The 69,871-nt window shown below is 40.4% G+C and overlaps 1 protein-coding gene across 1 annotated transcript; it reads right to left on the bottom strand.

Annotated features, from left to right (window-relative positions):
* Positions 1–27,977: 27,977 nt before the first annotated feature.
* Positions 27,978–65,113, bottom strand: Hs6st (heparan sulfate 6-O-sulfotransferase). The gene is made up of 5 exons (XM_067158030.2): positions 64,224–65,113; positions 49,869–50,084; positions 32,758–32,905; positions 31,461–31,763; positions 27,978–28,062 (listed from the first exon to the last, which is right to left on the bottom strand). The coding sequence occupies exons 1-5, from the start codon at positions 64,856–64,858 to the stop codon at positions 28,039–28,041; spliced, it is 1,326 nt and encodes a 441-aa protein (XP_067014131.1). The 5' UTR covers positions 64,859–65,113; the 3' UTR covers positions 27,978–28,038.
* Positions 65,114–69,871: the final 4,758 nt, after the last annotated feature.

Raw genomic sequence — 69,871 nt, 5'->3', positions numbered from 1 at the left:
CCCGCACCCAGTTTTGGAAGCAATATTTTCGAAAAAACAGTGCGGGAGGTATTCGAGATTATACGGTATTTTATGTAAATAATAAAGTAGCTATAAGAAACTGACAAATATCGGAAGGTGGGAATCTCCTGGTAACATTACTTTAGTTTTACAGATGCCTTTTTTTAATACTAACTAATCATCACATGTAGTAAAATATCTCTGCATCGTTTGAAGGAATTTTTATTGTGATACGATGCATAGAGACAAGTAGGCCTACTTGATTACTGCAACAAGAATGCTGAAAACTTGAAAACATTGGAGCATATCGTTGCAAATGTTATACCACAAATTTCGTCACCTTTAAACCCGAGATAATGAGAGGGATGCACTTTCAGTCAAAGCTTACCCTACCTACCTTTTGCGCCAAGGTCGCTGAACTGTTCTAAACTTAGCTGTGAATGTAGGTATGAACGTGCGGATGTGTTTCCAAATAATTTAGTTGGGAGAGTTTTCAATTGTGATTATTAAAGTTTTCAACATGAGCTGTCGTAAAATGAAATATAAAAGTTTAACCCTAAGTGAAAAACTCAAAATAATAGTCAATTATTGTTGGCATAATCCACATGCATTTTGTGAAGCTCATGTATTTTTTTGTTGTATATTAGCTTTCCTCTATTGTGACTTGCAATATAACGTAAAATGTTATCCGTGCAAATCTGCAAGACCTGAATTCAGCTGCTACTGAAGTGCTGGATTGGATCAAGAGTTTAGATGTACAAATCTAATCTTTCACTTGAATGAGATATACCATTTCTGTTGATGTACTTATGGATCTTTGTATGTTGTATTGCATCATATGCTAATTAAATAACTTTTAAACGACTACCATTTGTACCGAGCTTAAAAGAAAAATTGTGGATAATTTGCACAATTTCGTGGGTGCATTAACTGCTGCAAATTAACAAGAGTCCACTGTACCTTCATTTTCGAAAGAATTGGACCTCTTCCTTTTTCCTCTCTCATTAGTGTTAATAGAAGATGGTTGCCCAGTTGTACTTCCTCTTAAAACAATCACCACCACCACTACCACTTCCTTCCCAGTCTAGCCATTTCCTATCCCATCATTGCTATAAGACCTGTCTGCGTCGGTGTGATGTAAAACTAAATAAAACAATGAAATGACACAGACACCTGCTCTCCTCACTAATGACATCCGTGTCACTGTGTAGGTTGGAGTAATATCTTGGCCTTGCTCGCTTATTACAGGAATTGTATGAATATGGGAAAGGAAGAAACAAGTATCATGTCAAATCAGAGAGGACGGTGGGGGGAATAAGAAAGGAACACACATATTAGGACGAACATAATACGAGAGCTATATTGTTTTCAAGGTCCGATTGGTCAAAATTAAAACCACAGTGAAAATCAAAAAAAAAAAATATATTATTTGCAAGATTTAGCTACATCGCCCAGCTACTTCTCTATATAGTCGCGGCTTTGACATGGACGTTTGTCGTAGCGTGGTACCAACTTTTCAATACTCTCATCATAGAAGGCAGCTGCCCACCAAGTCTCTACACTGATCTGCAGCTCGTTGTCTACCAAAATGCTGTCTACCTAGCCAGCGTAAAGAGATGAAAATCAGAGGAAGCCAAGTTCGGGCTGTATGGTGGGTGATCAAACACTTCCCATTGAAAACGCTGCAGGAGCACTATTGCTGTCTGTCACTCATGAAAGTTTCACCGTACACATTACTCATTCGTCGATGAATTTCGCCTGCAATACACCCCCCAGCACGAAGAAATTGAATGACTTCACGCACTTCTCGCTACGTGCTCAGAACTGACAAGTGCGACGTGACGCGATCGATGGACATTGAGACACTGCACAGCTCTTCATCGGATTCTCACTGTGGTTCTAATTTTGCGACCAATTGGACCTTGAAAAAAAGAAATAGTCCCCATATTACATTCGTCCAAATATGTTTTTTCCTTTCTTATTTACCCCCTCTCTGATTTGACACCTGTTTATACCTTCCCTGTATTCATTTACTGTTATTGTGCCACTGGGAGTGAATTAATGCTGAATACAAGGCTGGACATGGAGATTAGCAAGAGGGTGCATCAGGGCAATGCATTCTACCGGAGTGTAAGAAACCTTGTCTGGAATAAGGAAGTGTAAATAGATAATGTACCAAATGTATTATGCACCCATATTGACTGAGACCTGGACAATGGCAAGTAGGGAGGAGAGTAGAAATCAAGCCAGCGAAATGAAATACCTAAGAAGTATGATAGGAAAGACAGATTGAGAAATGAAGATGTGAGGAATGAGGTTAGAATGGAAAACCTAAATGAGAGAATGGATAGGAATAAACTAAGATGGTTTGGACATGACATTGTTAAAATTAGGCCTCAAAATTAATGAACAAAAGACTTAGTACATGATAATAAAAAGGAATATTGACATGAATGAGAATCTGTCACCTCTGATTATTGGTAAACATACTTTTGAACGAGTTGAGCTTTTCAAGATCCTAGGAGTTATGATTAGCGAACAGAATCAGAGAGAAGTGGAAATCAAAGTTAGAATACAGAATACTAACAAGGTGTACTACTCTCTACAGCTTCTATTGGGATCAACATTTTTGACGAGAAATACAAAACTGAAAATATACAATAGTGTCATCAGGCCAGTTTTAACTTATGGTTCAGAATCATGGTGTTTAACAAAAAAAAAAAAAAAAAACATCAGTTGCAGGTTTTCGAAAATAAAGTTCACGGGAAAAGTTTTGGACCATACTTTGATTCTATATCTCAAACCAAAAGAGATCAAATAAAGAAATACACTCACTATCACAGCACATCATCAATTCCAGAAGACTTCAATGGGCTGGTCATCTTCTGAGGATGGAAAATGATAGGATGGTCTTATGAATCTTTAAAGGACGACTAAGAGTAAAAAGACCAGTGGGAAGACCACTTAGCTCCTGGAAAAACAAAATCTTCAAGCTATGTAGATGTCTAAATGTGAGCAACTGGCAAGAACTCGCCCAAAACAGAGTTCAGTGGAGGCAATTTGCGAGATCGGTGCAGGATCTTCAAGTCGCATAGAAGCCTGCTGAGTGAGTGGTTTGGACATGTAAAGAATACCAAAATAGGTGATGGAGATTAAATTTGAGGGAGAGAGAGAGAGAGAGGGAGACCTAGAACTAGGTAGATCGATTCGTTGAAGAGGAGAGCAAGAAGAAGAAGAAACCTGGACTGGGAAAATGATGGAAGGAGAGAGGAAGGCCTGGCCTGGCAGGAGTTGGATAAGGGGAAAGGAGGAGGATGATGATACCATGGGATCCTTTTCTCCTTTGTGTTTATCTTGTGTTCCTATTCTATTAACAACTGTATTTACCTTTGTCTTATGTTTCTTTGCTTTTTCTGTAATTACCCAGCTTCTTATCCTACATTTAACCCCAACTTGGCAGGTTCGATCCTGGCTCAGTCCGGTGGCATTTGAAGGTGCTCAAATACGACAGCCCCGTGTCGGTAGATTTACTGGCACGTAAAAGAACTCCTGCGGGACTAAATTCCGGCACCTCGGCGTCTCCGAAGACCTTAAAAAGTAGTTAGTGGGACGTAAAAACAAATAAACATTAAAAATTAAAAAAACTTATCCAACATTTACCCCACATCATGAAGATCTGTCAACATGGCCGCCCTCCTCATGAAGTTGGAAAGCAGAAACGAGCTAGTGGGGGGCGGAGAATAGATGGATGTAGAAGAACTCGATCTGATGAAGAGAGAACCTATCTATTTGTGATTGTGTTTCCATGTTTGTCCTCCTCCTCCTCCTCTTTCTGTTGCTCTCTCTTCCCACACTCACCTGCCAGTGTCTCTCCTATTACGTGTGTTCCTTTCCCTCACTCTGACTTGATATTACAGGAACTGATATGTCCATTAGCTGTTCATCACCGAAATGCTCACACTGAATATGAACAGCACCCAAAGAGTACTCGGATATTGTTGTTTCTTCCTATGAAAGGAGGCGATGACCTAGATGTTAAGCCCCTTAACACGTTCAGTGCAGATCATCTGCCTAGTGTGTCATGGGATGGGTGCTAGAAAACGTAAATTACAGGTTTTCTGCACGACAAGAAAGTCTCTCCTTGTCATCCCGCACATCGTGCAAGTCCAATTCCAATCTACTAGCAGGTTCATCAGTACCCAGATTTGCGCATGCGTATTTCCTCCCCTCAGTTTTCGTCATACGTCATCCTTCTGTTTGGGATCTTTGAGCAGCAAGTGAACTTCAATGCGAGGTAAGACACCGAATTTTTTGTTTTTTATTACTTCAAGAGAATTAAGAGTGATTGGCTTTTGAAATAAATTCTACTACTGCAATAAGAATAAGTTCAGTGAAAGGACTGAACTTGTAATTGTCATTTATTCTTGCATCATATTTATGAGCAACAGAAAAGAACTTGTAGCAATCACTTTTGACTGAATCACGACACTTACGTTATCATTTTATTTATATTATGTTGAGATGGCCGACAATGCAGTTCCTTCAACATCACAAGGTCCAACCAATAAATGGCGCGCTTCGACAGAAGAAATAACGCCTCGGCAGTTGGCAATTTTGCAATGATAAAGACATTGCGACATAAAATTGTATAACGGACAAATGTAAATATGAATACTGTATATTTATGTTTGTTATCATACTTATGCATTTGTTTGTTATCCACGGTAAATATAATGCACAGTAATCTACCAATAACAGATAAGAATTTCATATTGTTCCGTATTGAAGTGAGTTCACTAATAAGTTAAAAGTAGTATAAAATGGTTCAACCTTTCAATACTATTAAAATAAGGAATGTAAGTTTACATTTCTATTTAATTAAAATTGGTAGCGGTTTCGACCAGTATTTTTGGTCATCATCAGCCAATCATAATTAGGTGTAAAACAATGCACCAGATAAATAAATTGCGAAGTATAACGAATTCTGAGGTTGCTTATAGTGAAGCACTAAAATCTTTAGGGAGTCCTATGTGTTGAAAGATGCACAGATAAAAATATGAAGTTTAGATGATACTGTCAGATGCAGTTTATGAAACACTATAACACATGTATTTATCAGCTGCAGTTTATAAGGCACTGTACAATTTTAAAGATACCGTGTGTCAATCATGAACATTAGTAAGACATAAGCGTTAGAGAGCACTGTACGGGAAGAAGTCCATAATCAAATATAGTACTGAGCAAATTCTTGAAGAGTTCAATTGCAGTTTATGAGACACTGTATAATTTTAGGAAATAGCACTGCCAGAATCTCTCAGCATAAACAATAACAATTTTTTAAAAATTGTCAACTATAAATCAGCATTAATACCCCTATATCAACAGCAGCTAATGTCCTGTCACCTAGCCACACCTACGCGTACCAACAGCGATCTTAACGCCCCGCCCTCCCTTCTCCACCCGACACACTCCCCTTTCCCTACACGTACCAACAGCTATCTTAACGCCCCGTCCATCCCTCTCCACCCGACACACTCCTCACCAACAATGACACATCCCTACAATACGAGGAGTAGATGTAAAGCGACTGTCAGACCACCTAACACAAGCAACGCTGCCGGACATCTCTCCTAATGTCTAAAGGGTAAGTGTTAAGAAGATTAATTCCACTAGTGAACAATTCCAATATAGCAACCCGCACACTTTTTCGTCCTATTCCACAGACTTCAACAAGCATCACAAGCCGTTTCATTTACACCTATGGATCCAGTTGAACTCCTCTTCACACTTACACGGTTGATAACTTAATAAGCTTCACGACCGAGGCAGCATACTTGAATATTTAAAGAGAAGAAGGATTAATTTGTTATATGAATGAGGGTTGATCAAACATCCTCTGCTAGCTATACTTGCCACCTAACCAGCATCTTCACTTCAAATTTTATTAATAAAGACTCTTGTTTCAATAATGAAAAGATTTTAATCTATTGAAGATTTTAACTAATCCACAAATCATTTTAAGCCAAACGTATTGATTTCTTGTATATACAGTAAAATTCTGTGTAAATATTTTGATTCCCGTTTGATTTCAATTTTCAACACAGTATCAACATTATGAGTCTTAATATTATTTTACATTATCTCATTATTTGGGAACTTAAATATGATATCCCATTAGAACTTTAAAACAAGATTAACAAATTCAATCCAAATATGACTATAATGTCCCCATACATCAATGTAAATTATTGTAAACAATTAGTCTTTAAAACTAGTTTTAATATAACGTCCACTTCAGAGCTCTGACTTAAGAGTATAGAATTTATGGCTGATGATGCCTGCGATGACAGGTGAAACATGTACCATTACAACCTTAGAATGATTATATAAGTCTTAAAGACCGTAAAATATTGAATAGGTGGTTTTAAATTAAATTAATTGTAAAAAGTTTTAATATATTAAGCTTCAATATGGTCTAATAATGAAATTAATCACTTGTAATACCACTGCCCGTTGATAGATCCAAAAATTATGAAGAAATCACCGATCAAATACGCAAATGTATTACGGAGCAAGTTTCTGAAGAGTAGATCGGCACTGTGCTTCAAAAAGTTTCGTAAGTTAGATCAATGAAGTTATGAAATGTCGTATGGCTTTTAGTGCCGGGATATCCCAGGACGGGTTCGGCTCGCCAGGTGCAGGTCTTTCTATTTGACGCCTGTAGGCGACCTGCGCGTCGTGATGAGGATGAAACTATGATGAAGGCAACACATACACCCAGCCCCCGTGCCATTGGAATTAACCAATTAAGGTTAAAATCCCCGACCCGGCCGGGAATCGAACCCGGGACCCTCTGAACCGAAGGCCAGTACGCTGACCGTTCAGCCAACGAGTCGGACAATGAAGTTATTAAAACATATGACAGGGAGTAATATACCGACGCGCCTCGTGCAGGATCTGCCTGATGAGCAGAATTACCTCTCTATTTCAACCACCATGTGGGTAACGCACCTAGCATGAGTGAGGTAAGTCCACGAGTTCAATATAACTTGTTGTACCAACGTTCAAAAATTCAAATTATTACAATTGCTCAGGTTGGTCGTTATGTCATGCTGTACAAATACGCAGTGAACATGTTAAATATAATCATCATCTAAAAAAGAACTTGTGAAAGATCAGTGTACAAAGTATGTGCCCTGTAATAATTTTCAACATGTGTGTGCGACCATGAAATTCCATTGCCCTGATTCATTAAGAAGAACAAGGACTGTGTTTCGCTGGCCTTCCTCGTTTAACGGTACTCATCCAAGGTCATGAAGAAGAAAGCCAACTACGTTTGAAGCTCTAACGGATACAAACATGCCATCAGGCATTCGCGTGATTCTCCCTCTCGGTCATCTCAAGGCCTATACACAGCCATTGGATTGAAAATTACGAGAAGCTCAACTCATAATATACAATCCAATATTTGAGTTATTAAAAAAATTTGAACTTCTAAACTTATGAAGACTGGGATAGGAGAAACACAGACAAACATCGGAACCATTCGGCTGAAACAACTTGATTTTTCACTTATTCAGGAAGTATTGTTACATGTGAAGAAAAAATGAAATCAGTTGAGAAAAGTATGGTTATATGTCCATGTCAGAATAAACTTAGGATCTCACTGCAATATTTCTAATAAAGCACCTCAATGTTTGGGGATTAAAGCTTTCACACTTCTTTTTTCCATGGCACTTCATGTAAATTACAAAATGATATTTTAGTATAACAAATTAGTAAATCATACACAGTATATATATATAAAAAAGTCTCAATATAAAACAAATTTTTTTAGCAACAACTAATTGATGATAATTTCATACCTTGAAACTACAACCATAGACATCACAAAGTCTCTTCGATTTATGATGAGTGAACAGCATACTTCTGTTATTATAAGATACATTTTTTCCATGCAAATGAAAGTTCCAATCAGGTACTGGAAGTAACAACCAATAGGGAATCTTCCATAGAGGCATGAGGTGAACTGGGTGATGAGATTAATAGAGCTATCAGATTTTCATGTTCACTAGGGACGTTATTAGGAATTTCTTGGCTTTTATGATGTCCCGGATTACGCTGGACAGTCTCGCTTTTAGGCATTTTGTCTTGCTGTCCCCGCAAATCTTAGGAGACTCTCAACGTTACCGCTTTCAGTAAAGGTATTGATTTTTTTTCCATGATTGTTGAGGATCGTGCTAAAATTTAATTCCTCAATATTAAAAACTGAATCTTTGTGAAGGGCATCTTATTTTTTTTCACAGAACTCTTTGCAATTTCATGAATTTTTAAATTATTTTCACAATTGTTGAATACTATCAAGGAAGATTGTGAATACGGTATAAGTGAATCTTTGAAATTCTGACAGTGGATAAAAATAACACTTTTATACATGTTTGTATTTTTTTTTTGGCCCTTTTGTAATTAATTGGGGTCAGCACTTGAAGTGGATATAGCCCAGTTTCATAGCTGGACGCCCTTCCTGGCGCTAGCCCTATGTACAGTAGAGGGATGTGTGATTGTGTTATGTAGGTGAATGAGGGGAAGCGTATTAAGACAAACACAAACACTCCATCCTCGAGCCAGACGGATTAACCATGTTGTTGTTGTTGTTTAAGTCATCAGTCCATAGACTGGTTTGATGCAGTTTCCACGCCACCCTATCCCGTGCTAACATTTTCATTTCTACATAACTGCTGCATCCTACATCTGCTCCAATCTGCTGGTCATATTTGTACCTTGGTTTACGCCTACCGTTCTTACCGCCTACACTTCCCTCAAAAACCAACTGAACAAGTTCTGGGTGTCTTAAGGTGTGTCCTATCGTTCTATCTCTCCTTCTCATCAAATTTAGCCAAATTGATCTCCATTTCAAAAGCTTCTATTCCCTTTCTTTCTGAGCTGGTTATCGTCCATGTTTCACCTCCATACAATGCCACGTTCCAGACAAAACCCTTCTAAAGCATCTTTCTAATTGCTATATCAATGTTCAAAGTGAGCAAATTTCTTATCTTAAGAAAGCTCTTCCTTGCTTGTGCTAATCTGCATTTTATGTCCTCCTTACTTCTGCCATCGTAAGTTATTCTACAACCCACGTAACAATATTCATCTACTTCCTGTAAGACTTCATCACCTGCCCTTGTTTGACTGCACTTCATTACTTTTCTTTTCAATTTACTTATTTCAATCTTGTACTCTTTCCCCAAAACTCTGTCCATACCATTCAGCAATTTCTCCAGATCTTCTGCAGTCTCAGATAAAATTAACCAGATGCAGTTAAAATCCATGGTCCAGGTGGGAATTGAACCCAGGACCCTCTGAATGGAAGGCCACAGGACAATAACAACACATACACATTTGTATTGAAATGGTGTACAGCTTTTAGTGCCGGGAGTGTCCGAGGGCTTGTTCGGCTCGCCAGGTGCAGGTCTTTCGATTTGACGCCCGTAGGCTACCGGCACGTTGGGATGAAGATGAAATGATGATGAAGACGGCACATACATCCAAGTCCCCGTGCCAGAGAAAGTAACCAATTATGGTTTAAATTCCCGACCTTGCCGGGAATTGAACTCGGGAACTCTGTGACCAAAGGCCAGCACGCTGACCATTTAGCCATAGAGCCGGACACATTTGTATTAATAATAGATAATTAATTAAGTGATTTATGCTGAAATGGAACTGTTCAGAATTTGACCATCCCCCTTTGTCCTTCCAAAATGTTGTCAATTTACACTTGTCCCACACAAATGTCTCTACATTTCTAAACAATTTTCATCAATTTTTAATTTTAAAAAGTTGATTTGATACAATCTGATGTTCTTTCAGGAAAGAAACCGAAACCTGTAGTGGCTTTTTTTTTTTTTTTTTTTTTTTTACAGGTATGTTATAATGTTACAAACCAAACCAAACCCCATGGCACTACAGCCCTGAAGGGCCTTGGCCTACCAAGCGACCGCTGCTCAGCCCGAAGGCCTGCAGATTACGAGGTGTCGTGTGGTCAGCACGACGAATCCTCTTGGCCATTATTCTTGGCTTTCTAGACCGGGGCCGCTGTTTCACCATCAGCTAGCTCCTCAATTGTAATCACGTAGGCTGAGTCGACCTGGAACCAGCCCTCAGATCCAGGTAAAAATCCCTGACCTGGCCGGGAATCGAACCCGCGGCCTCTGGGTAAGAGGCAGGCACGCTACCCCTACATCACAGGGACGGCTTGTTATAATGTTACAGATTAGTATTAGACAGATTGGAAAGTTACAATAACTAAGTCGACACCGGAAAGTATGGCTTCCTTTTTAACAAGCGAGTCTGAAACGGAAACTGAAGATTCTCTTTCAAACCAAGGAACAAGCATTGGTAAGACTTGTAGAGGTGATAACACGAGACCTTGCGTTAGTGCTCGGGAGTTGAGATTCCGAACACTGCGTTGGGTAATGATGTGTAGGTGTCGCCATACAGTATTACAGAGGAAGTAATAAATTTTAACAAAAGAAGAAATGAACCGCAATGCTAAACAGGTCAATGACTTGGCAGATCAAGCCGGGTAAAGAGTAAGTTTCTTGGACTTGTCCAGCTGCCGTAGTTTCCATGCTACTGGAGTGATAAAATATTTTTTACAAGAAATTTGTTCGCAGAGTTATGAGTACCTAACTCAGAACATTACAGCATTTATAGTGAAACCTTATATTCTGGCTCCTTGTTTCAATGATGGTTCACAGAGTCCCAGATTCAATTCTCAGTCAAGCTGGAGATTTTAACAGTCTAGTGAATTAATCTCTCCAAACAGGGTTAGTGCTAGGAAGGGCACCTGGCCACCAAAGATGGTCAAGTCAATGTGTGCCATACAACTCTCACCTGCAACCCCAATGCGGTGGAAGATGATGATGTGCATAACTTAACATATAAACTTTCTCTGTAATGTTGCACTGAGTTTCCCTAATGTTCACAGTTGTAAATATTTCTCTTTTTCTAACAGTGCATAGATTAAGTCAATTGAAGACAGATTTTTTATCAGCAGCCCAGCCAGCACAAATCAAAAGACTTTCTTATGTCTAACATGCAATAATAAAACCCTGTTCTTAAACATTCTTTTTCACAATGTTGACATTATTATTATTTTATTAATACATTTTAATAATGATAACATCCTAAAATTAAAGTACTCTGTTAACTTATAAACTAAGAAGTGATGTAGTGACATTACAGTTGTTAATAATTACTTTAGTAATTTTCTTTGGTCCAAGCAAAATACAGTATATTTCATCAATGTTTTAAACATGATGCCAATGTAAAAATCTGTTTTTAGAACAACTTTTATTTCACATTTCTGCTATGGACAATTCTGATTCTCTCTCTCTCTTCTGTACAGTATGTGCTATGGACTAGCAAGATACACGCTACCTCGTTCGTATACTTGTTGTGCAGAACAATGTCCTTTCACAATCCCCCTCACTATATCACTTGGGTTCTCATTTCATCACTAGAACACTGTTATAGATCACTCAATGTTTATGCCAAGCAAGATATAGTTTTGAAAAAGTACAATGTATAGTCATAATTAACTCAAAAGATAATAATAAAACAATTTTTGAACTCTGCTCTCAATGTATACAGTAACATGGTGTAGAAGAATTGCTGTCCATTAATTACTGGCAATGATAAAAGGAACTAACCCTCTCCAACTTGCAATTTTCATCCATAGTCAAATGAAGGAGAGTAAAGCCCGTATTTACCCTTTACAGATGTATGGATCCAAGAAATTTCTGCAGCCAGGACATACAGTATATGTTTTGGTATGAACAATGAAATTCATAAAATGTTACTCTCTTAATGTTGAAAAGATTTCTTAGCAAAGTGGGGGCTCTTCATCCTACAAAAAGCATAAAATTAAGCAATTTCCTCAATTGTGCCTAAAGCTGAAGGCCTAAAGGGCCCGGAAAGGTTTCAAATTGTGTCTCTTGGATAGCTCAATCGAACTAAAAGAAACAAATTTCAAAAATCACTTCCGGCCTAAATGTAGTTCTAGAAAAACAGCCTAAAAATCGCTTGTTCCTTCACTCATTTTCTTTTTGATTCAAATCCTAGCCAAATTAACTTCTTTACATAATTCTTTCTGCAATGTGTTCCTTAGTGCAATACCCTCAGTTGAGTCCTGGCATTGATTCCACTTACTTGTGTCAGGCTACTCACTTTCATCTATAATATCTGACCTCCTTTGGTCAACTCTTGTTCTTTTCCGAACCCAATGGTATTACGTGTGGAAGCCTAGGGAGTTTTTAATTTTCACGTCCTTGTGACCCTTGTCTTTGTTTGGCCGATAACCTTAATTTTTTGAAGTGTCAAACCCTACCCTTTCTCTCTCTCTCTCTGATTAGTGTTTATAAAGGATTGCCCAGTTGTACTTCCTCTTACAACAGAGATGGTTAAAGTCCCCGACCTGGCTGGGAATTGAACCCACCCCCTGAACCTAACATATTATTATTCTTTCTTCGTTATGCCAAACTGAGGAGCACGATTAAACGTATTTAGCTGATGTCGTTGCCTTTTCCTTCTCCCAAAATCTCTTCATCTTCTCGCTGTGGCTTCTCTTGCGATCTTTTGGCCAGGTCTTGTTGGTGGTAGTGCTTGGATGACGTTTAAAGCGAAGATTGTTGACTAATTTTCTGAACTTAGATCTGTCTAACACAATGTCACCTGTGATGCCAATTTCCTGAAGATCTTTTCCAACTTTGAGCAGTGAGTTGTTTTGTACTTTCATTGATAGGGTAAGGTTCAGAATTCTTTTGGTCAATCTCTGATTTACTCATTCTGAGAATATGTCCATAAAATTTCAAACATCTTTTCCTAAATGTGTGTGAGGTTTCCTCCGAGTGTTGGTACAGGTCATGAGATTTCCTTATCATCCAAATTACTCCTGTAACAGACTGGTCTAATTATTATTACAAAAGCGTGCCTGGCGGCCATATCGTTAAGGCATCATACGTATATCGTCTGTCACCGCGGTTAGATAATTTGAGTCGTGTTGATCGAAAAATTTCACCATCACAATGCTGGTCGGCAGGATAGGCGACGTACAGTTTCTAATCACCGGACCGTGTGCCAAAAGCCTGAATACAAATTGCAAACCTCTTGGCAACATTCCTCTGGAGTGAGGGCATATGACACTACTGATGGTGATTGATCTGTCAGGAGGAGTTGTTAAGTCATGAGCAGCCCCCTTCGTGTTACTGGACAGGAGTAGGCTACGTGTCGACATTGGGGTTCACAGGTTGCAAATAACCAACACCAGGTGAGCTGAACATGTTTTCAAGAGACCATCTCGGCACTAAAAGCTCATGCTGAATAATAATTACTAAAAATGAAAATCCATAGCCTGTTTCCAGTCATTTGACCAGGTCAAGAATGGAATGAATTAAACCCCCATATAGCGGCGAGGATAGGAATTGTGCCGGCTGCCGAAGCCTGTCTGGGGCAATGGTTAATGATTGACAGATGAAATGGAATGATATTTGGAGTGTGTTGTTGGAATGAAAGATGACAGGGAAAACCAGAGTACCCAGAGAAAAACTTGTCCCGCCTCCGCTTTGTCCAGCACAAATTTCACATGGAGTGACCAGGATTTGAACCACGGAACCCAGCGGTGAGAAGCCACCTGAGCCGCAAAGGGGATATAAATCTGTGGCTTGGTTCTAAAAGGGCCAATGTCATTTTTTATCGAAATATAGATATTAACTGATACAAACGCGTTTTATCCTGGCTTGCAACATTTTTTTTCCTTTTTTTGCTAGGGGTTTTACGTTGCACCGACACAGATAGGTCTTTTGGCGACGATGGGATAGGAAAGGCCTAGGAGTTGGAAGGAAGCGGCCGTGGCCTTAATTAAGATACAGCCCCAGCATTTGCCTGGTGTGAAAATGGGAAACCACGGAAAACCACCTTCAGGGCTGCCGATAGTGGGATTCGAACCTACTATCTCCCGGATGCAAGCTCACAGCCGCGTGCCTCTACGCGCACGGCCAACTCGCCCGGTTTGCAACATGTTAAAAGGGCCAATGTCTCTGTTAAGTACTAAACGAACAGTTAACGTTTAATTAAATAAGCCCTTGCCAATAATGTTAGATAAAGATTAGAGACCTGGCAATTTTTAAAGAATACGATAGAAAAGATTAGTGTTTAATAAGATGACTACCACAAAGAAAGTATAAAGTTGTTTAAAGTTGGTTGTTGAAAACAATAATTGGAAAACTATAAGCAAAACTTCAGATGTTCATAGCTCAAAAACAGGTTTTTTGACATTGGCCCTTTTAGAACCAAGCCACAGAAATAATAATTATTACAAAACATAAAGCAGATTCCACAATACAGCTGTGATTTACGACATCTTGGGGGATCCTCTCAAGACATTTGAGCCACAGATCTTGTCTAAAACAACAGTATGTTACTTGCACATTTGAATTTGGATAAAAATCGCAATTTACAGGGTTGGTCCCTACCCTCATTTTAATTGTCCCAATACCTTTTACCACTGTAAGCAATTATCGGATGGCATTTTTCCTACACTCTGAATACGATACAATATATGGTTCCCAAAGATGAACGAACCTGCACGATATCACAAGCAGAAATGCTTTTTTTTTTTTTTTTTTTTTGCTAGGGGCTTTACGTCGCACCGACACAGATAGGTCTTATGGCGACGATGGGATAGGAAAGGCCTAGGAGTTGGAACGAAGCGGCCGTGGCCTTAATTAAGGTACAGCCCCAGCATTTGCCTGGTGTGAAAATGGGAAACCACAGAAAATGAAACAGTTTTAATTCTGGACATAGATATCTTACAAAATGTAGGAAAGGAGCCTATTTATGATCAAATCTTCAGCAGATCTTAAGAAGAGCTGGAAATCATCCAGGATGGAGAAATGAAGTTAATGGGGACATGACGCTCAGAAATGAGTTGAACGACTTGCTGATGATACGATACTGCAATAAAAATTGATATAACACAATGTTTTAAAATACAGTAAAATGCTGGTGATAATGAACTACAGTATATGAACTTTATTTCTGCTTGTGATCTTCAATGGAAAATTTAGCTGATTTTCTTTCTCAACTTCCTTATTTCTGCACTGGATAAACAGGGTGTGCGAAATAAAAGACTGATGCCGAATTTACCCTTGTTAATGAACAGGAGAACTGCCCATCACAGGGAATACTGGAAACCGTGATTTTGATGCACCAATCCATTGCTGTCTCAAGTCTGCGCATGCGCATTTCCCGAGTATGTTGCTGTGTCATTACACGTGAGTGAGTGAGTGGGAGCAGACGTGTTTAGTGACCAGCTGAAGGCAACATAAAATGGTGCTCACGATAAAACAGCGCGTGTTCATTGTCGAGCGTTATGAGAAGCACGATTCGAGGAAAACCTGTGTGGAACTGTTTGGACAAGAGTTTAAGACTGGATTGTTTTAGGAAAATGTTCAGCAAAGTCTGCAGTGCAAAAATTAGTGGCAAAATTGTGTGGGGCTCTGTAGCGAATAAAAACTATAACTATTCGAAAAGAGTTCAAACACCAGAAAACATTGCTCGAGTGAAGGAAAGCCTGATGAAATCTGAACACCATTTATCTGTGCCAGTGGGAATTGAGAAATTGTTGTCTCGAAACATGATCATAAAGGACCTGCATCTGCATCCTTCAATTTACTGTTGTGCATGCGTTAAAGCATCCAGATGAACCTTTGCGTGTTGAGCGTGCGGGAGATGCGCACGTGTAGACACATGACAGCAACCAATTGGCGATTCGAAAGCACAGTTTCCAGCATTTCCTGTGATGGGCAGTTCTCTTAAAGAGGTTCAATTTCGCATCAGTCCGGGCCAATTTTATTTCGCCCATCCTGGTACATACTTCATGGCAATTCCTGATCACTGAGAGCAAAGAAATGAGAACAAGACTGCTCACAGGATTTCGTTAACTAAATGAGCTTACCGTACATTATATTATAATAATAGACTGATTCGTATTCTTTCACTCCACATACATCTTCATAGAAATGTATAAACATTATAAAAACCAAGTTATATACAATTAATTAACAAATAATTTGTACATACTATCTCACACCTGGAAAGCATAATCTTTCATTTACATTACTTCATTCATGTAACATAACATTACAATATTTAAAAAACCTCACACATGAAATTTATATACCAAATATACAAGACAACTTAAAAATATATACAAAGTAATTGTACTGTAGCTTTAAGTATACATTAAGTTAATTCCAATGTCATATATCAGTAATATCTCGGTTCACAATAATCAGGCCTGAAAAATAATATAGATTCATTTTCTTTTCCTGTTATAAACTAACAAGAGAAATGATGCGGACTTGATTTTATGAGTCTTAGGCAACGTTGGAAGCTGAGAGGACTCCTCTTAGGAATACATATGTACTGTACGAACTCCGTCCAGATGTTCAATTGAAAATCTGAAGCAGCTTTAACTCGTTATTTTAATTTAAGACATTGACCATGGACATCTGTTCAGCAGTTATTGCATATTTCTTATTTGTTTGTTTACTTATTTATATTTTTACTGGAACATGATACTTATAGGAATAGTTTTAGTTTTGCCAGGATCCTAGAATTTTAATCTAAAGAATGACCCATCTGCCATATCCCTGTGGGTGGGGGAAGTAGAATAACATCCACAGTACCTAAAAGAGGCCCCAGGGAGCGTCGGTGGACGACCATGGGCCCCTTAGCTGAGTCCTGGCATTGCTCCCACTTACTTGTGCCAGGCTCCTCGCTTTTCTCTATCCTGTCCGACCCTGCTGGTATTAGGTTTACAAGGACTAGGGAGTTTTTCATTTTGATGCCCTTTGTGGCCCTAGTCTTTCTTTGGCCAATACCTTCCTTTTTTTAAGTGTTGACCCCTTCCATTTTTTTATATCTGATAACTGTTAATAGAGGATGGTTGCCTGGTTGTACTCCTTCTTTAAACAATTATACCACACACAAAACTCCTGTAATTTTGTGTCCGTTACGGAATTATATATAAGGATTTCTTCACGTTTTCAAGCACATAATTGGCACAGTAATACAAGAGACCACAGACACAGCTGTAAAGAGAGAAAGGGCTTATGACCTATAAGTTAGTTCACAGAAAGCAAAGAAGACTGAAAATGTTAGGCGTAGTATGTAAACTACTACCTCCTAGTCATCCTTATTCAGGGAACTCCTAGGTCTGGCAGTAAGTCATTAACCTCCATTTCGCCCTATCCTTGTGCCAATCCTCTCTGACGCTCCATATCGCCTAACATTAAAGAAGCTCCCCATGTGGTAGAGTGACGGCCTCTGGATCCCAAGACAGCGGCAGAGGTAGTTGGATTTTCGAATGGTGAAAAGATGATGATGATGATGATGATGATGATGTTTGTTGTTTTAAGGGGCCTAACATCGAAGGTCATCGGCCCCAATGGTGGGGGGGGAAAAAAAAAGTCCATTCGACACTCCACGTCGTACAATGTCGGCATGCAAAAGATCTCTGGTGACATGTTTGGTGTTTACCCGACAAAATTCATTAAACCTCAGTCATAGACGCTAAAGAGAGATTTGGTTTACTCTGTCATCCAGCAGACTTGCAGTAAAACGGAACACCGTAATTGATGAGCAAGCAGCCAGATGGCGTCAAATTAAAATGTCTGTACTCGGTAACTGGGGCTGTACGATTGTTGTTGTTGTTATTATTATTATTATTATTATTATTATTATTATTATTATTAAAGAGGGTTCACCACACCCAGAGGTTATTTTTAACTGCCAGGTTTAAACAAGGCTACCTCTAACCTGGAGAATAGATGCTCAGTAGCATTTGCTCACCCATCTAAAGGAGTTTGTTTGCCCGAAGCCATTGGCATGGGTTACTTACCACCGCCCAACACTCCTAGCTTCATACCTTAGCATGAAACCCTGGCCAGACATACATGTAACCACAAGGGTAAAAAGATATTTTGATTCCCCCCAGCATCCACATTGCAAGATTCACAAAACAAAACTAGCAGATTTATGTTGTTATGCTTTATAAACAGAATAATCAGGGTCATCTGACAGCTTGCTTGAGAACTTAATACAGTGAATTCACACGACAAGTTAGCGACATGGAAGTTCTAACACAACACGTAACAAGGATTGTAAATTATTTTCCTGATCATATGAACTTGTTTGCGAAGCATATAAACAATTATATTCTTTCTGTGGACAGCTTAGTCCTCAAGCAAGCTAGGTATGTTACTACATGGAACAGAGATGCACAAAGAGAAAGATAGACAAGAGACCTATTAATTAATGAAACTAAAGCTATTAAAATTGAGAGAGCTTCTGCTGAAATGCACATTAACATCACAGTACAGGATGGAACATCAACAACACAGGATATTGTATATAATCAGCTCTTTTCCCACATTCACAGTGCAAACTACAACAAGCAACAACAAATATATTACTGCTTACTATGGACACAGCAGCGAACAGTTCCTTACGCTTGACAGTGCGCTTTAATGCAGTGTTTGATCTAGGGCCGGTTTTACCATCTACTGGTAAAGTGGATGGTAGCTACACTTAGCAACATGGCTTGCATACTACCAACTGCATGCAAAGGTTTAGGGATTGGCTGGACTGATTTTCAGCAAATTCTCCATTTTGGTTGGTGCTGTGTATCATTAGAATCATGAAGCTCATTTTGATCATCTTATTTTCGTTCTATTATGTGTGTTCCTTTCTTATCCCCCACCAACTTGATTTGACATTTGTTTCTGCCTTTCCTATACCCATATGTCATCCCTCATCTCTCAGGATGCCTGCCCTTGTGATGAAGCTGGGATGCAGACACGAGCTTGTTAGCAGCTGAGAAGGGATGGATGTAGAAGATAATAATAATAATAATAATAATAATAATAATAATAATAATAATAATAATAATAATAATAATAATAATAATGTTATTGTTTTTACATCGCAATAACTACTTTTTGATTGTTCTGGAGACGCCGAGGTGCCGGAATTTTGCCCCGCAGGAGTTCTTTTACGTGGCCGTAAATCTACCGACATGAGGCCGACATATTTGAGCACCTTCATATACCACCGGACAGAGCCAGGATTGAATGTGTCAAGTTGGGGTCAGACGGCCAGTCCAGCTGCGGGTGGGGGCGGTAGAATAACTCCCACGGTATACCCTGCCTGCTGCAACAGGCAACTAAACAGAGGGACTTAACTTGGGAATGTGGGTTGAGGACCATGGGGCCCTTAGCCGAGTCCCGACATTGTCTCCACTTTCTTGTGTCAGGCTCCTCACTTTCATCTATCCTAACCGACCGACGGTATTAGGTTGATGAGGCCTAGGGAGTTTTCCGTTTTCACGCCCTTCGTGGCCCTTATTTTTCTTCGGCCGATTACCTTCATTTTATGAAGAGTCGGATCCCTTCCAATTTTCTCTGATTATTGTTATAAAGAGGATGGTTGCCTAGTTTTTCTTTCCCTTAAAACAATAATCACCACCACTCAGACAGCCAGCGCCTCAATCATCTGAGCCACTCAGCCCGGCGCGCTCTGTTTTATGGCCAGATGCCATTCCTGTTGGCAACCCGATACGGTGCGATGTAATCACTACTGTGTGTTTCTGTGGTCGTTGGTATTGTAGTGTGTTGTCTGAATATGGAGAGGAGAGTGTTGGAACAAACATAAATACCCAGTCCCTCAGCCATAAGAATTAAACCAGATTCAAATAAAATCCCTAACCCGGCTGGGAATCGAAACCAGGACCCTCTGAACCGAAGGCCTCAATGAGTTGGACTTAGATCACAACCTGCAAGCGTAAATTTGTTCTGTTGAAAACAAATGTGTTAGTGTGCCTCTTTTCTATCTACACAGTGAATTGATATTGATTGTGTGCAATTTAGAATACTACTCTCAAGAAATATCTGGTTAGGTGAAGTTTTATCTGACCCTAGAAGAGGCCAGTAATTTACCCTTCAGGTTAACTGACATTCATGCTGCATTACTCGAAATGGAAACTACCTTTAACACACCAGATAAGTCAACTGCTCCTTTACCAGTAAACAAGGAGAACCGGTCCCTAGTATGTGTTTGCAATGTTTTCTCAACAAAACCATCCACATGGATTGAAAGAGCAATGTACAATAGCAACTATTTAGTCCATTCTGGCTGATATTCGCAAAATTAAGAACTTCCACACCTAATACATTACAGACAACATTTCACATTGTGATGAACATCTTGGCTGCCATATTCTTAAATTATAGAGAGAACCAAGTTTCAGTGTACACTAACACAAAATTAATAATAATTAGAGAAAGATATTTTTCATAGACACTAATTTTTCAATGTCTGAGGAAGGACACTTTTCAGAGTACAGTTGCATTTGATATGAATCGATGAAAATGTTGTAGGTAGGCCTATGTCTTTGAAGAAATATTACAGGCATAGATGTTCAGAATCACACTAAACACAATGGGCTAGGATGATTTTACAGGACAGCAGCTGAATAAAATGAGACTGTATAAAAGAACAGAACATCATTCATCTGCTGGCCCTGCGATTTAGAGGTAGTGGGCCTGCTACTTACCAGAGGCTCTGCGTTCGATTACCTGCATCTGAGTGTTGGTTCGAGTTCTACTCAGTCTACACGAGAGTAATGAGCTATTTCAGGATGAGATAGTGGCCCCTGTCTCGAAAGCCAAGAATAACAACCTAAAGGATTTGTTGCACTATAATGCATCCACTCATAATCTGCAGGCCTTCGTAGGTCAAGGCCCAACAGGGCTGCAACGCCATGGGATTTGGTATTTTCTTTCCTTCTTTGCCTGGAAGGTTCCTTTTACCAAGAAGTGTTGTAATGCTGTTCCTTTCTCGATCTAGCCTAGAATTCTTCACACAGTTCAAATTTTGGGAAACTCTGTATAAACCACATACTTCGAATAAAAAATTAGAGAACCATAATTTGATTAGACTGACTGAAAATATTATTAATTGAAATTGGTAGTGTTTAGGCTTCTCTTGGTCTTAAAAGTAATGAGAATTTTGCCCCTGTGTGCTGGTACAATCACTGGTTGGAATGCAATACCTCTCTAAAACACTGGCTAGTTGAGACACACCGCAAGCCGTCATTGTAGCACAATGCTGTGACAATGCCTAAGCTTTCACAATCAAAAATGAGTTTTTAGTACAGCAGGAATGATCAGCTTCAATTCACAATCTTGAAACAAATTTTTTTTTTTTTGTTAGAAACCATTTTCTTCCCTTTTGAGCCAGTTAGTAAACAACTTTTAAGGACAGATGGCAGAAACGATGACTAGTTTTAAGCCTTAGACAACATCTAAATTGAGCACAATCTTCCACTGCATAAACAATGTTCAGCCATGTTTAACTAGACATTGTTTAAAGTTTCAATATTGGTTTGAAAGTGGAGATAGTAGTATCTTTTATGCAATACTTCGCTTGTCGCAACCAGTGAAATTTGTCAGTGCGCGCGCTGAACGCCAGTCAGCTGTTTGTCTTCCTACACATTACTCAAATATGGCTGAGCATAACTTGCCCCAGATAAGAGCATCGCTTTCGGTGGAAATTAAATCTCATAATATTATCGACACTAAGGAGACGCCACCGTATAAGGAAGTATAGCTTTCATTATAGCATTGTTACAGCGAGTGTAATCTACTCATAAATAAGGTAGCTTCGACGAAGGGAAGATGAAGCAATAGTAATGTGTAACCGAGTGTTGTACGGGCCACATAGATGTAGCTTGCATTCTGGAGATTGTAGGTTCGAAGCGCATCATCGGCAGCCGTGAAGTTTGTTTTCCATTGTTTCCCTATTTTTACATCAGGCAAATACTAGGGCTGTTGTTGTGGCCACGGCTCTTCTTCCCCAGTCCTCCTCTTTAAACAATAATCACCACCATCACCACCACTTGCCTTCTCTTATCTCATAGTTGCCGAAAACTTATCTGAATTAGCGCAATGATTAAATATATAAAACCTACTTTTTAGTTGTCACTATTACCGTGTGTGTGCTTACTTGGCAGTAAATATAATACAAGTGAATCTCTCCCAGTTGATGTATGTGACAGCCCTCTGAAGATTGGGACAAGTAATTCTGACATGTATGTAGTCGAAGTGACCTATAATTCCATGGAAATTATCCCATGTATAATAAAATATATTGTGGTTGCCAAGAATTTTTTAAAAGTTGACAGTTACTAGACTGTCCTTTTGTCGGTCTCAAGAAACAAGTCTCTTGAAAAACGAAATTTTATTTTAAGCTCTACCTCCCCATACATTTAAAATGAACTGCTGCGATTTCGCAGTGGGCGACACACAGACAGGCCGTCGGACTAACATTTCTTACCGGAATCGTCTCAACATGAGAATACAAATTAGGCTACTTGTTTCATGGTACATAACCTCTGACTGTGATTCACTCCTCTCATTTGAGGTTAAACAGTGTTCTCGGCAGTGTTTAAACATGGCCAGTTGAACATTGGTTTTAGACAGTGTCTAAGTGATAAATAACGTCTCTGCAATGTGGCAGCCATACTTAGGCATTGTTTAACCGTAGACATCATCTAAACACTTGTTTCTGCAATCGGCCCTACGTGTACCAGTCAATAAAAACTACCGGTAATGCAAGATTAATAAATACTAGAAAATACCTAAAAGATAAAGCATTTAATGACAAAATATACAGACAAGACCAACTACTGGCATGACACATTCCACTCAGAGGAGAGGAAGTTCAACAGATGGATTTCATCATTAAGACAAGTTTAAAAACATTTCCCTCTGCGCCAGGTTATTTTAAGGGAAGGACTTGAGCAGATACATTTTTACTGATACTATTATCCCAGTGGGAGATGAGGTGAGACGATATTTTATGACACGTTTTTATGTCCAAATGCCCTTCCCAATACCAATTTCAGTTGATGAAATAATGAACATGAAATGAAATGGCGTATGGTTTTTTTTTTTTTTGCTAGGGGCTTTACGTCGCACCGACTCACATAGGTCTTATGGCGACGATGGGATAGGAAAGGCCTAGGAGTTGGAAGGAAGCGGCCGTGGCCTTACTTAAGGTACAGCCCCAGCATTTGCCTGGTGTGAAAATGGGAAACCACGGAAAACCATCTTCAGGGCTGCCAATAGTGGGATTCGAACCTACTATCTCCCGGATGCAAGCTCACAGCCGCGCGCCTCTACGCGCACGGCCAACTCACCCGGTCGTATGGTTTTTAGTGCCGGGAGTGTCCAAGGAAAAGTTTGGCTTGCCAGGTGCAGGTCTTTCGATATGGCACCCATAGGCGACCTGCACGTTGTGATGAGGATGAAATGATGATGAAGACAACACATACACCCAGCCCCCTTGCCAGCGAAATTAACCAATGATGGTTCAAATTCCCGACCCTGCCAGGAATCGAACCCGGGACCCTTGTGATCAAAGGCCAGCACGCTAACCATTTAGCCGTAAAGCCGGACAACATGAAATGAATGATGGTGAATGAATCTGGGTAAGGAAGTGGAAGGAATCAGCTGTGGCCCATGAATAGGATTGTCCTGGCATTTGGTTGGAAATGAAAAAAGGGAAACAGCAGAAAACCACTCTCGGGACAGCCGACAGTGGGGTTCGAACTTGCTCGCCTGCCGAATGCAGAGCTTCATTGCATAGCCATAGCATATTAACACTCACGGCTACTCCACTCAGTGATACTATTACTGACATAATTCTGGAGCTGGTATCATCAAAATCAGGATCATTTGGGAAAAAAGATATCTGAGGAGGTGGCGACAATTCCTCATCAGACCCCCTTGTGAATGGAGGCGGTAGAATAACACCCACGGTATCCCCTGCCTGTCGTAAGAGGCAACTAAAAGGGGCTCCAGGGGATGTCAACTACTGAGCGTGGGTTGGCGACCACGGGACCCTTACCCGAGTCCTGGCATTCCTTCCACTTACTTGTCTCGGTCTCCTCGTTTTCATCTATCCTATTAGACCTCTCTTCCCAGTAATTACTTTTACATTTTTCGGAGATGCCGAGGTGCCAGAATTTAGTTCTTTTGCGTGCCAGTAAATCTATAGACACGAGGCTGGCGTATTTGAGCACTTTCAAATACCACCGGACTGAGCCAGAATCGAACCTGCCAAGTTGTGATCAGAAGACCAGCGCTTCAACCGTCTGAGTCACTCAGCCCGGCCTCTCTCCATAATCACTATTCACTTGTAAATCACTATTTATGACAAAGCATTCAATTTCTTCATCAACAAGAGATGAATTTACACTTCAAGACACAATAATGGTTACACGATAGCGGGAAAGATGTTTCACTCCGACAAAGGTGAAATAACATCACAATACTTTCATAACATGCAAAATGGAGTGGTATGTATGCCATACAGAACTGCTTTGAACATTTCCACGGAAATCCAAAGCATGACACTGTATCGCATATATATATGAGCTCGGTGAATTAGTTACCGCAGCAAAACGTATATGTATGGGTTTACAGAACAAGATCCACCTTTTCAATACAAGATGTGTTGTCGGTTAAAATTACAACCTCATTTATTTAAATTTAACTTATTGTTTTGTAATCTCTATTCAATACGGACCAAACGTGAAATTCTTTAAATGTATGGGTTTGGCGGACAAAGCACGACGCTCAAAAACGTGTATATACGGGTTCGGCGTTAAATAGGTTAGAACAATGCACACACAATCTTAACACAATGCTGTCCGCTCACGTATCAATACGTGTTTGCAAGCATGGTGCTCTGCAGCCGATCACGTATGAATACGTGTTGGTGCAAGTCTGTCTTCTGATGCCATCTAACGGTTATTGAGGAACTATTTGGAGATTATCGTTGATGTACCTAAATGGTAGAAAATCTCCGCTTCTTTTAGTACTGGTTTTGCCCGTTTTAGTCCGTCAGTGGCATTTGTTTTTGCGTTCGAATATCTTCCGTGTATCCATCAGTGCCAGAGAAGTGATACGGTGAATGACACGTTTATTGCACCATGTGAACAATGACCTGTTCCTTCAGATTGCAAAGATGGTCTAGATATAAGTACTGTTGATAATATTCTCCCTATTTCTGGCAGTGAGTGGCCTAACGGGATATTATACTGTTTTTGTAGTCTTTCTCGTGGACGCCTGGCGTTAAAATTTCGCCGAGTGAACCTGAAAATATAAGTTATGATGTCAAGTTGTTCATTTGTAATGATTTGTTGGCGTATATGGTGGAGGAATCAAACAGATGTCATTACCAGAATGAATCAAAATATAAAATCTCACCAAAAACATTAAAGTGGACAGATATAACTGTAAATGAACCCAAAATTATTAAATTATGATACCCTGCAATAACTCCATGTCTCTGCCAAAACCTTCCGGCCACAGGGGCCAGTTATACGTGAGATGGGCCGGACAGCAATGTGTTACAATAAAAATGTTTTTGCAATTGTTCATAATATTGACTGATTCTTAAAAAAAGTAATGATATGATGGAATCTGAAGATGTCGCTTCAAGAACGAAACATGTCGTTATGTTGTTAATTAAAAGTTTTCTTTTTGCGGAATTTTCTAGTATTTATTAATCTTGCATCAGTTTCGACAAACTTGAAAACTTTAAAAGGTTATATACCTGCTTGGAATGATGACACATAGTGATCGCGGGAGTAGAGAATGTCCAAAACAGCACGTATTCGTGCTCCTTTTGTTGCCGAAAACTTTAGATGTATAGGTGAAACATTAAACCACTAAGCTACGAAAAGCAAATGACGAGTCGCACTGGGACGAAACCCCGTTTATCTTTAAGATCGAGAGACTTGAACACGTATTTTGATATTATTCCAATTTACAATCCTGTGTCACAGATTTGGACAACAGACATTTTAGATATGGATCTCTTTCTGTGATTTGATTCACAAAGTAGTCAACCCAACATCATCAAACATGACATTCTCTTGGGAAGTTGCTGTCTTCCAGACTATTAGGCTGCTCGTCCACTGAAAGCGACTGTGCGCGATCATGGGATCAGGCGACTACGTGCTTAATGGTGCGACTGATTCCAATGCAAAGAGTGTAACGAAACCGCATCCACTGCAAGCGACCTGGAGCAGCCAAATTCACACGACTACAGCCGACAAGTGACAGATCCTCCTCGAATGGGATTTTCCTCTTTTAGTCACCAGTACACCACATTTCCTACAAGCATTTAGTTGTCTCCCGTTGGCATACACGACATTATTATTTATTACAGTATCAATCATCATTCATCATTGATGTAGACAGTGAAAAGTTCTGCAGTGCAGTTTGTGAAAAAAAAAAAAAACACTCCTATGGAACATGAAAGATAAATGCTATCACTCTCCAGATTTACATTGCACACTACAGAGGAAGTGGGTGCTGGTAGTACTATACATGTCTACCTCTTAGTCCAGTCTTAGTCTTAGTCCAGTTTTACGTCTGGTTCCATTCCAGATGCCGACCTCAGTGGAGGAGCTAATGAAGATGAAATGAAATTGTTGAATGAAACTCCAATCTCCAAACAGTAAACTAAATCCTTATCATCCATCCCACAGCATCTTTAATGTTTTTAATAACTTAGCAACGCCTACTACAGAAACTTATAGAGATCTGTACAGATGCCAACTGACAGCCACACGAAGTCGCCTGCAGTGGACGACCCAGTCGAGCATAGTCGTATGAATCAAAGTCGGATGTAGTCGCGTGTAGTTGCTTTCAATGGATAAGCAGCCTTGTAATGTGTTTGACAAGTAAAGAAACTCCTCCCGCCTAGATTTTAAGGCAGGTTAGGGCAGAGGGTTGAAGACGAGTTATATTCAAGACACTTTTGCAGCGATAGAAAGTAACAAATGCCTTCCCTACCTGGGCTTTCGTATTCTCTTCAAATACAGTACATATGCAACCTAACAGCAAACGAGCTCTGTTAACGTTAAGCAAAAGTACGGATTTCTGTTCCCTTTCCCTCATCAAAAAGAACAAGAGTCTCTCTTCTCACCAAACACATTCCACGCCGTGATCTCATTTTAACACTTTGGTGACCGGGTCAGAACGGAGGCTGCTACTCCCTGTTGACCAGATAGTTCAAGCCTGCAAGAACAAATCGACACTACTGCCCTGAAACTAATGTAATGCAAGAGGTATTCTAGATAATGACCTCAAACTTCTATATTACAAACTGGATTGTCTTTTGAAAAGCTGCCGACTGCATCCGTACCCACTACATACTACAAGTGCTGTCTCTATTCGACTTGTGCATATCTGAGTCACAGCTGTACCAGTATTCCAAAACACGAGACTGCTGCCTATGTGACATAGAAGGACGAAAATCATTGTAAGAATCACTCAAATAATTAGAAATATCTAATTCACTGTCTCTAGGTACATCTGATACCTTGTCTGCACCTAATTCATCACAAATATTGATATCTGTTAGCACCTGCATGTACCGCGCCACTGATAGCTGCACTGAAGCTCCAAGGAATAGCTCGACATTTCTGATATTATTTTGTTAACTAGATGAAGGTTTAAAGAAAAGAAGGTGATGGAGCAATAGCTGCCGTATGACTACACTGTTTAAAACTTATAAGTCTGCCACCAGATTGTAGCAGCAATCAAGGAAACACAACGTCCATAAAAATGAGAATTCTCGTAGCCCGTCATGTACGGTCGGCCGAGAAATTACGAGAATTCTCGGGGCCAGTCACCAATGTGTTAATGAGTCTACGTTTCCTTTACACCGGAGTAGGCCTTGTTAAGTTTAGGGCTCAAGTGGAATCGAACTCTCCTTATTAAGTGGAGATGCCTTCTGGAGCGATGAGTTGCCATCTGTTTTCCAAGTACTGGGAGTTAGACTTTGATTAACACGCTGAGGACGAGAAGGGTGCTCTGGGATCGCCGGCTGAATTCCCCGTTAGACCAGACCTGAGGACCACCGCTAAATGGAAATAAAGATAAAAATTTGATGTTCCGTATTGAACTGTATCACAATTAAATTGAAACAAGAAATAAAGTGGTTCAACCTATTCAATACAAGGAAAATAAGAAATGTAGTGTTACATTCTTATTTGATTAAAAGCGGTACTGGTTACGACCACTAATCTGGGTCGTCATCAGCCGATTAAATAAAAATATAAAAACAATGCATAGGAAAACAAAAAGTAAAGGATAAGATTTTCACTAAAAGCAGTTCAAGAAGCACTAAAACACAATAGGGATTAGCACTGCGTGATGTAAGATCCTAAAATCCAGAAGAAGTCGAAGATCAGTCATTTATATGAAGCAAGGTGCAAGTTCTTGAAGAACAGCGTAACATACCTAATGTCCGGCACTGTGCTTCAAAATGTATTTGCAGGCTTCTTCACTGAACTATACACCAATTCTCATAAAAATTTTGAAGCACAGTGCCGGACATTAGGTATGTTATGCTGCTCTTCAAGAACTTGCACCTTGCTTCATATAAATGACTGATCTTCGACTTCTTCTGGATTTTAGGATCTTACATCACGCAGTGCTAATCCCTATTGTATTTTAGTGCTTCTTGAACTGCTTTTAGTGAAAAACTTATCCTTTACTTTTTGTTTTCCTATGCATTGTTTTTATATTTTTATTTAATCGGCTGATGACGACCCAGATTAGTGGTCAAAACCGGTACTGCTTTTAATCAAATAAGAATGTAACACTACATTTCTTATTTTCCATGTATTGAATAGGTTGAACCACTTTATTTCTTGTTTCAATTTAACTGTACATGGAAATAACTTAAACTACGGACCACTGTGGTCCCTGCGGAAAGTTCGCTACGTCTGGGGTCAGACATTTTTATGACCGCAATAGCACTAAACACCTGCCATACACAGAAATGCCCCCCAACATAATTAGTTGTATCTTTTTCAGGTATAATTCTGTTACCATATGTTTTCTTTTTTAGAGACTGAAAAAATCTAACAGTTATAAATTAGCATGTTAAGTACAGCACTCTACACCTGCCAACATCTGTGGCATGCGATCATGGAGCCCTGAGCTGAGTTCTGGCATTGCTTCCACTTGCTTGTGTCAAGCTACTCACTTTTCATCTATCCTGTCCGACCTCCCTTGGCCACCTCTTGTTATTTTCCGACCCTGACAGTATTAGAGCATTCGAGGCTTAGGGAGTTTTCCATTTTCACGCCCTACGTGGCCCTCGTCTTTCTTTGGCTGATACCTTCATCTTTTGAAGTGTCGGATCCCTTCCATCCTTTCCCTCTGATTAGTGTTGGCCACTAATCACTAATCGCTAATCACCGTCACCACTATGTGGCATGATCCATCTAATACAGAACTCTGCGCTGGTGAGTTAATTAAAGCTACTGTTAACGAGATGCAAGGTGTATTTCGGTTACTAAATAGGACGATGGCACCGAGCGTTCGGTAGCACACACAGCACAAGACGTGTCCACGCTTACAAGCAGTCACAGCACGTTCACATCCGCCACTATCTTCCAAATGGTTCGAATTCTACCCATGTTCACAGAGGCACTTTTAAGACATATTTATTGCAGCCAATGGCCATTAAGGTAATAGACACACACTAGGTAACTTATAAGATCACTCATTACAGAGGCTTTTTGCTTCTCCTACTGAGTACGTTCCACCGTTTCGGCTTGTGCCGTCACTTCTGACATTTTTCCAGACGAACAAGGGCTGCAGAGAGTCCAGAAGACAATGACTTTCCATCAGATAACAGTCATGGAGGACTACCTCAGTACATGATATCCTAGGCCATTCATCATTATAGCTAGCAATCACCACAGAATCTTCAATGGTACATAACTTTTAACAAATTTTCTTAAAGTTCCTCCGACAGTGTCATAACTGCAGATCCTCAGAGCTGCACTGCATCAAGTGCCAAGACATTTTCAAATTCTTAAAAGCTAGCACTAACATTCTGCTGATTTTCCATCTTGCCTTACAAACCTCCAACAACACAGAGGAATAACTATCTACCAAGTCATCTTGACCTATCTGATCTGCTTGAGGGGAAACCCTACTGAAATTTTCGACCAAAATTGGCCAAAAGCACACAAAAAAGTGAGATTTTTGGTACAAGTACACTCCAAACTTTGGGGCACATAGTGGCACCATTAGAAAAAAAATTCTTTTTGGGCATTCTTTTAATTGGGCATGCTCACCCCAACTTTCTTTTTCTTTTAAAATTCAAAATGCTCCAGATGAACCAGTTTCAAACTATTAGTTTTGCACAAAGTGCATTTATATGCCGTTCATAATTTGTAGTATCAATATTTAAAATGATCGGAAATAACTTGAGTCCAAAACCCAAACCAATTGAGTCAACACATAGAACATTCATTACTTCTAAGATGCATAACAAAAACATACGTAAAAACATTATACAACAATTTATTCCTTTGGTCTTCCTAAGTGTGCACTTAGAGAGCATTCTGAAAAAAAAAAAAACTTTTTAAAATAAAAAGTGAGCCATAATTACGAAAATAATTAATCAATTAAACTGAAGGTTGAATTTTTCTTCATTTTAGTTTTTATTAACTGTCTCACAAAGTTTGGTGTGCAGCAGGTTAAAATTAACGCAGACAGAAAATTCAGTAGGGTACCCCTTAAGATTTCAGAGCTCATGACCGGTTTATTGCCAATCACAACTGTTTAGCTCAATATTTAGGCTACTTTGCAGGTAACACTGTCATGAAGGTTTCTAAGGCCTAACTTTGGTGAATCTACCGATCTTGATTAATTCATGTGTAATTTCCTTGCTTCAGTACGTTTCTACAAGTGACAGTCCGTGGGAAACTGGAGCTTACCCTTCAACTAGTTGAAATAGATTAAAGTCCTTTTAAAGAGGTCTTAAGGAGGTGACTTCTGATTGGGTTTAACACCTGTGTAAAAAATAGTTATTGCTATTTGAATTGTCAGTTTAAACCACTTACTTATATAGTGTAAAGGAGGCATATTCTGGTTTGAGAATTGAAGTCTAACGTCACATACAGGTTACAGAGACCTAGTATCACATTTTTGTCCATTCCTAGCAAGACATCTCTTTTTCCTGAGGACTGTCACGTTGAGACCTACCCAACTATAATTTCTGTGAGGAAACATTTGCTGATGTTCGACACAAGCAAGTGAATTCTATCACAGGCACGAAAGACAGAACTTCTGTTCTTATTTCTTGCACCATCCACACTAAGAACGAAAGCCTGATTCATTCGTGTATCAACATGTGCATTGTACAGCCTAAGAATAGGATGGAATTTTAAGTAACATGACGTGAGAAATCCTTCACTTGTGCGTTGTGTTGTAGCTCGTGACGATGTTGTTACTGACCGTGTCCTCGTCCATGGCCTGGTCCCAATTGAAGGCTTCTCCTTGCCGACCGGGCAACTCACCAAGATGTGAAAACCGCTCGTTAAACTGAGGATCTCGTGTTTTGAGTCGCACAAACCTCTGGTACATGAGTTTTTTAGCAAAGGCATACAGCTCAAGATCGAGTGCATTCAGACGGCGTATCAAATCCAGCTGATCCGGTCTCAGAGTCCCGAGGGTCATGCTCGAGAGGGTAGCATTGTGCTGTTCAAAGGGTACCAAGAAACGAAGGTTGAAAGTCTCTTCAAAAACATACTGACCCACCTGAAATGAGAAATTATTATATTATTAATATAAAACAAAATACACGGTAGCGGGTCATAAAACCACTTATGAAAAGACTAAGTATATGGAATACAAGCAACAAAGTGAGAGGAATATCAGATGTGCCAACTTTCAAAAGTAAAAAAATTGATATATTTTTTTTGGCGGCATATCCTGACTTGTTTGGTTTCAGAAGTGGAAGGTCAACAATAGAGCCCATTCCCGTACTCCCATTGCTTTTCCATTAGTTGTCTCATAATGAAAGTAGTGCCCAGAACATTCCCGTTGAATCTCCAAGAAACTCACAAGTAAACCAGCGGACAAGAACAATATACGGAAAGGCCGGCCCCACCCCACCCCACGTCGTCTGAGTCACTAGCCTTCCTGGAAGTACCGAAAGGAGCTACCACGGGGCTGGCACGTAACAATATGTTAGACACGCCAAAACTCGTGAAGGCAACTGAATCTTCACAAAAGTACCAGCAAGGCTTGGAAATTACTTTCATTGTTTAAATTTTGTTTGAATTTACTGTATAATATGCAAATGGATAAATTTTGTTTAAGTATGTGAAGATTAGAATATATGTCTAAATTCAAACTGTCAATGGAGGATATTTGTGTCCTTTTTTTTTCTGACACTGACTTCCTTTTTAAATGGTTTTGTCCTCTTTTCTTTTGTATCTATTTGCATCTGGTCACCCTAGGTATAACATAAGTATAGGCAGCCGTATGTGGTGGAGCAGAGGTATGCAAGGCAAAACAACAGCGAGCTGTAAGCACTTACATGTACCGGCTCGTTGAAATCATAACTAATGTTTTTGTGATCAGTTGTAGCTGCGGCCTCTGACGTCACACGACTGCACAGCTACCGTTGCCCATCTCTACATTAATGGGAGGTTGTCAAATAAAACTATAGTGACAAGAGCTGTAGATAATATGTGATGTATCTTTGTGCTATGGCACAATTACAAAATACAGAAGCTGGAAACAGTACCTTCTGATGTTCTGTTAGGCCAAAGAATGCCATAGATGCCAGATTTCTCTTAGCACTTGCGAGCATCACACGGTCACGCTCGGCTGGCGCCATGTACGACATGTTGTAGCAGCCCACCAGAGCTAAGTCGGCCAGCATGCGGGTTTGCCTGAAACAAAACAAACTGAATTGTTAACAAAAAAAAAAAAAAAAACCAGCTCCACATCATACACTGGAGAAGACTGAAGAGAGGAGAAGCTAAACTTTTTTTTTTTGCTAGTTGGTTAACGTCGCACCGGCACAGATAGGTCTTATGGCGACGATGGGACAGGGAAGGGCTAGGAGTGGGAAGGAAGTGGTCATGGCCTTAATTAAGGTGGTGTGAAAATGGGAAACCTACTATCTCGCGATTACTGGATACTGGCCGCACTTAAGCGCCTGCAGCTATCGAGCTCGGTGGAAGCTAAACTAGGTGGGTGTTATCAACAAAACAAACAAGAAGACACAGGATATATGAAGTTATAAGATAAAGAGGGAACGAACCAGCTCACTCCCCTTTTACCATAGTTTTGCAAATAGGAAAAGACCTCTCAGTTTTAAATACTGCCTTGATGGGGTAAAAATTCCTTATGCGGATCACTGTAAGTACCTAGGTGTTAATATAAGGAAAGATCTTCATTGGGGTAATCTCATAAAGGGTACAGGTCTCTTCAATGGTTACAAGGGTATCATGGAATGTCAAGGAGAGGGCATATGTCTCTGGTAAGACCCTAATTAGAGTATGGTTCCAGTGTATGGGGCCCTCACCAGGATTACTTGATCCGGGAACTGGAAAAAAAAAAAAAATCCGCACAAAAGCAGCTTGATATGTTCTGGGCAATTTCCGACAAAAGAGTAACATAATCTATCAGTGATAACAAAGTTATAGCTGATAAATTAGTTTGAAGTCAATACGGACTCAAATTAATCAAACCATTATGGTTAAAATAATGAACTAAAAAGAGTAGTTACAAAAATATTGCGCCGGGCTGAGTGGCTCAGACGGTTAAGGTTCTGGCCTTCTAACCCCAACTTGGCAGGTTCGATCCTGGCTCAGTCCGGTGGTATTTGAAGGTGCTCAAATACGACAGCCTCGTGTCGGTACATTCACAGGCACGTTAAAGAACTCCTGCGGGACTAAATTCTGGCACCTTGTCGTCTCAGAAGATCATAAAAAGTAGTTAGTGGGACGTAAATCAAATAACATTATTATTATAACAAAAATATTGCAAACTTTGAACTGGGAAGACTTGGCAGAAAGGAGACAACCCTAAGTGGTATGAACATTATAATTTAAAAATTATGATAAAGATCCACCTTTTCACCACAACAAAAATTCTGATTATTTTATTTCTATATTCTCGTGAATATTGCGGGACATGATGAGGACATCATCAGCTGCATTCCCTTTGTACAGATTAAAATTAACACAAAGAATAGGTCCTAAAAAACATTACGCAATTAACAAACACATAATTAAAACATGTTATTCTTGTCAAGGTAATGGATAAAAGTATAATGAGAACAACTGTCAGAACAGCAGGTAGCAATGTGTCAGCTGAGGGAAGGAAGCAAGGATTTCAGACATTACAGAAGAGCACAGAATTTGAAACCTCGTTAAAGAAGACATACTGTATGTGGTCATTTTGTCTAATGACAACATAAGAAATCCCCTTCACTTCACAGCAAGTAGACCGTTGACATATTCCCACATTTTTAACAGTTTAACAACCGTATGTGGTGGAGGAGAGGTATGCAAGGTAAAACAGCAGGCAGCTGTAAGCACTTACGTGTACTGGCTCGCTGAAATCATAACTAATGTTTCTGTGATCAGTCGTAAATTCTATATTAAAGATGTTTAAAAATAAGATATTTCAATACTAGTATGAAGAATACAAAGTGCAATTTTATTAGCAACGTGTTACTCAAAAAACAAGAGGGTGCTACACACGTGAAGAAAAATGTTACAAGATTCATTATAGTTTGCAATAAAAAAATCAACGTTAAAATAAGAAACCCTATTTTAAGTAGGCCCTATACTTGCAGAAGATGGGAAAATAAACAAAGTAATTGGAAAGAGAAACCAACAAGCCAAGGTGTTTTACCAATGTGCGAGAGGTATAGAGTGGACACTGGGAGGTCCCAGAGAAATGTGAGAAAATTCTGTACTCATTGTGTTGCACATCAATTTTGACATACGCAGCAGGTACATGGACAACAACAAAACCTGATGAAACCAGAATCCAAGCAGTTGAGATGGAATTCCTTAGAGAAATAAGTGGGAAGACAAGAAGGGATAAAATTAGAAACATAGAAATCCCAGAGAGATTTGGATTCCCTAAACTATAGTTCAGTTATTATGAGTTTCAACTTGACGTTTGAGCGCTGCCTTTTGGCGGAGGTTAAGTGAATTAATAAACAGCCAATCCCTCCGATATAGCGCGTGAGACTCCAGTTCCGGTTCAGTGTTGTCTGTCTGTTGTTTACTGTAACCGCGTGCTATCAGCTGTGTGTTGTACTGTGCTCAGTTCTTTTCGCGGCCTTTGTGCTAGCTTGTTATATTGTGGTGAACAGTGTGTAACAAGGTACAATAGTGATCTAGTTTATGTAGTAGCTTAGTTTAATTTTTCGTTCAGTAGTTATATAGTAGGTATAACTGCAGAGGACTGGAGCAATGCTGTGAAACACAAAAATCCGAGATTATTAAAGCTTGGGAGAAGGAAAGTCTCACAGACGATTATGCTGAAGACCTTATTATCTCGTTAGGGTCAGGTGAGCACGAAACCTCAACAGGCGATGGCAATGCCGATAATGACTCAGAAATGAGTGGTGTGTTCCCTTTGTAGGATTATTTCCTTCCTTAGGAGAAACTGAATTTAACAGCAACGCGAGCTCTTCTACGTGGTGAGTAGAAACTTTATTTTACTTTCTCACGTTTTATCTGTTCGAGCATTGACATATTTTTATTTTGTAGCCTTATCCTAAATGAGTTATGTATTATTATTCATCTTATGTGAATTATGTATGTTGCTACAAAGGATAATTGATTATGGACTTATATTCCAGTATATACATTTCTGTTCATGTTGTGCATCTTAAATCAGCTGTTTGTATTTGTAGCAATTTAGCACCACCGTCTGACTTCCGGTTAACTGTCAAGTCAAAACTCATAAAAATGGAACTATAGTTTAGGTAAAACTGTGAATTATAAAGACGTATATACATTCTTTTGTAAAAGGACAGCTAATTTCCCCTATCAGGAATGCTGATTTAATACAAACACCAGGAGCTTTCCCACTGACCTAACAATACAGTACCAAAGGTTAATGACTTTTGACATCAGTATAATGGAACATAATTTCACACAGCATTAATGAGAAGCACAAGGTTCTATTTTTATACCAACACACACCTTTCACTTAATAATGTCAATGCTGTTCACATCACAACACATAATTTTGATCAAAATACTTTGTTTATTCACCTCAATAACCTTCTTACGATACAAATATTCTTTAGAGCAGTCTACATTATTTGCATGAATAGTTTAAGAGGTATCACATTTTTAGTGAAAACACAGGTATGTATCTCTCTGGCTGGTCTCGACAGCTGAGGAGCTAATGAGAAGGAAACGGACGATAAGGTGGAAGGAATCGGCTGTTGCGTATGAAAAAAACTATCTCAGCATTTGTGTGGATGTGAAAATGGGAAATTATTCTCAGGGCAATAAAATAATGGTACATATTTTCCACCTTTCAATACTTAACAAGTTATAATTACCATTGATGCTTTCACAGCCTGTACTAATAGACATGACATAGGCTTCTGTGAAATGCAAAGAATTTCACCTTATTTTCTTGACATGGAATAAGCCCAAAAGCCTGTATCATGTCTATAAGTTATAATTACATACAGATGGGTCCAGAAAAATGTAGACACTCTTTTATAGTCAATATAAATGGAACAAAATGACATACCATAACAATTCTTGCAGGGGGGGGAGGTTACTTTGTGTTCAAAGTGACCCCCATTAGCAACTAAACGACGTTGATGCCGCTGAAATACTGACCGTACTCACGATGGTAGATCACATCACGCATTAACACCCGGTAGATTAACACGTTTGTCCACATGAACGCGAGGATTTTCAGGAGCCCAGTACACGCAGCTGTGGCGGTTTACAATACCGTTCAGTTTGAATTGCGCCTCGTCAGACCAGATAACCCTACCAGCAAACCATTCATCCTTGCAAAGCATGCCTTCAAACCACTTGCAGTAGTCTATCCTTCGATCCGGGTCATCCTCGCTCATAGCGTGCAGCGATCTTGGAATGTACACTTTCCACATTGCAGCCTTCAAAATGCGTCATATGGTTGATCAGCTTAACCCACTTGCATGTGCACCCTGATTCACAGATTTCTGAGGTGACCTAGTAAAATGTTGCACCACTGCAGTGCTGGAAGTTGGACTTGTTGATGTTATGCACATCAAATTTATCCCAAATACGATAAATTGTTGTACGTGTTGGTGGCTGAGTTCCGTACACATTGCGTCATTGCCGTTGTACCTCCATCATGTTTTCGTACTTCCAGTACAACTTCAATACGGCCTTGCGTTGTTCAAACGACAATCTTATTTCATTCATTGCTGCAGTGTCATCTGCTGGAAAACGCACGCCAAGATTGTTGCGCCATTCACAAGACCTTCATCATCTGTTGAGAAAACAATGGACTACACTACTGTGCAGGAATTGCAGCAATATGTCATTTTGTTCCAAAGATATTAACTATCAAAGGGTGTCTACATTTTTCTGGACCCCTGCATAATAGAACATGTTTTGATTTATTTGACATCCTTCAGCTATGAACGTAATAATTATTTTATGATATTCTTATTGTACATTCTCAGAACAGCCGATGGTCGGGTTCAAACCTACTCGTCCTCTGAATGCAGAGCTTGGGTTCACAGCTGGAGCGAATTAACATGTGCGACCACTCCACTAGGTCAATTGTGACTTTTTTCTTAAATGCTTTTGAAGAGGTTTGATGCCTTCTTCAGCGAGAAAACTGATCAGCAGATGGATATACTTCTTCCTCAACCATTTTATTACTGATGAGAGGAGAACCTCATCACATGTGTCGGGCAAGGAATCTGTTTCATGCATACCCATCGCTCTCAACTAAAGGCCACAAACTGGTCCTCTCAGTACTTCAGTTTCTAGATGAAATTTCCAATTTATATTTGATCCACCTCCTTAATAATACATAACATTACATAACTATGTTGAAACTCATACATGGCTAAAAGCAACGGGAAGCTAGCAGCTGCAACTCCTGAGGACATGAAACTCTCTTTATGACCGAATGATGTACCGGGAAACCATGGTCAGAAAGAGCCTGGGTACACAAACTGTAGAAATGATGCAAGCAACGTACAACAACTGCGTCAGCAGCGTACAGACTGGAAAGATGGAATGATTTGGAAATGAAACTGGACTAAGACAGGGGAGTGTGCTGTCACCTCTTTTGTTTCTAAGGGTTATGGATGAAATTGTGAAGGAGACAAACGAAGCATATGGGAATAGGAAGATGAAGTTATTATTATTTGCAGACGATATTGTGGTCTCGGGAACGAACACTGAAGAAGTACAAGAAAAACTTGATGGACTGAACGAGAAAATTGAAAAGTATGGTATGAAAATCAGTGCAAAGAAAAGCAATAGTGATATTAAAAGGAGAAAGACAAGGGAAAGGCATTGTGAAAATTAGTGGCCAAAGCCTTGAAATTATGGACAGTTTCAAATACCTAGGGAGTGAATTAATGCAGAATTCAAGACTGGACATGGAGATCAGCCAGAGGGTGCAACAGGGCAATGCATTCTACCAGAGTGTAAAGAGATAATGCACTAAATGTATTATGCACCCACATTGACTGACACCTGGACAATGACAAGTAGGGAAGAGAGTAGAATTCAAGCCAGTGAAATGAAATACCTGAGAAGCACGATAGGAAAAACAAGCAAAGACAGAGTGAGAAACAAAAATGTAGAAAGGAAGTCAAGGATAACACTGTTCAGACTAGAGACACAAAAAAATATCTGCACGAACACAAATGAATAGGGGTAAGATACTTGTTGTCCTAGATTATATAACAATGTTAACTTAAAGGACAAAAATAAAAATCTTAAGAGACAGTTTACAGATCAGTGTAATTACTTAGTGAGTAGGCGTAATTCTAGTATTTAAGGTAGTAATAGATAAATTAATTGTAACATAATTATGCATGTATCAAATAATTTGGACTGCAACAAACGATTACTCTCTCTCCAGTTCCTGGCAATCCGGGATGGGAGTATTTATTCTATTCTAGAAAGGAAGTAGGAATAGAAAACCTAAGTGAGAGAGTTGATAGGATTAAATCAAGATGTTTTGGACACGTAAAGAAGAGGAGAAAAGAATACCAAAACAGATGATGGAGATTAAGTTGAAGGAAAGAGAGCAAGAGGGAGACCTAAAACAAAGTGACCAGAAAAGAAGTAAACTTCAGATGACAGGGAAATTTCTAGGAAGAATATGGTTCCAAGGTATGGGCTAATACTGTAAACAAATACTAGTCTCATTAGCCAGTGAACGTAACACATCCATAATATTCCATTCCACAGTCTATCTTAGCAATGAGAGCCTCTCATCGCTGGATACCATGGTTCAAATCCCAGTCACTCCATGGGAGATTTGTGCTGGATAAAGCGGAGACATGACAGGTTTTTCTCCGGGTACTCCGGTTTTCCCTGTCATCTTTCATTCCAGCAACATTCTTAATTAAAATTTCATTTCATCTGTCAGGCATTTATCATTGCCCCAGGGGAGTGCTACAGGCTTCGGCAGCCAGCGCATTTCCTGTCCTCGCCGTTAGATGGGGGCTTCATTCATTCCATTCCTGATGCGGACAAATGACTGGAAACAGGCTGTTGATTTTCATTTCAGTCTACCTTAGCATTATAATCTCATAATTTTGTATGCATAGTGTAGGGGAAACAAGGGTGTCAACAATGAAGGAAATGAAAAATACTCCCTAATCAGGGTTACAGGATTCTCGAACACCTTACTGATATATATAATGTTAATTAGGTATTAGTTCTGTGGCTACATGTTAAAAATTTAAATAGGTCTAGATTAGAAGCTATCAATGAGGCCAACGAGTTATCAAAGCCCACGAATAATCCAAGTAGAAATATTTATAATAAAGTACACATAAGGATGACTTGACAGACAGGAAGAGTAATACTACAGCAAGAATGTAGTCAGCTGCTAGACACTGATAACCCATGTTTGGGAGATGATGTCATCCCAAATCTTACATCACCCAGGTTCCTAGAAGATGAGTCGATAACAGTTATTAACTGAAACTTCGAGATGTTTTAGAAGCCTTCTCCTTAAAGAGCTGTTTTCTTCATCACCGTACCTTCTCAGTGTTCCTATAGAACAGTGGTTCTCAGAGAGTGAACCGCGGCACATTATTTTGTCACAAAATTTGCTGGCTCTGCCATGAAAAAAAATAACACACATGAAAAATACAAACATATAAAAAACAGGTTTGTATATTTTAGTAATCTGTACTTCTCCTCCTTTCCCCTTATCCAGCTCCTGGCACCTATTCACCTTCCTCTCTCACATAGATAGGTCTTATGGCAACGATGGGAGGGGAAGGGCCTAGGAGTAGGAAGGAAGCGGCTGCGGTCTTAATTAGGGTACAGCCTGGTGTGAAAATGGGAAACCATGGAAAACCACCTTCAGGGCTGCCGACAGTGGGGTTTGAACCCACTATCTCCCGGATGCAAGCTCACAGCTGCGTGCCCCTAACCACACGGCCAACTCGCCCAGTACTGTAATCATCTGCACACTTCCTACAACAAAATATTAGAACTTCTTTTACTAGACACCTCAACAAATATTTTGGAAAATCTTCAAGCTTTACTGGCAAATTTTTACATCCATACTGCAATAAAAACAATACTGAGAAGAGTTTACCTTGCTAGGCTAACTATAACAATTATCACTGCACAATATTAAGATTAAGCACAAATAAATTAGCTTATAAGGACAGCGTTCAACTCATCTAGTTTTTAAATGTCAACTTAATATAATCTTTTCCGACCTGGAATATCATCATCACCACAAGACGCAATATACAAGAACTATACAACCCCTGTCGTAAGAAGCAACTTGGAAGTGTGGTTGGCGACTACGGGTCCCTTACCTGAGTCCTGGCATTGCTCTCACTTACTTTCATCTGTCCTATCTGACCTCCCTTGGTCAACTCTTGTTCTTTTCTGACCCTGGCACTATTAGAGCATTCGAGGGCTAGGGAGTCTTTCATTTTCACGCCCCTTTTGGCCCTTGTCTTTCTTTGGCCAATACCATCACTTTTTGAAGTGTCGGATCCCTTCCATTTTTTCTGTCTGATTAGTGTTATGTAGAGGATGGTTGTCTCTTAAAACAATAATCACCACCACCACAAGAATTGTACATTATAAAAGACTATCTTCATCAACATCAATTGTCCTTTTCCACCTTACATCGGGTGGGGGCATATACGGTTCCTCACCACTTCGTCCTGTCTCTCCACTATTTTTAAACCAGCACTCAGTCCAGGTTACGTTGTCCTATGCTGTTCTTCACAGAGTTCATCCATCGTAATCTTGGTCTTCCTCGTCCCTGCCATCTGTCTTTCCAGTGCTTGTCCTGGCAGTCTTTCTTCTTTCATCTACTTAACATGTCCAAACCCTCTCAATCTGTTCTGTCCCAGTTTTATCATTTAGTTTTTGTACATTTAACTCTTTTTGTATATTTTCATTTCTCACTCTATCCCTCCTCATCTAATCTAGCATACTCCTCAGGAATTTCATTTCAGCTGCCTGTACTCTGCTCTCATCTCATATCCCTTATACATTACTTCTTAAGCCTTCATTGGTACCTCCTTATTCCATATTAATCTCCATACCTGGTCGTAAAACAAACTCCCTAATTGTTTTCTTCTACTAATTTCCATATTCAGTTTACTTCCCAAGTGTCCGGAGTGTTCTACTTTTTCCAGTTTCTCGACTCCAACTTTGATAGCTCCTTTTACCTTCTTTACATCCTATACTCAACACCATTGTCTTGTTTTTCTCCATTTTGATCCTCAATCCTCATTGTTCAATCCTTCTATTTAATACATCCAGCTGTGGTTGTACCTCCTCATCTTCTCCCCAGATCACAACATTCGCAAACATCATTACATTCTGTTCCTGGATATCCTCTTTGTTTGCCCCCTCCCCCCAGACTAAGAAGTCATCTGCAACATCATCGCTTTCATTTTTCCTTCCCCAGTTTTTCTTGCCATTTTTGTCATTGGCATAATCTTCCCTTGCTGCCTAGACAATGTCATCTGTCACCATAATGAACAGCAAACGTGTCGAGAATCAGATAATAGAAAGAGCGAGGGAGATGTACTGTGGAAGTGTCAGCTGTGTGAAAGAAGGAGGAGAGAGAACAGACTGGTTTGAAAAAAAAACATGGATTAAGACAAGGAAGTGCTCTTCACTGTAGTAATGGACGAGCTAATGACAAAAATGGCAAGAAAAACTGGAGAAGGAAAAATGAAAGCGATGATGTTGCAGATGACTTGTTAGTCTGGGGGGAGGGGGGGGGCAAACGAAAAGGATATCCAGGAACAGAATGATGTGTGGGAAGATGAGCTGGAGAAATATGGAATGAAATTTAATGCCAAAAAGAGTGAGATAGTGATCACAATTAGAAAGAAGGAGAGATCAACGAGAGGGATAATGCTTGGAGGGGAACAGCTTAGGAAGGTAGAGAGTTTCAAGTACCTGGGAAGTATCATAAAGGAAAATGGAAGAAATGATAAGGAAGTAATCAGGCGTGGAAGACAAAGAGGAGCATTCCTGAAAAGGGCCAGAAATCTGGTTAGGAGCAAGGATGTCCCTCAGAGAAGCAAAAGAGTGATATGCAGGACTTATTATGTACCTATACTGATGCATGCAGCAAAAACTTGGCTATAAGGCAGAGGCAGACTAGGATACAGGCAAGTGAAATGAAATTTCTGAGAGACAGGAGAAAAGTGACAAGAATGGATAAGATGAGAAACAAGAAGGTTCGAGATATAGTAAAAGAAGAGCCACTACAGAACAGGATAGAGGCATCTAGACTTAGATAGTATGAACACGAAGAGAATGACAGAGGAAAGAATACTGAGGAGGATGCACGAAATGGAGATAACAGGTAAACGGCCAAGAGGAAGACCAAGGGACAGGTGGATAACAGGAGTGGAAGAGTGTGTACAGAGAAGAGACGAGGACTGGGCAAGAGTGACTCGGGAGAAGAGATGGGAAGACAAGAGGAGATGGAGAGGCTTATGTTCCAAGTACACCTGGCCAACAGCTGAAAACTGCAGCACACTCCCTTGATTTAGCCCATTGTCAATTCCAAATCATTTTGTTCTACCCATTGTTGTCTTGACACGACTGTAACAGTTCTCATATATTGCTTTTATCACTGTTAGTAGTTCCTCGCCAATACCAAACTTTTCATTTGGGGATGCTGTTGTATGCCTTTCCTAAGTCTATAAAAGTCTTTGCTATGTCCCTCCCAAATTTTTCATGATCTGTCTCAGAATGAAAATGGGTTCTACTGTTGACTTTCCCTTATAGTGTTATTAATACGCACTGTTCCAAGAACTTTTAAATTCATTTTAGCATCTTTACTCGTTAAGTGTCTGCCATGTATTTTGGTATACTTTTGTATCTTCTATAAGCTGAAGATGTCTCCAATGAGGGATGAAACATGTTCTTTTAATTTACAATAATTAAAAGTGTATTTTTAAAAAATTTAATACAATATTCTAGTATTGACAACGGTGGACTCTTCTCAATCCGTTAATGGGCATGGAAATATCAATAACCTGGGTGGTGCAGCTGGCCTTCAAAATATGCTTTATTTGATCACTCTGGTTCACTGCACTGATGATGCAAAATTTGGTGTAGAAGGCTTGGTGTCTTTGCCAAATACACACGCTTTATTTACGTTGTACTCATGGGAGTTCCCTGTTATATGTTATCTAGACCAAACACTTATCAAAGACAAGAACTGAAAGGAGGTCAAGTAGAATGATAGGACAGTATCTGGGTATGAGAATTAGAGAAGTGAAAGAGATCTATAAGAATTAGATTTGATAAGAGGAATTGTGGGCAGTTTCAAATACCTAGGGAGTGAATTAATGCAGAATACAAGGCTGGATAATGTACAAGATGTACTACACTCTTATATTAACATATGCATCAGAGAGATGGATACTGACAGCAAGAGATGAGAGTAAAATTCAAGCCAGTGAAATAAAGTTCCTGAGGAGTATGACAGGGAAGACAAGGAGAGACAGAGTAAGAAATGTTGAGCTCAGAAACGAAATAGGGGTATAAAAACTGAGTGATAGGATGGAGAAGAATGAATTGAGATAGTTGGACATGCTAGAGGAAGGAGTATAAAGAAAAGGGTGATAAACACAAAAGCCGAAAATTACAGGCCAGTCAGGTTGACGTGTTACATGTAAGCTTTGGGGAAGCATTATTTTTTATTATATTAGACATGTTTGTGAAATTAGGAACTGGTTTGATAGAAGACAGTTCAGGTTTAGAAAAAGTTATTCCACTGAATCTCAACTTGTAGGATTCCATCAAGATGTAGCAGATATCCTCAATCAGTATTATTGGACATTTATATTTTCTTATAAAGGCCTATATGATATGAGTAAAGAACTGGAATAAGAGGTAAAGGTTTTTGCAGATGACGTTATTCTGTATAGAGTAATAAATAACCTAAAAGATTGTGAGCAACTGCAAAAAGACCTTGACAATGTTGTAAAATGGACAGCAAGCAATGGTATGATGATAAACAGGGTTAAAAGTCAAGGCGTTAGTTTCACTAATACGAAACGTCCTCTCTGGTTTAATTACTGTGTTGATGGGGTGAAAGTGCCTTATGGGGATCATTCTAAGTACCTAGGTCTTAATATAAGGAAAGATCTTCATTGGGGTAAAAACATAAACGGTTTTGTAAATAAAGGGCACAAATCTCTGCACAGGGTTATATGAGGCTATTTAGGGGTTGTAGTAAGTATGTAAAGGAGAGGACATATTAGTCTCTGGTAAGACCCCAACTAGAGTATGGTTCCAGTGTAGGGGGCCCTCACCAGGATTACTTGATTCGAGAACTGGAAAAAAATCCAAAGAAAAGTAGCTTGATTTGTTCTAGGAAGGATTGGAATAATTTATCGAGGGAGATGTTCAATACATTTCCAAATTCTTTGCAATTATTTTAAAGAAGACTAGGTAAACAACAGATAGGGAATCTGCCACCTGGACAACTGCCCTAAATGCAGATCAGTTGGGAGTAGTGAAGGGTACCAAAACAAGTGTGGGAGGGTAAGGTAGAGGGAAAGAGGACAAGGGGGAGGCCCAGTGTAAGATGGATAGACTGTCAAAAACAGCATAAGGAAAAGAAGGAAGGAATGGAATAAAATTACTGAAGGGGAGTGGTGGAAAGAGAGGCAACGGTAGATGAATATCATCCACAAGAGTGGACATGGACATGGAGATTAGCAAGAAGGTGCAACAGGGCAATGCAATCTACCAGTGTAAGAAACCTTGTCCGGAATAGGAAGTGTAGAGAGATAATGTACAATACATTGACTAATACAGCTGAGACCTGAACAATAACAAGTAGAGAGGAGAATAGAATTCAAGCCAGCAAAATGAAATGCCTAACAAATATTACAGGAAACATAGAATGTAAAACAAAGATGTCAAAAAGGAGGTTGGAATGGAAAACCTAAATGAGAGAATTCATAGGAATAAACTAAAGTGATTTGGACATGTAAAAAGGATGAAGGAGAAAGGAATACCAAAACACATGATGGAGATGAAGTCTGAGGGAAAGAGAGCAAGAGGAAGACCTAGAACAAGGTGGATCGATTCAATAAAGAGGAGTGCAAAAAGAAGAAACCTGGACTGGGACAAAATGATGGAAGAGGACTGGTGGAAAGAGAGAGGAAGGTGGACAAGTGATTCGGTAGGAGCTGGATAAGGGGAAAAGAAGAAGAAAATGTGTTGGGAAGTCCTCGGTTGAGTTAATAAGGAGGGATCTGGAGGAGAGAGGCCTGAACTGGAAGGAGATCTATGAACAGATCACTAGTGGTGGTGATTATTGTTTTAAGAGGAAGTATAACTAGGCGAACAAATGATTCTGTCATCTGGGAAATTGGAATACAAGAAAGTTTATGCCAAGTTGTGTACCAGAGAATCCTGCAATTCTTTGGTCACATTATGAGAAGAGAGGATGACAACCTGGAAAAATTAATTGTCCAAGGAAAAGTTTCTGGTACAAGGACACAAGGACGGGTCGCAGAAAGACGGGTTGATCAAGTAAGAGAGATCATGGACTTACCATGGAGAGTTACTGTCCGGAAAATGCAAGTACATACAGAATGGTATCAGCTTATAAAATAAACAACAAAGTTCTTGTGTCACGATACACAGTCATGACTGGAGAGAGAGAGATAACTAGGCAACCATTCTCTATATAACACTAATCAGAGAAAAAATATGGAAGGGATCCGACACTTCGAAAAATGAAGATATCGGCCAAAGGAAGATAAGGGCCACGAAAGGCACGAAAATGAAAGACTCCCTTTGATGCGCAACTTAATACCGTCTGGGTTGATAAAACAAGAGTTGACCAAGGAAGGTCGGTTAGGATAGATGAAAGTGAGGAGCTTCGCACGAGTAAATGGATAATGTCAGGACTCGGCTAAGGACCCCGTGGTCGCCTGTCCACGTCCCCAAAGTTCAGAGCCCATGGGGCCCATTTTAGTCACCTCTGACGGCAGGCAGGGGATACCGTGGGTGTTATTCTACCCCACCCACAGGGGAAATGAACAGATCATATTGTTGAACAGAAGGAGGTAACGAATCCTCGTAATAAACATCGGACAACTGGACCAGGACAATGAAGATTTAGAGTTTGTTCTTGAATGTTGCACATTTTCTTCTCCCTCCTTTCTCCTAGTCACTTAGGCTCAGGTCAGGTAATTCTGCGCACAGGATATTTCTGCCATGTCGCTGTCTGTTGCAGGAATGCTAACTGAAGAAACTTACTGAAAGAGTGAAAAGGGAGGTGGATAGAATTACCCCACTAGCAATTGTGCTCATCCCTCACTAGTTAACTGGACAGAAAATACCAGTGTTTCTGTTGAAAAAAACCCATCACAACCTATAAGTCACATAGAAACTAATGTGGCTAAGTATAAAATGATAAAGGCCCCGTGGTATAGCGGTAGCATGCCTGCCTCTTACCCTGAGACCCCAGGTTCGATTCGCGGCCAGGACAAGGATTTTTACTTGCACGTGAGGGCTGACTCGAGGTCCACTCAGCCTACGCGATTACTGGTATAATTGAGGAGCAGTGTTGCCAACTTAGCAGATTTTCCGCTAAATTTGGCGGAATTAGAAGAATGTCGGCGGAGAAATATCATTTAGCGGACAGCGGATTTTTTGGCGGAATTCTAGATTTATTATAGCGGAATTTAGTGGTTTATCCATTTTACATTTTTTAAAATTTGTACTCAAGTCTGTCTCCGAGCTATTCCGTATTTCTTGTCAGGAGCCAGCAGTCACATGAGGAAAACATGTTATTTGGATTTGATGTTATGAGATCATGGTATCATAAATTTGTAATGCGTGGGGAAAGGGTACTTATCTCTTAGTTGACGAATGACGACAGATAATGAAACTCTGAGAGAGTAACATTTATATTTATGCTATGAAGGAAGACCGTTTAATGAAATAGCCTCTTCTGTGTGTGGCCCTTGAGCTAGGGGATTTACCTAGTTTGCATCCGGTAGTAAAACGTCTACAAGTTTTACCTCGTCGGCTCGCAGGCAGGGGATTAATCCCAGTGAAACTCAATGATCAGGTGACTGCAGACATTTACTTTTATCATCATCATTATTATTATTATTGCTCATTATTTGAGATCAGATTTCTTGGCGGGATTTTAGCAGATTATTAGTAGTATTTAGCAGATTTTGAAAATATAAGTTGGCAACACTGTTGAGGAGCTATCTGACGGTGATATGGCGGCCCTGGTCAAGAAAGCCAAGAATAACGGCCGAGAGGACCCGTCGTGCTGACCACATGACACCTCGTAATCTGCAGGCCTTCGGGCCAAACAGCGGTCGCTGTGTAGGCCATGGCCCTTCGGGGCTGTTGCACCCTGGGGTTTGGTAAGTATAAAATGATACAATACTGAATCAAATGTATCCAGACACCCCTCTGTACACATAAACTAGACAACTGGCTTGGCTTTATGCCGCACCGACACAGATAGGTCTATTTATGGTGATGATGGTATAGGAAAGGGCTAAGAGTGAGAAGGAAGCAGCCGTGTGGCCTTAAATCACGAACAGTCCCAGCATTTGCCAGGTGTGAAACCGGGAAACCACAGAAAAACATCTTCATGACTGCCGACAGTAGGGTTTGAAACCACTATCTCCCAAATACTGGATACCGGCAGGATTTAACTGCAGCTATCGAGCTAGTTCCACACATAAACTAGAGCTCAGATGTCACTACAACTGCCGCTGTTGCTACAGAAAGTCAATCGGTTTACTGTATGTCCAAATGAATAAGTAATTATACTGCCACCTGGTGAGTGACCCATCAGAAATACAGGTCTGCTGTCATGAGCAGCGTTGCATAGATGTGTGTCACGAAATGGGGCAGAAAATTAACCAGTATTGGGAAGGGTATTTTATCGCCCTTCTCCATGCTCGTTTTCTGTACACATGCATAGTGAAACAGTGTTGGGAGAATGCAGTAACACGCTGCGTGACTAATGCAAAAGCTATTGTGTCCCGTTACACACAACAGAAGCCCTGACGAAACATTTGCCTATGAAAAGGAAGAGGACTCCTAAGAACATGTCACCCAGATTGCAGATTGGCGTACTGAGAAAATCCATCAAGCCAAAGTGGCAAGATTTTGACACTGGATCATCTTCTTCTTCTTTTCTGGCCGTCTATGTGCTTGTAACGTACACTCTCGAGCATTACTCAGAGTCTGCTCTAAGTCGATGACACTCAATGCGCAAACAGAAATTTAAAAACGTAAAAGCGGATCCAAGATACTTTCAGCAATCCCTTGGGATACATATCAATTGGACAGACATCCCAAAAAGATATGGAGTGGACTCCAACTAGATGCGAATCCAGATGGGCAAGGCCTTATGTCACACATCTCTGCAGTTTTTTTTTTTTTTTTTTTTCAGGAAATGGAACTAGAATGAGGAAGTCATGTAATTCTGTTTCAAGACATCTGTGTGTGTCTCGCCTTTCACCATCTCTCACTTCAGTCATCAAACTGCCATGCTGAAGTCTATGGTACATCCACATGAGCTACTGCTTCCCAATCCGACTCAAAAGCTGTCTCCTCCCTTGTACATTGTCCAACACCTCACTGTAGGTCATCCTCCTTGTCCAACTTACTTTCAGCATTCATGGCAATACCACATCTCCAAAAAAGCCTCCAGCTTCTTGATGTCTCACTTTTTTGTCCGACACAATGCTCATCACCAGCTAGCATATATTTTCTTGTATGTGGATGGAATCTTAAAAATGAAATGTCCCTCTTTTAGCTTAACGGGCAAGGGCTTCATTGATTTTTTCCCTCCTGTATGAATGGCACTAGTCAGGCCATGTGCTGCCACGGGATGGAAATTGAGAAGTGACATTGTATTAAATAAGTAAATAAATAAAATAAATAAATAAATAAATAAATAAAATTACTATTTCTGGATTAAAGCCACTTTATATTAAGTCTTTAACAAAAAGAAAAAAAAAAAAAAAAAAAAAAAAAAAAACAAGCTTTCAGCCAAGTTTCATTGGCTTTTATCAGGGCAAAGCATGTAAAGGTCTGCTGCTGGCAGTAAGCAAAGAAATTGCTTCAAAGAACGTGGAAGTCTGTTGAGACAAGGAAAAGGACTAACCTGTTGGCGGCAAGGTTATGTGGACAAGCTGCAAACTCGTCGAGTGTAACTCCTCTCCACGAGGACCCCTTGTAGCAGCGAGGTAGCTCCTCCTTGGTGGCTGCGTGGCCTCCGCACCAATGACGGGAATTTCGCCACGTGGCTCCTCGTTGCACATGTCTGAACTCCGAGAGGTAACGGCTTATGGGCTCCCTCAGCAATGTGATATAGAAATACCTATAATGAAACCCAAATAACACGTTAATCGACAACAGAATTTAACAACAACAATTAACATTTATAAAAATAAAATATAGTAACTTTCTTGTAATTTCCAGTCCCCATTATTTGGGGTATCAGTGCCATTTCTGTATGTCTGTGAGGTGGTTGGGAACCCAGTGAAAACACAATATTCCTCAGGTTGAGAATTTATTCTTGAGCACATGCCACATCGATTGATGAGCAATTCCAACTTCTAAGTCTGGCTCCACGGCTAAATGGTTAGCGTGCTGGCCTTTGCTCAGAGGAGTCCCGGGTTTGATTCCCGGTAGGGTCGGGAATTTTAACCATCATTGGTTAATTTCGCCGGCTCGAGGGCTGGGTGTATGTGTCGTCCTCATCATCATTTCATCCTCATCATGACGCGCAGGTCGCCTACGGGAGTCATATCAAAAGACCTGTACCCGGCGAGCCAAACATGTCATCGGACACTCCCGGCACTAAAAGCCATACGCCATTTCATTTCCAACTTCTATGGATAATTCTTACACATTCCCTAGCTTGACTACAGAAATGATCCCTCACCTGGTCATCGGAAATAGGTGCTGGCTTGTACGGGCTAAATCCCGGAGCACATCCTGATCCCCCGTGGAACGAAATTATCCTCTGTGCAACACTCCAATATGGTAAAGCATTGTTGCCACAGGTCACCTCTATTCTAGATGATGATGATGCTTGTTGTTTAAAGAGGCCTAACATCTAGGTCATCGGCCTCTAATGGTACGAAGGAAATGAAATGCAATGACAATTTAAAAGTCAAAAATTCATCCACTGACCAGAATTCAAAACGTGATAATGAAGAATAAATGGATGAATATGAATTTAAAACAATCGGTGGATCTGACATGTAATGCCTCACCTACCCCAGAAACTACATTACTGACCAAGGGACTGCTTCCAAAGCACAATCCTGAATCGATGACGCTTGTTGTCTAAAGGGGTTTAAAATCCAGGTCAACAGTCCCTCATAATGGTACTTATCGCCAGGAAAGTAGAACCATGGTATTTCTCAAGTTACGGTATGAATCAAAAGTAGCGTAAACTCAGTGTTCCAAACATTATGGTACTACTCACAAGTATTGTACGTCGCACACCTATGGTGTTTCTCACATAATGGTGCCATTCGTAGGCAACGCAAACCCATGATGCACCTCACATAGGTGTACTAATCACAGGGACTCGTACTATCCCGTAGTGTTCCTCACATAGTGGGTACTAATCATAGGCAACACAGACCAAGTGTCGCTCATATAGTGGTACTAGCTGATGTACCCGTGCTTCGCTACGGGGTTCTCAGAAAGACTGACTTTGTGGTTTTCCTAACTGAAATCAACATAGATCATTACAAAAACATAAGTATGAATGTAGTGATTAAAAGCAATGCTGCTACCTTTATGACTGTCAGTCCTGCCCTGTTCATTGTACACTTCAAAACTTCGACTCAAGCCACCCAAGAGGGAATTGCCAATCTAACAGTCCAAAGTTCCAGAGCTGGGATGACCAGGCCGCAGATTGCCATGAACACTCATCTGTCATTATTACGCTAAATATGCACACTGTTCATTCCAATCAGTGCCTCAGAGTAAGGATTGAACAGCCTGAATGCTGTGATGATCCTGTGTGTTACGTACCAGTAGTATCAGAAAATTTATAAACCAGAGGAATGGCATGCTAAAGAAGAAAGTTATCTAACTCCCCAGCTACTTCCCAACAATATTCAGGCAGGCTGTTACACTCTGTCCGACTGGGCGAGTTGACAGTGTGGTTAGCGGTGCGCAGCTGTGAGCTTGCATCCGAGAGATAGTGGATTCGAAACCCATTGTCGGCAGCGCTGAAGATGGTATTCCGTGGTTTCCCACTTTCACACCAGTCAAATGCTGAGCCTGTACCTCAATTAAGGCCTAAGGCACTCCTAGCCCTTTCCTATCCCATCGTCGCCATAAAACCTATCTATGTCGGTGCGACGGAAATCAAATAAAAAATACTCTGTACGCAGCAGTAATCCTACCTACCGGAGATGAGGGGCAACAGAAGACACAAAGCACATCACGACAAACAATGGTCAATGTAATGTTATTGTTGATCAATGTTATGAGCTTTCTATATTGTAGGCCTACACATTTAGTTTTCTTTTGACTCTGTGATTTGTAAAATATTTTATACCGTAAACTGTAATTTCTTATTCTCCGACTTTACATACCGATTTTCATTAAATACTGTTTACCCATTTTCTCGTTACTCGGCGCTGATATGGACTTAGTAACAAAAATCCAAATTAATGAATATCTTGGTGATCATAGCCAGTACGGTAACAATGTATAAGACATGAATAATAGGAAATTTAATACTATATAACCTTAGTTATCTAGCATTCATCGACTACACTTCTAATAAGAAATATTTGAGAATTACATTTTAGGCCTTCCCCTAAACTACCATTTCACTCAGCGTGAATAAAATAATTTACAGCCTAGACTATACCAAATTATTTCCTGACTTCGCATACCGATTTTCATCACGATAAGGCAACTAATAACAACAATATTTGAGAATTAAATTTTAGGCCTTCCCCTAAACTACCATTTCACTCAGCGTGAGTAAAATGATTTATAGCCTAGATTGTAGAGGCTCATCTCCCGACTTCACATACCGATTTTCATTAAATTCCCTTCAACCGTTTTCTCGTGATGCGTGTACATACATACAGACAGACAGAAATTACGGAAAAGTAAAAAAGTGCATTTTCTTGTTACTATGGACATGACCGATACAGAAATACCATTATTTTCAAATTCTGAGCAATGTACAGACAAAACTCTTATTTTATATATATAGATTAATCACAGGGAACGCCCAGACCCGTGGTGTTTCTCACATAATCACAGGCAACATAAGTCCGTGATGTTCTGCATATAGTGGTAATAATCACAGATACTGGAGACCCGCTCTCTGCTGCTACTGATAACAAACCTATTGTGTACCTAACATAGTGGTACAACTCGCAAGTAAAGGCAACCCAGGGTATTCCCCATGAATGGTACTAATCATAAGTAGTTTCATGGTTCTAATACAATCATCCTTTGGTTGCCCCTTTTAGTCGCCTCTTATGACAGGCAGGGTTTACCCTGGGCGTATTCTTTGTCTGCGTCCCTCACCGACAGCGGGTACCTCTATTCTGATCCACAATTCAGGTGTTTGCACGACGACACAATCTCTAACCTTTGCCCTTCACTGCCAGCTAGTGAATGCACAGAGTTGTAACATTATCTTGACAGTGTTGCCACTATTTTATTTACAATCCTCGTATTAACAAAGATCATCCAATATACGGTTCTTGGAAGGTGAGAAATTCTAAAAAGATATTGTGTATGTGCGAAAACAGATTAATTAAAAGTGATTCTTTAAAAGAGACTGAACTATGCACTTCATGGTAGAAATGTTTACAATATGTTCTGATTCTCATTAGCGTGCATTAGGAGCACAACACTATTCACTTTGACTCAAGAGTGATTTTGGTTGCCAGTCTTGAGACTCGAGTGAGAAGAATCCCCATTCCTACCAGAATATCGCTTTACAATTGCTTCCAGCAGAGGGAGGGATTTCTCTCAGAAGAAATGTTGGTAGGGCTTCCACTCTCATGATCAGGATACAGCCTAAACCTGTATGTGGACGTGCACTGTCCTGCTGAGAAAGCCCATCACCTTCCTGTCAAAGAAATGGCAAGAGCACGGGGACAACAACCTGTGCAATGTAGCAGGCACTGGTTACATTACTCGGCAGAAACACCAATTGTGACCGCGAGCTGTAAATGACGTCTCCCCACACCATGAAGCCTGGGGTGGGACCTGGGTGTCGAGGACAAATGCACTCGGGAATAGGCCGCTCACCAGGTCTACGCCATACAAGTGTACGTCCATCAATTGCATACAGACGGAACCTACTCTCATCACTGAAGACAACAGAGCGTCATTCTCCTCTCCAGTGGACACCAGAATAACCGTGCTTGGCGGTGCAGTGGCACATGTAATCATAATCCTGCTGCAAGCAAACGGTTTCCAATGGGACAGCAGGTGCAACATGTGACCGGATTTCATTCCTGGATGATGTTCGGTTGGCCACCGCTGTTCGCACAACGTGTCAATCTTGATGTGCATCTGCACTACGCAGATGTCCGAAGTCTGGTCTACGGGTGTGGGAATGTTTCACAGGCCAATGCTGAAAGCAGCGACACACCACCAATACACTGTGCCCAACATGTGCAGCAGTCTGTTAATATATCCATCCAGCTTCCTTTAGGCCCACAATGTGACCCCGTTTAAATAGCTGCAGTTGTTTAACAGGAGCACGTACTCATCGGTGTGGCATGGTTGTACCTCTTGTACCCTAGAATGAATGTTGCAAACACTGTTCACCTCTAACCTCAGCACAGTTACTGCCTGCAGAGTCCAAACAGAATGTGCGTGGACAGAACTCCTGAGCACCATCTGATCGCTGATGTCCGCGACAAATGATGATAGTGCTTGTTGTTTAAAGAGACCTAACAGCTAAGGTCATCGGTCCCCGTGACAAATGAATCACTAACACAACAAACCCTCAGTATGCACATTTATACCCTGGTGTCACTGAACACAGTCCTTGAGGATGTTGCATGTTTCTTCTTCTTTTTTTCCTCTCCAGCAGTGTATATGTTAGGTTACAACCAGCAGCAGGTTCCTCTTTGACATTCCTCCAGTCACCTCCGTGTATGGAAGTGTGCCACAGTTCTAATCGGTGAATTCCAGGTGATGATTGAAAGCTATTTCTCAACCTCAGTTTCGAGGTTTGAGTCGCATCCGAACATCGGGTAAAAAGATAATTTTCCTGCCTTTTCTTTTCAACTTCTGCTGCCGTTCGTCTAACATTGAGTGGTGCTATGCTGATCAGATAGTAAAGTTTACTGACAAGGGTTGATCCCAAGCAGCCTGTTACAACATGGCCTGTTTCATTTAGAGCAATATCAATGCTAGGGCTGTAATTTAATTAAGGCCACGGTCAATTCCTTCCCATTCCCACTCCTGTCCCATCAGACCTGTCTGAGTCTGTGCAATTTAAAGCAAATTGTAAAAAAAAAAAATGTAGTTGCTCTAGGGAGTCTGTGTTACTTGCTCCGCTCCAGACAGCTGTCAGTCATGTGACAAGAGAGCAGCGGACAGGCGGGTTGCATACCGTGGCGGTACTGTACTTGCCGCTCGGAAATGTTACCATATGAACAACAGCAATGAAATACATACCGGTACATAAATAAATCATCTCTGAGGAATTATCAAACATTATAATATAAATAGAGTTGAGTAGCATAATATAAAATGTACGTAAATCCTCAAATGTGTTATTTTTAATTTTTCCAAGTAACATTGTGCTTTCCCGGCCTTCAAATTTATCATACTTGTTGGAATGACATAAGGAACAACGGCGCTGCAGATTAAATTTTTGATATGATTCAATATTTGATAACAAATTAAACATTTTGTGTGTTATTTTCTTGAAGTATTAAATACCCTTCTTCCCAAGATGGTTTGAAACTTGTTGGTGTCGGTGACCTAGGCTGTGATGAACTCTCTTCCATAGTAAATGCAACATTTACCAACTAGGCTTGAACGTCGTGTGGTGTGAGAATACAGACAGGAACACACTAATGTCACCACACACGAGTTCAAGCGTGTGTCACAATCTAACCTGTCTAGAAGTATGTGCTATACCTTCGCGTCACTGACCTTCAGTGCGTACTACATCATGCACTTCCCCTACTTGCTCGCTCAACTGCTCTCGTTTGTCAAAAGCGGGGAGCAAACTGGCTCCAAAGACATTTCGCTCTCAATTGACGATGCCTGATCTAAGGGGTTCGCAATAATGTAACTTGTAAGTACTTAAAGAGCAAACATTTATTGTACACACACAATTTGTAGACCATTATACAGTAATAAATTTAGTAACTATGTCTTCACTGTTGTATAACTTACATATAGTATAGGAAACTCTTAACTTGGGCGATAGATGGTACAACTTAGCAGCGGAAAAGGAAGAAATACTACAAGGCAGTATAAGTGATGTAATCGTGAGACACTTGTAATTGCTAGTATCCACACTCAGAGCATATTTTCCGCCTCTGGTTGAGAAAATCTTATGGGTCAGAAATCCCTTCTTTGAAACTGAACGTCCCTTGAGGAACATCAACTAACCGAAGAATCATGGCAGAGAGAACGTGAAAAATAATTTGAAGTATGATATGGGTGGATAATCAGGCGGAGGGGCATGTGGCAGGACTATATTACAACAGAGAGCTAACATAGAGCCTGATCTTTGGTTCGAGTGACTACGCTTGTAAAACGCTTGGTCTTTGGAAAACAGCACGATCCATTCCATTGATCCAACAAGCGCAACAAGTTATTTTTTCAAGTAAGTTTCCAGATCCAGACTGTTGTAATTATTAGCCAAGTGTCACATCGTTTTATAATTTCTACACGCAGTATTCTCCCAAGAAATTTTCGTCAGCAGGGTGGCAGGAATGAGTAGCCGGGCAGGAAATAATATGTAGATAATGAATATGATACAATTTCAATTTATTCTCCCCCCCAGGGCTTTAACAATAATATCAGACAGATAAACATTAACTGCAAAATTGAAGAATTTTATTGTTACTAACAGGAAGAAGACATAACAGAGAATTCTGAACTTCTAGTGTTCTCTCGTTAATAATCGTGTAACATTGGGGCTTACCACTTGGTTGCTGTAGAGTGCCCATAAGGGTTTGTGACATCATGTGGAATCGAGTGGCGCTTGCAATTCCTTGCTAATCCAGATACTGCTCGTACACAACACTGTGATAAACTAAACATTTAAACTCTAGTGTAATTGATGCAATTATGCTGACAATAATTAAGAATTATCATTTAAGTAAAGTTTTACACGACCAGTCACAGCGGTATAACTGTTACATCAGTTACGGAGGAAATGCTGTAATTTCAGCTAGTCCATTAGCTGAGAGGTGGCAGCCCCACCAATGGTCTTACTTCCTTCAGGCTAGCAACCCCTCGGAAGGACATTTGATTGCTTTCAAGTCTTGCAAAAAGAAAAATGCAAGACAGTAACAGGACACATGGCCCAATACTTGGAAGGAATGAAGATGAAGATGATGATGATGATGATGAAGTTTTACAGGATTTACATTTTTATTTGGAGCATACAGTGATTCAAATATGTCTTAATATTACGTAACTAGCACATACAGACATGCCAACTTTCAAAAGTAAAAAATCAGGAGAAACTTGGCACCGAATCACGGCGTATATAATCTACATCACTGACAGCAGACATGTACTGATTCAGTATAATTCAATACATTAACAACTCTTATTTTGCCTACATATATTTTTTTTTTTTTTTTTCATTATTCATATGTGGATACTAAATACTGGACATACCTGAACTTTAGAAACATGTGACTTCTCATCCTTCAACATGTTGAACACATTACGACTAATTGTTGTTCAACACACCCGTAACTGACTTAGCCCTCTTCAGAGACTCGGAACTAAATTTTTGCTCAAAGCACTTGCCTTGCTGAACTGATTTTAGGGTTAAAAGTTTATCCAAAGTTTGTTCAGACAGCAAGGATCTGAACTGTGTTTTTATCTTTGTGACTCTGCTAAAAATCCTTTCACATTCTGCATTGCTATGTGGAATTGATAAAATAGCAAGCATCACCTTAGAGAGCCTGTCATATTTAGGTACACCATCAGCTGATTTCATCTGACCTAGGAATGCCCACTGAATGTTAATTCTTCTTTTTGCCAGGTCTGTTTCTTCGAGCTGAAAGTTACAGAACAGGGAGTGCAGAATACCTCAGTTTCTTTATCTGAATGTTTCGTTTCACTAGGCAGAATGTTTGGAAACTTGTTAATGAAAAATCAAAGGCTAGAAAATGATGTCTTACTTATAGGAGAAATATTTGCAACTTCTGCATTAACTGAAACTTCATCTTTGATCAGAAATTTGTGTACCATGTAATCACATGATGAAGAGAAACACTTTCTAACAGACTTAAAGAATATGCACTTTTCCTCAGGCATCAAAGGCCGTTGCCGAAAACCTTTGATGTGTTAGTGCGACGTTAAACAAATAGCAAAAAAAAACCAAACTTCAAAGTGTTCACCAAAACAAACGCAGAGTTCCGTATCGTCAGATCACAATCATCCTTTTGATTTGCTGGAGTACATAATCTACATCAAGGAGAGAGGAGGAGCTTTTAATAACGTGTGGTTTCACAAACCTTGCCATTAAATTCTTCAATAGTTCTTCCAAAATTGACTTCAATAAGTGGATATATGGCATGCTTAACTGAAGAGCTACGTTTGGATTCTCAAAGATATTCATAAAACTTGAGAGAAAAAAGGCAAAAAGATGTATGTAAATTTGATGAAAGAAACATGAACAGTCGTTCTTCACGTGACAAAGCATGGCTCTTAGAGTCATCAGCAGTTTCATTTTTTTGGGGTGAAACTGATGACTGGGTTTTCCTTTTTTTTTTTTTTTTTTTTTTTAACTTAGGAGTGTGGTGTAATGTTATGACATTGTTTCACCTTTTCAGACGAACAAGACACATCTGCACTTAGACTGTGCTTAGGAATTTTGTAAGTCTTCAAAGTTCCCATCTGAGAATCCTTACTCACTATTTCGCTCCTGAATAAAGTAACCAAAGGGTCACTGCAACAAAATCCTATCTAAACACCTTCTTAGTAAATGAAATGAAATGGTATATGGCTTTTAGTGCCGGGAGTGTCTGAGGACAAGTTCGGCTCACCAGATGTAGGTCATTTGATTTGACGCCCGTAGGCGACCTGTGCATCGTGATGAGGATGAAATGATGATGAAGACGACACACATACTCAGCCTCTGTCCCAGCGAAATTAACCAATTATGGTTAAAATTCCCGACCCTGCCAGGAATCGAATCCGGGACCCCTGTGACCAAAGGCCAACATGCTAACCATTTAGCCATGGAGCCAACTTCTTAGTGATATACATCAAGTAGGCACATGCTTCAGAATTTTCCTGATCTCTGTGTTGTGTAAAGTCTGAAATTTCTCTGAACTTTTCTTTCCTCTTTGCACTCCTTTGCAGAGAATAAAATATAACATTTATACTTTCATCTACATTTACAGGCAAGCACGCCGCACCCTTCTCTGCAGCAAGACTTACCGGTGATCCTACCATTACTGGAGCATTATCAGCACCAAGAACTAGGCAGTTTTTTAATGGAATACAGAATTCCTGAAAAGTTGAGAGCAAAAGATTGGCAATGTTAGCTCCAGTAGCATCCCCTTCTAAATCAGGAACAGAGAGTAGACAACTCTGAGTTGCATCGAGTTCAGGCCTAAAAAATGTTACAACAATAGGATATATTTTCAAGTCACTTTTATTGCTACCATCAGTAGCAACAGAAAATGCATTCACCTGAAAATGTGATACAATTTTTTCCCTTTCTACCATGCACATTTTTGTCATTTATTTAATCATATGTTGATTTTATACAATATATATACAAGGCAAAATCAAACTTTAAAGTCCATCCTTCTCAGCCATTCCGTTAAACCGGGTGTGAGAGCGAACAAATCGTCAGGAGTGTCAGGGAACGAATGAAGAGGACAGCGTTGGATCAGGTGCTCAATCGTCTGTTCTTCCAGGCTACAATCACACAATGGTGAACTGATCCAACCCCACTTGTACCTGAAGTAATTGCAACAACCATGTCCAGTCCTTAACCTGTTGATATGGCACCAGAAATTCCACGGTAGGTCAAAACCGTTTGGCTTCTTTGTGGGATCAAGATGGTGGACACTTGTTCCCAATGTTTTTGTTGACTACTCATGCTTCCAGCTTTCATTTAAGTCAAATCCATCTGCAATGAGTTGCCCTGCAGTGACACTTGCAGGTCTTCTTGATTTGCAGTCGGTGCAGTAATGGATGACAGAATTCTTGGTGCAGTGGCAAAGAGGGTGATGCAAAGATTTTCTTGGTTTCCCTTCGTAGAGCTTGCTTCCGCCTTAAGTGAGGTGGAGGGATGTGACTCAGCACAGGTAACCAGTGACATAGAGTTGATTTGATGGTACCAGTAATGCAACGCATTGTATCGTTCAATTTTGTGTCTACCTTCTTCACATGTACACTTTCCAACCAGACAGGAGCACAGCACTCAGCAGCCGAGTACACAAGGCTGATGCCAGTTAAACGTAGACAATCAGCAGAGGCTCCCCAGAGGTACAACAGAGCTTATGCAGTATGTTGTTTCTTGCGGCGACTTTATGAGAAAGCTTAGTGATATGATCTTTGAAGTTCAGGGTTCTATCTAAAGTGACTCCAAGATATTCTGGGAAAGGATTGTACCTCAGCTTTTGTCCATTGAGCAGAACTCTTGGTTTGTAGTTTGCAGCACAATTCACTAGATGGAAACAAGAGACTTCAGTTTTTGTTGTGCTGGGGATCAATCTCCAGCTCTTAAAGAAAGTTCTCATTTTCTTGATGTTCTCCGTAAGAATTTGTACACCATCTTCAAAATTATTGCTCTGTGCTACCAATGCAATGTCATCAGCATATATGAACTTAGTTGATGCTGTGGTTGGTAAATCATGAATGTACAAACTGAATAGCAATGGTGCTAAAACAGATCCCTGTGGTAGACCGTTATTTAGTTTTCGTTTGTGGCTTTTAGTGTTGCCTAGAAATACTCTGAATTGTCTTTTTGTAATGATAGCCACTGTCTTAATTCTAGCACACCCATATCGTTTAGCGATTTCCGAATCGGGAAACATTTTGCGAAACAGAGGCTCTGCGTGGTCGGCACAATTTACAGGCAGGTTATGTTATAAATGATAAATGACGTAAATAAAGCCTCAGCATTCGTCACAAGATTTACATCTTGGTTTTTACATGTAAAATTCAGTTTCTGGTTTCTTTCTACACTCTGGACACTCTCCTATGTTTTTTCGTTTGGACGTTTTTGAGTATATCGCATTTCTCGCCATACGCAATTGAAAAATCACACCTACATATAGTACAGAATTTGAATGTTGGTCCCTTCCCGGATTCACTGAAACACAGAAACTCTTCCCTCCCTATAAGCGCTTTTAAACACTGCATTGTATTTCTTTTTTTGACATTTTGGCCAAAACAAATATTAAGACATACAACCAAGAAGTACTACTACGTGACGTAACACGAGCACTTATGCAGGTCGTGCCCCGGGTAGACATCTATGACGTGCTACTTCTGAGGTTAGGTTACTTGCTTGCGACTTCCACTTCCTATTACTGTAATAAGCTATTTGAGTATTTGACTGTATTACGGACCAAAGAGGAGCACATGGCTGGCCACCATGCCCCATACTGCCATCCAATTGTGATTATTAGAACTACTATCGACCACCCATACACAGTCATATATTGACAGAGCGAGGAAACGCGCAGAGTTTAAAATAATGCGAAAATTACTGAAACTGCTCTGAAAATCGGGGGATCGGTCCTGGCGATCAGGAAGAACGATAAAAAATCAGGAATCTCCCACTTAAATCAGGAGAGTTGGCACATCTGCACATATCTAGGTTATGTTAGCCGGGAAGTCTGTAAAAATGGCCCATTAAAAACTCTAAGGGAGAACACTGTGTAGAAAAAGAAAGTGGAGATGGACAGGACGTACTTTAAGAAGATAGGATGGAGCAGTTGAAAAGTCAGTCTAATAATGGAACCCAATAGGAAAGAGGAAGCGTGGAAGACCTAGAAACACTTGGAGGCGATCAGTTAGAAAGGAACCCATTGGAATGGGGAAAATGATAGAAATATAGAATCCGCCCCACAAGGATTATAACATAATATGCTAGTTTCAATGCTGCTATTCATATTTACTTTTCTAACCTCATATTATTAATCACATGTCATCATCCATAATTTCTGCAGCTACTACCAATGCCATTATTGGGTGGAATTTCATTCGATATGACGTCACACCTAGAAAGATACAGAGCTGGATTTTGTTATCAAGTATTGACACCGCCCAAGAAAAATCCTAAACAATGTGAGCCAGTGGTCGACACAAAAAAGAGTTCCCCACTAACACCCTTCGAGAGGCTCCCTGCTGAACAACCCTGACATGCAGACTAATGTTCTTTTTGTCACTAGCTAGGACCTGCATAGACCAATAAAGAAAATCCTCTTCCCCTCCACCACCCATAACTATGGTTCTGAGGTTGTGCAGTTGACGACCGTCCATTGCAAGTAAGAAAAACCAATGTAAGTGCTGCATGTGGTAGATCTAGCAACTAGCATGAGGGAAACTTGCATAACCTGGACTTATCTTTCATATCCAACTTTCCTTGGTGGACTCTTGTTCCTTTCCAACCCTGGTGTATTTAGTTTGGGAATCTAGGGAGTCTTTCATTTTCACACAGTTTCCTCCCTAGGACCTTTTTAATAGGCTCATCGCTCTGTTGTTTTTATAGGCCGCCCGGGTAACATAACCTAGGTAATTGCTAGTTACATAATATTTATACATATTTGAATCACTGGGTGCTCTAAAATAAAATATACATACTGTAAAACTGTTTATTTAGGCTACATGATAAATCTTCATTATTATCAGCATAATTGCTTCAATTCCACTGTCGAGGTTAAATGGTTAGCTTGACTGCCATGTAGTGTAGTGTTCAAGCAGTGTCGGGATTAACGTGGAATCGCATGCGAGCATTCGATTCTGCATGACGTCACAGACCCGTATGACACTCCACAGCAACCAAGTGCTTAGCCCCAGTGTTACAGGATTATGAATGAGCGGTAGTCGAACCCCACTGCCAGCAGCCCTGAAGATGGTTTTCCGTGGTTCCCCGTTTTCACATCAGGCAAATGCTGGGGCTGTACCTTTATTAAGACCACAGCCACTTCCTTCCCACACCTAGCCCCTTTCTAACCCATCATCACCGTAAGACTTATCTGTGTTGGTGTAACATAAAGCAACTTGTAAAAAGAAATTTTAAAATGAGCAGTAGAAGTTCACAATACTCTCTTATTACTTGTTCGTGATAACAACAATAAAATACCTCAATTTTGCCGTTAATGTTTACCTGTTTCATTAATTACTGTGTCCGGCTCCATGGCTAAATGGTTGGTTAGCGTGCTGGCCTTTGGTCACAGGGGTCATGGGTTCGATTCCCAGCAGGGTCGGGAATTTTAACCATAATTAGTTCATTTCGCTGGCACAGGGGCTGGGTGTATACGACGTCTTCATCATCATTTCATCCTCATCACGACGCACAGGTCGCCTACGGGAGTCAAATCAAAAGACCTGTATTTGGCGAGCCGAACTTATCCTCGGACACTCCTGGCACTAAAAGCTATATGCCATTTCCTTTCTTTTTCCCCCTAAATATTACTGATAATTCCCTGAGGGGAATAAATTTGAAACTTTAGCATATTCATTTTTTACGTACTATTCCCCACCCGGTTACTCATTCCTGCCACCCAGCTGACTAAAATTTCTGGGGAGAAGACTGCTACATCAGTGGGTTTCTGGATGGTTTCCTTTTGCAGGTTTTCGTTTGTGATCACTTCAGGCCATCTGATATTGATGATACGCCGCAGAGTGATACATGAAAACGTAGAGTTTTAAATGACATTATAGTTATGCTGGGAAAACATGGGATGATGTTAAAGACCTGGCTGTAGAACATACTGAATGGAACCTCAAGGAGAAATACGAATTTAGATTAGATTAAAATGGCATTTAGGTTGGGGGGGGGGGGGGGGGGGTGGACCTAAACTCCACCACTAACGAAGGATGAATGTGAGGAGTTTGGCATAAATAGAAGCAATGTCAGACTCAGGTACGGTTCTGTGGTCACCACCTCATACCCAAGTTGAGAACTCCTAGAGGGTCCCATTTTAGGTGCCTCTTAAAACAGGCAAGGGATACCATAGATTAATTCTAATGTCTACACCCACAAGAAGAATAATTAACCTTTACTTACTAATTTGACTAACAGTGCCTTACTTAAAGAATACAAAACTCCACCTACCTTCTTTTAACAGTATCTCCTTCATTTTTATCCAATTCAGAATCAACACAACTGGTAAGTTCAGTCCAGTCTGCATGTAAACCACACTTCCATCCCGTGGAATATCGACTGAAGAGCCAGTTTTCATTTCGATTTGGCCTAAAACAGTAGCATCTCTTCCTCTTCCTTTGACAAGTACATGGCCGTTCTAGATCTAGATCCCGAACGAGATGTCTCCCGAAAGACGTTCCTCCGGTTTTCTGAATGTGTAAGAACACCATAACATCATGGGCATTCATGTCGAACTGAAAATTCTCATTCAAAACATCATCATAACTCAACCCAGGGCTTGATACTTTAGAGTTAACTGGATCGGAGTGAAGTAATAATGGTTTTCCTAAATTGTCATGGATAGGGAGACGAAACGTCCAATCCGACCAGCTAGTTTCACGAGAGGTAAGGGCACACACTTGATCTGGGCAGAAGTATCCAAAATAAACAATGCCACTCACAGCCAACAATATACAAATCAGTACTACTGTACGTAACCTACTCCTGGACCGAGATTCCATTTTAATTTCATAAGTAACCGATTCACGAAGAAAAAGCGCAAAATCACTATCAAATACCTGCACTTCAACGCTTTTCTTTGCCATTTCTTATTTGAATAATCTTTGTATCACTTCAGCCATCTCAAGGAGGTATCACTGTTGTCTGGAGGCTACCAGCGGTATGAAAACAGTCATTTGTCAAATTGGGCGATAGGACAGGCATGAATTTCACAAACAATGAACAAGACTGTAATAACAACAAAGAGAGCCAGCCTCTCCGTAACTGGAAATAAACTGTTCCATTTGACTGAGATATTCAATCGCACTGGTATGTTGCACACAGACACAGTACACAAGCAAGCTCATTCACTTCCACAGCCTGCCGATATGATAAACAAGCAGCGCTTTCTACTGAACAAATGACAGTCACCCAGACGTCAAAGTACAAAAATGTCAGAATGAGACTTCAAAAAACTGGTTACGGAGAAGCAACTAAAATAATATACTTTGTAATAGTAGACAGCCTTGAAAAATAACGCACGGTCATTACGATGTAATGGTTCAGTTCTCTCTCTTTTATCCCCCTCGATTTTTATCAACGATAAAGTTGTAACCAGCCTAAATCAGAGAACTACTCTTTAGTTATTTTCAGCCTATGACTGTTGATGACATTTTGGCAACCTACATCCATCCGCTACCCATGAATAATAATTGGCACGCATTTTAAATACTTCCGTGGGTTAAAGCTTGTTTTAAAGTCCATGAATGAATAAAGAATAGGCGCATAATGATCGTTCTCACGGGGGCATTTTAACAGCGGTTCAGCATTGATCTTTCCTTTTCATACATACCGGTACCTAACAAAAACAGGTAGACGGAACGTTTAAACTAAAAGGTTTCTGGGACATGATTTACTGAGTATGTTAAGCATAGTGACTTCGACTAACAGTGACTACGGCTTACAGCTATGCATTCAGGAGGTGGTGGGCTGGTCCCAACGTTGGCTGGGGGGCAGTAGAATAAAACCCATGGTATACCCTGCCTGTCGTAGGAGGCGACTAAAAGGGGCCCCAAAGGCTCTGAACTTCTGAGCGTGGATTGGCGACCACGGGGTACTTAGCTGAGTCTTGGTATTGCTTCTAGTAACTTGTGCCAGGCTCCTCACGTTCATCTATCCTACCCGACCTCCCTTGGTCAACTCTTGTTCTTTTCCGACCCCGACGGTATTAGAGCACTCGAGGCCCAGGGAGTCCTTAATTTCCACGTCCTCCGTGGCCCTTGTCTTTCTTTGATCGATACCTTCATTTTCGAAGTGTCGGATCCCTTCCATTTTTCTCTCTGATTCGAGGATGGTTACCTAGTTGTACTTCCTCTTAAAACAATAACCACCACCTTCACACACCACTAAGACGATTACTACTACTATTAAATGTTTTCATTCCTTCCCTGAAGGAGGAGGCGGGCCTCCTAGACGGTGACACCTTCTCTCAGGTTAGGGAGATTTGTATCGGAGGAGATGTGAAGATGAGGCGGCCGTGGCGTATACTAGGAACTGCCCCGGTATTCGCCTTAAGCCCACTGTTTGGCCACCTGCAAACGCCCTTAACGTTTGCAAACAACACGTGACTGCCAAAACGCGGCTGTTAAACAAGCGATCAAAACGTTCGGCTATTCTACACGAACAGTTAAAACGCTATTGTGCAAGATACTTTCAAAATGGACTCTGTGTAGATCGGGTGTTTTGCGGGAATTTTTTGGTTGAAGAAATTCGTAAAGAAACATTGAGTGAAAAGGGACGTTGATGGACTCGCCTGAGATCACCTAATGAATGGCCTTTCAACAGGACGATTTCATGCCATGTTCGGTAAACATAGAATATATCGAGAGAGGTTCTTTCAATTCTACAAACCGAGCTCGATAGCTGCAGTCGCTTAAGTGCGGCCAGTATTCGGGAGATAGTAGGTTCGAACCCCATTATCGGCAGCCCTGAAAATGGTTTTCCGTGGTTTCCCATTTTCACACCAGGCAAATGCTGGGGCTGTACCTTAATTAAGGCCACGGTCGCTTCCTTCCCGCTCCTAGCTATTTCCTGTCCCATGGTCGCCATAAGACCTATCCGTGTCGGTGCGACGTAAAGCAAGTAGGAAAAAAAAAAAAAGAAAGAAATCAATTCTACAAAATTGGTTAGGGCCCATTCTCACAGACGGGCAGGTCGCCTATCAGCATCAACTCGAAAGACCTGCACCAGGCCTCTCCGGAGGCCACAAGCCACTATTTAGTTCTACAGAATGTCAGTTCCCTCATTCGATGAACAATTTCATTTTGTAGGTGATAAAATTGCAAAACGGGGTACCGAAGCCCGCCGTAAGAACGCGCGTTAAACGCAATGGAAAGCTCCCGTCTTACCAGCCAGATGTTCGAAGACGCTGTTGCAGGCGGCCAAACAACGACGTTTTAACAGCTCGTGTAGTATGGGTCTTCGTGTGGGAGAAAGGAAAATCACGGAAAAACATTTTCAGGACATCCGACCGTGGTGGACCAGCCCCTCTCCGTCTCCCGAATACAGAGGTGTAAAGCCACGGTAGAGCCGTGACCACCCTTTCTCTGCACGGTTGGTCGGTCGGAGTGCAGAGCTGTTGGACCACGGACCAGCCGTGGCCTCTTGTGGGCGGAGACTCACTCTGTTTCTCCCGACTCACCTCTCTAAGACTCATACCGTAACCTGTTATACACGCCTTCTACCAAAGAATCTCGGAAATGTCCGGATTGTTGTTGTAGGACTGGGATAGATGCCTCGTGTACATAAATATGTGCTACACTGATATCTATATGGAGTACAATGTACTGGATTATCAGTTATTATTATTATTATTATTATTATTATTATTATTATTATTATTATTATTATTATTATTATTGTCCGACTCGTTGGCTGAATGGTCAGCGTATTGGCCTTCGATTCAGAGGGTCCCGGGTCAGGGATTTTAATCGCTTCTGATTAATTATTCTGGCTCGGGGACTAGGTGTATGTGTCCGTCCCAACACTCTCATCATAATCTGACAACATACAACACTACCAACCACGACAGAAACACGCAATAGTCATTACATCCTTCCATATAGGGTTGGCGTCAGGAAGGGCATCCGGGAGTAAAACAGAGACAAATCCACATGTGCGACACAGTTCGCACCGGCGACCCCACAGGTGTGGGGAAAAAGCGGTAGCAAAAGAAAGAAGATTATTATTATTATTATTATTATTATTATTATTATTATTATTATTATTATTATTAGCCCCCGTGGCTCAGACGGCAGCGCGTCGACCTCTCACCGCTGGATACCATGGTTCAAATCCCGGTCATTCCATGTGAGATTTGTGCTGGACAAAGCGGAGGCGGGACAGGTTTTTCTCCGGGTACTCCGGTTTTCCCTGTCATCTTTCATTCCAGCAACACTCTCCATTCTCATTTCGTAGCATCTATCATTCATTAATATATCACTCTGGGAGTGGCGAGCCCATCGTTATAATAGCCTATATATGATTCATTCATTACATCCCTGACCCGGTCAATGACTGGAAAACAGGTTGTAGGTTTTCATTTTCATATTATTATTATTATTATTCAAACCACCGCCGGCGTTCACCAAGGTTCAGCGCCGTGCCGTCATCGCTCTTGTTAATTCTAGTGACGGACCCTGTAACAACAGACCTGCACCGTTCTTTGCCATGGATGTTTCTCTTCGCAGACGATGTCAAGTTGGCGTCTGAGACCCAGGTTGGTCTTCAATGCCAAACCCAAGAATAGAGCGATCGGCTTGAGCAATACGGCTTGCTCTTAAATAAAAAGACTGAATATATGACGTCAGATCCACAAGCAATCGGAACCATTCATGTAGACGGTGAAGACTTGCCGCGAGTGACAAGATTCAAGTATCTTGGCTTCACGATCACTGATGATGGCCGACTTGTCGAAGAGGTCAGTGCAAGGATATCCGCAACGTGGATGAAATGGAGAACAACCAGTGTCACTTGCGACCGGAGGATTAAAGATAAATAAAAAGTCTATCTATCGTACTGTCATCCGATCTGTTCCACTGTATGGTTGCGAATATTGGCCGGCTACGACTGAGATAGACCGGGCGTCATGGAGACTAAGATGCTGATGTGGACAGTTGGCGTTACTAAACTGGATCCCATCTCCAATGAATCCATCGGGGTGATATTTGGCGTTCCACCGATTCAAGAACAAAAATATGCGCGAGAGACGTCTACGATGGTTTGGACATGTACTAAGGGTAAACGCCGACACTATTGCGAAGACGCGTTACATGTTAAGAAGTCGCCGGTAGGAGGCCAGAAGGATGGCCAAAGCAGCAATGGGCAGCTACCGTTCACAAAGATCTGAAGAGCTCCAATCTCCACCCAGACATGACCCAGGACAGAACTAAATGGAGACAACGAATTCATGTAGCGGAGAGGAGGGACAAACGCTGAAGGAAAAGAAGATTATTATTATTATTATTATTATTATTATTATTATTATTATTATTATTATTATTATTATTATTATTATTATTATTATTATTATTATTATTAATCCAACAGACCGTCACAGAAACGTATTCACATGTTAAAATTTTGGGTGAGCTGTTGGAAATATTCAAAATTAAAACGGTTTAAGACAGGAGGATGGGCCCTCCACACTAATGTTCAATTGAAGAGCCCGGCGCAAGAACCCGACAGCTCCAATTTTCGGTCTTTTTTTTTTTTTTTGCTGTAAACTATCATACAAAAAGCTATATCTGCCGGTGCAAGAACTGTACTGCTCCACTGATCTGGTGGGTAGTAGACATATGTAAGAAGCTGTCGGGGCTGTTTTAACTGTTTCTGCCGGCGTATGAACCCAGACACCTCCTGGAGCTGTCTGTTTCTTGCAGCGTCTGTAGTTCAATGTTCGGTGGAGACATATTTTATAAAAGGCAGTTGTGATTGTATGAGTTTTATATACACTCTGGAAAGACAATCAAGGCATTCTCTTAATAATAAATAATGTTATTTGCTTTACGTCCCACTGACTACTTGTTTACGGTTTTCGGAGACGCCGAGGTGCCGGAATT

Source organism: Anabrus simplex, chromosome 14, assembly GCF_040414725.1.
Source record: "Anabrus simplex isolate iqAnaSimp1 chromosome 14, ASM4041472v1, whole genome shotgun sequence".
Classification (NCBI taxonomy): Eukaryota; Metazoa; Arthropoda; class Insecta; order Orthoptera; family Tettigoniidae; genus Anabrus; species Anabrus simplex.
This window is presented reverse-complemented; position numbering and strand designations above follow the sequence as displayed.

Excerpts from the sequence above, each read along its gene's own strand:
- Hs6st (XM_067158030.2), bottom strand. The coding sequence starts at position 64,858 with ATGGCAAAGAAAAGCGTTGAAGTGCAGGTATTTGATAGTGATTTTGCG. Across the intron at positions 50,085-64,223 it reads GGAGATACTGTTAAAAGAAG|GTATTTCTATATCACATTGC; the intron begins GTAGGTGGAGTT and ends GTTTCATTATAG. Across the intron at positions 32,906-49,868 it reads CATAACCTTGCCGCCAACAG|GCAAACCCGCATGCTGGCCG; the intron begins GTTAGTCCTTTT and ends GTTTTGTTTCAG.